General features: G+C 38.1%; 7 protein-coding genes across 11 annotated transcripts; 5 read left to right on the top strand and 2 right to left on the bottom strand.

Moving 5' to 3' along the window:
* Nucleotides 1-678: 678 nt before the first annotated feature.
* LOC128867295 (gustatory receptor 10a) lies at nucleotides 679-2045 on the top strand. Its single transcript, XM_054108404.1, has 2 exons — nucleotides 679-1752; nucleotides 1884-2045. The coding sequence occupies exons 1-2, from the start codon at nucleotides 679-681 to the stop codon at nucleotides 2043-2045; spliced, it is 1236 nt and encodes a 411-aa protein (XP_053964379.1).
* A 9883-nt stretch (nucleotides 2046-11928) lies between these two features.
* LOC128866756 (putative gustatory receptor 58b) lies at nucleotides 11929-12403 on the top strand. The gene is made up of 2 exons (XM_054107726.1): nucleotides 11929-12093; nucleotides 12150-12403. The coding sequence occupies exons 1-2, from the start codon at nucleotides 12043-12045 to the stop codon at nucleotides 12309-12311; spliced, it is 213 nt and encodes a 70-aa protein (XP_053963701.1). The 5' UTR covers nucleotides 11929-12042; the 3' UTR covers nucleotides 12312-12403.
* Nucleotides 12404-15197: 2794 nt separating this feature from the next.
* LOC128867294 (sodium channel protein Nach) lies at nucleotides 15198-29858 on the top strand. Its single transcript, XM_054108403.1, has 7 exons — nucleotides 15198-16250; nucleotides 22880-23118; nucleotides 28212-28415; nucleotides 28516-29252; nucleotides 29324-29441; nucleotides 29530-29636; nucleotides 29707-29858. The coding sequence occupies exons 1-7, from the start codon at nucleotides 15198-15200 to the stop codon at nucleotides 29856-29858; spliced, it is 2610 nt and encodes an 869-aa protein (XP_053964378.1).
* A 63-nt stretch (nucleotides 29859-29921) lies between these two features.
* LOC128865919 (WD repeat-containing protein 74) lies at nucleotides 29922-31848 on the bottom strand. The gene is made up of 4 exons (XM_054106329.1): nucleotides 31626-31848; nucleotides 30822-31507; nucleotides 30396-30754; nucleotides 29922-30330 (listed from the first exon to the last, which is right to left on the bottom strand). The coding sequence occupies exons 1-4, from the start codon at nucleotides 31711-31713 to the stop codon at nucleotides 30201-30203; spliced, it is 1263 nt and encodes a 420-aa protein (XP_053962304.1). The 5' UTR covers nucleotides 31714-31848; the 3' UTR covers nucleotides 29922-30200.
* Nucleotides 31849-32842: 994 nt separating this feature from the next.
* Nucleotides 32843-34089, top strand: LOC128868834 (pseudouridylate synthase TRUB2, mitochondrial). Its single transcript, XM_054111373.1, has 3 exons — nucleotides 32843-33067; nucleotides 33142-33345; nucleotides 33403-34089. The coding sequence occupies exons 1-3, from the start codon at nucleotides 32938-32940 to the stop codon at nucleotides 34008-34010; spliced, it is 942 nt and encodes a 313-aa protein (XP_053967348.1). The 5' UTR covers nucleotides 32843-32937; the 3' UTR covers nucleotides 34011-34089.
* Nucleotides 34090-34124: 35 nt separating this feature from the next.
* LOC128868833 (SET domain-containing protein SmydA-8) lies at nucleotides 34125-36905 on the top strand. Its single transcript, XM_054111372.1, has 4 exons — nucleotides 34125-35111; nucleotides 35304-35558; nucleotides 35631-36192; nucleotides 36255-36905. Exons 1-4 carry the CDS (start codon nucleotides 34756-34758, stop codon nucleotides 36792-36794), a joined length of 1713 nt encoding a protein of 570 aa, XP_053967347.1. The 5' UTR covers nucleotides 34125-34755; the 3' UTR covers nucleotides 36795-36905.
* Nucleotides 36861-42604, bottom strand: LOC128868832 (serrate RNA effector molecule homolog). 5 transcript variants are annotated; one of them, XM_054111368.1, is made up of 9 exons: nucleotides 42490-42599; nucleotides 41978-42132; nucleotides 41738-41910; nucleotides 41374-41656; nucleotides 40388-40454; nucleotides 38938-40320; nucleotides 38137-38876; nucleotides 37968-38078; nucleotides 36861-37258 (listed from the first exon to the last, which is right to left on the bottom strand). In XM_054111368.1, exons 2-9 carry the CDS (start codon nucleotides 42127-42129, stop codon nucleotides 37180-37182), a joined length of 2988 nt encoding a protein of 995 aa, XP_053967343.1. In that variant the 5' UTR covers nucleotides 42130-42132; nucleotides 42490-42599; the 3' UTR covers nucleotides 36861-37179. The 5 variants fall into 5 exon arrangements, 4 of the variants coding, with proteins under 4 accessions (XP_053967343.1, XP_053967342.1, XP_053967346.1 ...); XM_054111367.1 differs by having other exon boundaries at nucleotides 37164-37784; XM_054111371.1 differs by having other exon boundaries at nucleotides 37164-37784; nucleotides 37968-38075.
* Nucleotides 42605-60948: the final 18344 nt, after the last annotated feature.

Below are 60948 nucleotides of genomic sequence, written 5' to 3'. Positions count from 1 at the left end.
TGCACAGAATTGCTTATATAAACAGCATTGCTATGTATATACATTTGCTCAGCATTAACTGTTAATACTAATTGCGGCGGACACGTGGTAAATAGTGGCAAAATCTCGCATCACAGTTCAAATTTAAATCACTTGCTCAGCATAATTCTAGGCACATCACTTCCCCTTTTATGCGCGTCCATTAGGGATATGCAAATTGTTTGCCAAGCACACTAAATTTGCATAAGCGATGTCACTTCGAAGACCCAAGCGCTGACGTGCGTCGAAACGGTTGGGATGTGGTGTAATAAAACCTGTGGGACACGTAGTCAAGGACTCGTTAAATGTCACTCATGCTAGCAGACAGTTGCGCTCATAAGTATGCAAAGCGGTGTGGGAATGTCGAATACACAGCGCGTGACACAACTTCTGCGTGCACGGAGGTTCATGGCGTGCCGACTAAGCGTTAAGAATAAAGAAGGAGTTATGAATTTCAAAAATGGAAAAATTCCTCATGTAATGCATCAAAGTAATTAAAATAAATAATTACCGAAACCTTAGCCAACCATAAAAAGGTGAGACAAACCTGGCTTACAGTCTAATTTGTATTTAGGCAACGCAGCGCACAACTGCAAATACTCCTCCAGTTTACCTGGCACTTCTTTGCGTTGAATTCCATTCATCTCCATTGACACCGATATGAGCTTCTGGGAGCGTCACAAGCATAACATCTATAAATACGGTCACATCTATGCAACCCTCTACGGCCTGATGGTAATCAATTACATACCACAAAGTCCGACCTACACACTCTCGCATCGAATTGCCGTTATTTATGGTCACGTGCTCAGTGTGTTTCTTATTGTTGTACTACCCATCTACTTTGCGCACAACATCTCCGCGCTCACCGAAACGCACGATCAACGCGGACAACTGCTGCTGCTTGTCAACTTCGCCAATACGCTGCTCAAGTATGTAACTGTTGTTGTGACATATGTCGCGAATTTCGCGCACTACACAGCCATACGTGCAGTCACCAGAAAACGACAACAGCTCGAAGATGACTTCAATAGCAGCCTTCAGATGCTGCCTGTATACGACGAAGGACCGCGCCGTCAATTCGAAGCGATGTTACTCTTCAAGTTCGGCCTCATTAACGCCATGATGGCAGTGCAAGTGGCAAATATACTCTACCAGCACTTCACCGGCGCCCATCCGGTGCTTGTATATATCGCTGTATACACATTTGTGCTTTGGAACTATACCGAGAATATGGCTGACTATTTTTACTTCATCAACAGCAGCGCTTTAAAATTCTACCAACAACTTAACCAACAGCTTCGTCAGGTGGTGCGCGAAACTAAGCTGTTGCATTACTTTCGGCTGTGCGGCCAACGGCGTGGCACTATACCGCATCTGTGCGGTTTACTGTGCGAGCGGCTGGATACGTTGGCTCAGCGCTACCAACAAATAAATCTACTTTACCAAGACAGCCTGACAATGCATCAATTCCAGATACTCGGTCTTGTCTTCATTACGCTCATCAGCAATCTCACCAACTCGTTCATCCTCTTCAATCTGTTTGTGAAGCATTCACAGGCGCGCGTCTCGCCAGCCATCGTACTTAACGCGCTGCATGCCATCATCTTCTACGTGGACACTTACATTGTGGCGTTGGTAAGTGAGAACATCAGTCTGGAACTGCGAAACATTAATCAAACGTTGCGTCAGTTTAACCAGGTGGGCGATCTGGATGTACGCCTCCAGCAGACGGTGAGTGTGTGTGGGTGTACGATATAACTCTTAGTGGGTGCAATTCGCTTCACTGAATATTTATGTGGCTGTACATAATTATTTAAATATTTATTACTTGCATTTGTTTTCGCTATTTTTTCGCAATGCAGATCGAATGCTTCACACTTTTCCTGATGAATAATCGAGTGGAGGTTCGCATTTGCGGCCTCTTTGTGCTGGACAGGCGGTTGACGTATTTGACGGCAGCCACTGGATTCTCATATTTCATAACACTGGTGCAATTCGATTTGAATTTGACAGGAACAAAGTAGAGAAAAAATAATTAAATGTGAATCTTGTTTTTGCTTTTAGCCTACATTTTTAGCCTGAGTGTGGTTTCGGCGGCAGACACTCCAACTAAATCTTTCAAATATCGAATTTTTCGCATAGAGTAAAAAAACTGTTCAAAAGTGAGCTTTGGAGTATTCTCGAAGAGTTTTTTAAATAGTACCATACTGATTTTCCTCATTCTTGTCGCGTTGCACTAAATTAAGAATATTTAATTCCAACGTCATATCGGTTTTACTATACGGATGCAAATCATATTTCATATTCTGAACGGCTAGTTCAACGTATGCAATCTTTTACAAATCGGTGCATTAGGCGTATACTAAGGATAAGGTGGCCAAAAACTATATACAATGACAAGCTGGAGGAATTGACTAACAATACGCTCATCAAAAGAAATATTCTGAAAAGAAAATGAAATTGGATCGGACATACGCTTGGAAAACCTGCACAAGGTGCAGGCAAGCCATCGAATGAAACCCATTGGGATCTCGCAGAAGGGGGCGTCTAGTGCACACGTGGAGAAGACAACTAATATTAAGTGAACTAGATAAGAATAGATCTAAGAGATTTAAATTATATCTGTACCGTAATAACTTTAAAAAGTTATTCATATTAAAATATCCTTTCTTAAGATACACTTAAGAATTAAAAAAAATTTTTTTTTATATATTTTTTTATTTCCCTTGAATTTGAATTTGAAGAGGTCGAGCCAAGGAGCACCAGGAGATTTGGTGGCTCCTAAAACACTCAGGCTAAAAAGCCCATTGTATTTAAAGCTCTGGAAAGGGGGTAGATAGTCAAGGAGGGAGGGAGAAAAGTATCAGAGAAAGAGATAGGAAAGAGTAGAGACAGAGATAGAGATAGTTAGTCCTGTGAGAATTTTCCAGATTCTTTGGCAAATCTGTAAATATCCTCCAGTTTTAGAGAACGGATATTACTCATTCCCATGACATCGGAACCCAATACTCGTAGTCGCGCTCTAGCAAAGGCAGGACACTCACAGAGAAAGTGTTCAGTGCTATCCGCCTCCTCCAAGCATGATAGGCATACCGGGTCCTCGATGATTCCAATGGTGGTCATATGCTGACCCCATGGGTTGTGTCCTGTAATGATGCCGACCATCAACCGAATGTCTTTCCTTCTAAGTTTTAGTAGAAAGTTTGACAGTTTTCTGTTCGGACTTGTCACAAAACTCTTTGCAGTTCTGCAGCGTTCTAGATCGGACCATCGTTCTTTATGTAGATTGCCTACATAATCGTTGATCCAATTCTTGATTCCTGCGGGACTGATTCCGATTATTGGCTGTGGCCCTTGTGGGGGCACCGCTGATCCACGGTTGGCAAATTCGTCGGCAATTTCGTTTCCTTGAACACCGGAGTGTCCCGGAACCCATATAAGTACAAGCCTGTTTTGTCTTGCGACAGAATTAAGCTTCTTCTTACATTCTTGAACAATCTTTAAGGCTTGCTTCGCGTTCTCCAGGGCCTTCAATGCAGCCTGACTGTCACTGAAGACTCCAATCTGTTTCCCGCTCCATCTCCTCTCGATTATCCATTCGGCTACTTTTAGGATGGCAAAAACTTCTGTTTGGAAAACAGTTGCCATTCCCCCATAGCATAGTGATACTTATTACTATCGTTTAAGTACCATCCGGCTCCAGACCCTATTTCAGTCTTGGACCCATCGGTAAAGAAAATATCCGTCAAACCTCCCTGCATGCATTCTGGATTGCTCCATTGCTCACGCAATGGAAATCTGACATCAAATTTCCTTCCGAATGAAACTGTGGGTATCAGGTCATCTTTAGGTGCCAAAAACAGTGGATACTGCTCCGACAGCAACTTAAAAATTTCTCTGTGTCCCGAAGTTCCTTCTTCGTGCCAGAAACCATATTTATGAAGTCTACACATTGCTTTTATTGCTTCCTGTTGTATCTTAAGATCCAGGAGGAGCAAATCAAGCATAGCATTTAGGGCATCACCAGAGGTTGTACTCATGGCACCCGTGATGCATATATATACACTTCTTTGCAGCCTGTGTAGTTCCCGGATTGTGGACTTAACCATGCTCCGTCGCCACCAGACCACAGAAGCGTAAGTGATGATTGGTCTGATAAGTGCCGTGTATATCCATAGGACCACAGCAGGTTTCAGACCCCAAGTTTTGCCAAAGGCTCTACGGCATTGCTGAAAAATCTTCAATGCACGATTCACCTTCAGTAAAACGTGTGTCTCCCAGGTCAGCTTCTTATCCAAGATTACTCCTAGATATTTAACTTCGTTGGAAAGACCAAGTGTCACACCTTTCAGTGTTGGAAGACTGAGTCCATCCAATTTGTTGTTCGGATTAACGGAAAGACCTTGTCTCATGCACCAATCATCGATTTTGTCAAGAATCCTCTGCACTTTCGTGCAAAGCCTCCTTAAGGATTTATCCGATGTTAGCGCACAGACGTCGTCCGCATATGCTTGGACGTGAAAGCCGAGTTCCTGCATCTCCGCTAATAGGGAGTCTACGACGAAGCACCACAGCAGCGGAGAAAGAACACCCCCTTGGGGACATCCTTACTTGGCCCTGACTGTGATTTGCTCGTCATCGCTCCCACCAGCGGTTAACAGCCTCTCAGAGAGCATGGAGTATATCCATTTTATAATGGCTTGATTAACTCCGTGTCGTTCGGCAGAAGAACATATCGAGCCGAAAGTGGCATTATCAAAAGCCCCCTCAATGTCCACGAACACGCCCATTGTGTATTCGTCAGCTTCCAGCCCGGCTTCAATCTTGCTAACAAGATCGTGCAAGGCTGATTCACATGATTTTCCACTCTGGTAAGCGTGTTGATTTCTACTAAGTGGACTTCTCGGCAATACCCCCACTCGAATATGTTTCTCCACCACTCGTTCCAGACTTTTCAACATGAACGATGTCAAACTGATTGGTCTAAAACTTTTTGCTAGGGAATAGTCATCTTTTCCTGGTTTCGGAATAAATACTACTCTTACGCGTCGCCATTGGGATGGTATATAACCAAATGCAAGACAGGCTGTGAAGATCCTTTTCAGGGCCTCAATCAGCCTGTCTCCTCCTTTTTTAAGCATTGCTGGATATATTCCGTCAGATCCAGGGGACTTAAAGTTCTCAAAGGAAGATAAGGAAAACCTTATCGATTCCCTTGTCACTATCCGACTAGCAATATACCAGCTGTACCTAGAGGTTCCGCCGTTGCCACCGTCATTGTTCATGCCACTCTCAGCTTCAGAGAGAGTTCTACTATCCGGAAAATGGGTTTGGAGTAGAGCATTAAACGTTTCCGATTTGGAAATGGTGTATGAACCATCAGGTTTTCGAATGGAATCCAGCCTTACTGAGCGGTCTAAATGAAGGACCTTACAAAGTCTCGCTGTTTCCCTCATTTCTTCGACGTTACTGCAGAAATTTCTATAGGATTCAAGTTTGGCTTGCCGTACTTTTTTCTTATATTCTCTCTGTGTAAGTCGATGATTGGCCCAGTCCTCTTCTGTTTTCGTCTTCAAGGCCTTATTAAGAAGTTTCCTGGACCGTACACGAAGCTTCGACAGTTCAGGGTTCCACCAAGGAACCGCTTTCCCCTGTCTGATTTGCCTGAGTGGACACAGTTCCTCAAAGCAATTGATTAAAGTACCGTCTAATTTCTTAGTAGCATCTGCAGTCATTTCTGCTGATTTGAGTTTTTTCAGGTTTGGTAATCGCTCTGTTACAAGCTAACCACATTTCGAGGATTCCTACCGGAAGGTATTGATATTGTGTCAATTCCCAGTCGGAATTCGATAAGACGATGATCAGTAAGAGAGTCCTCTTCCAAAACTCGCCATCGGTTGATTTGATTTCCAACTGACCTATTGGTAAGTGTTAAATCAATCACCTCTTGTCTCCTTCTGGTCACAAAAGTTGGTTTGTTACCAGTGTTTTGGATGACCAAATCGGATGACAGGATAAAATCCAGTAACTTGAGACCTCTGGGGTTGCATTTGCTGCTTCCCCACACAATGTTCTGTGAATTTGCGTCACAGCCCACTATTAGCCCCAGATTATTGGATTCTGCGTATTTGACCACTTCTCTTAGCCCCCTCGAAGGAGGTGGCTGTAAAGAGTCGTAGGGTAGGTAGGCCGAAACTATGATAGCTTCGACACTGTTCCCACTTTTCAAGTACTTTATTTTTGCAGCAACGATATCTCCGGAGCATAGCTCTTTTAACATCGTGTGTTCGATCAACCTCGGCATGATAATACATGCTCGCGGTCTCACATTCCCTTCACAATGAAGTATTTGTCCCCACGCCATAGCACTTAGACCACAGATACGCTTGTGACATACCCATGGTTCTTGTATAAGTATTTCCCTTACATATCAACAAAATATTAAATTAAAAATTAAAAACGTGATTCTAATTATTTTGTTAAATTATGATTTATTATAATACTTTAGAAAAAAAAAACACTATTACTAAAAGAGCACTTTAGAATTAAAAAAAATATGATCATCAATTTTATTAAATTAATATTTATTATTTTATTTTCCTTAGATATTTTTTTTAGTGCACTACAATATAGAATCAAGAATATATTTTAATTAGTTTACTAAATTATTTGAAATAAACAAAAACTAAATAAAAAATAATTTTATAAAATATTTTGATGGAATCAATCTATTTAAAGTCCAAAAATTGACTTCCTAAATTATTTTAAATTTTTAGGAAATTTGAATTCGAAATCTAAAAATCAACGAAAAAGAAATTTAAAATGGTTATCTTTAATATATAAGTATAGTTTTTGCAAATATTTGAAAAATTTCATACTTTTCATACTGACAGATTTCAAACTTTCCCAATTTTTTTATATTTGATATCCCCACTTTATCAATTTTTCATTTTAGACCTCCCAAACTAGAGATTAACAAACTTTATAATATAATAAAAAATCAATTAAAATTTTTTTTTTTTTGCTCTCGAAGACAGCGATATTCTTAAAAGTAAGACCCCAAGCTTGTTTTGTCCTTTCATAATACCGTACCTAACACTTCCGTTACGGGCAAAAGCAACATTGGCTCACATAGAATCCGCCAAATAACCGATTCATAGATGCTTAATTGTTGAGAACATCGATATATCGATGTAGAAAGTTGTTCAGCAACACTTTGCGCTACAGTAACAATATTCTCAGCACAACGTTCAATTTCTGGTTTGCCAGTCCTTTTTCTATCCTCGTTCTATACACTTTCTTGAAATTTTTTCGCCAACCTTTGAATTGTTGACTCATTCGACAATTAGTTTCACCAAAGAAATCGCGAATTTTGAAATATATTGTTCGACTATTCTAGATCGACTATTTTCATAATAAATTGCAATAATTTTAACGCGTTGTTCCATCGTGTAAAATTGTACTCTGTCTACGGGACAAATACTAGGCATCACTTTTAAGGGGGTAGTATGGTTAATTCGGTGTAAAACAAGCATATTTTTCGAAATTTTGTTTGTCGACACAGTTGATTTATTCAAAATTTTAAAATTACTTCATTATAAAGTCATATTTAAAGAATATTGTGTGAAATTTTCATTGATTTTTATGAAGAAATGAGTTGGTGGCAGCGAATCTTCGCGGACGTCTCATAAAAAAGTTTTATTGCGGTGTCCCTCAGAACTCATTACTGGATCAACTAAAATCAAAAAACCAAATTGATTTCATCAGCTAATAAAGTTTCGCAGGTAACAACGTTGAATTTTTTTTTTTTTTTTTTTTTTTTTTTAATTTTTTAAAGCGCTTTGAAGTCAAAACACCGATTTTTCATAAAAAAAACTTGAACACTTTGTTGTTTTAAAATATTACAAAATTTAAAAAAAAAAAAACTCGACGTTGTTACCTGCGAAACTTTATTAGCTGATGAAATCAATTTGGTTTTTTGATTTTAGTTGATCCAGTAATGAGTTCTGAGGGACACCGCAATAAAACTTTTTTATGAGACGTCCGCGAAGATTCGCTGCCACCAACTCATTTCTTCATAAAAATCAATGAAAATTTCACACAATATTCTTTAAATATGACTTTATAATGAAGTAATTTTAAAATTTTGAATAAATCAACTGTGTCGACAAAAAAAATTTCGAAAAATATGCTTGTTTTACACTGAATTAACCATACTACCCCCTTAATAGACCCTTTATAATGAAACTATTTTTTAGTATAAATAGATTATTCTTGCTTAGTACGTAGGTAGTTGAATACAATTTCTTTTGAATAAAATAATTAGTAATAATAGAATAAAGTACAATAATATTTTGATAGAATTTTTTCACTGGATTCGCTAAGTAAGTTATTTAAATTTGTGTATATTTTTTTTTGTACGTTTGTAGTTTAGTGAGTGAAGCCAATGCATTAAACACACAAAAAACCGAACCCAAAGTAGCCTAAAATAGAAACAGAATAATGTTGGCTTAATAACAAAGAAATTGGCTAAAAATAAAACGAATTGCTTTTTCTAGATATAAAAACATCTCCTAATATTTATTTAAAGACCTCGTCAGCTTTACTTGCACAACTTTTTAGCCAAAAATAAACAAAGCGGATTTAGCTCTCCTTCAAAGTACGTTTAACGATGTTTGTGCCTTAACTCACATGCCACACTTTTGTTGTTGCAATGAAATCAAATTTGTTTAACCTCTGTTCTTCTATCAATGCTGGTTTAACGTTACAAATTTAACAGCAGAAGAAATACTTCCTCCCACATCTACTTTTAAGTTTACCAACCGATAAAATGTAAATGCTCGATTAAAAAGTTCGTAAACTTTGCACTACCTCACCCCAACAGTAACCAATTGAAATTAATTTTCTACCCTAGAATAAAAGCTGTCGTAGGTGGTATAATAGGAAAATGGAAATTGAACGAATGCCAAAATACAACTAGCGTTTAGCAATTTTTCTCCGCTGCAATGAAATAGTAGGTGATAGACTGGAAGCGTATATAGACTATACCGCGTATTTCTAATTGAACGTATGAAGTTTTGAACGCTGTGCTCAGTGCTTTCGTCGTTGATTGGTTTTCATCAAATCGTTGTTACAATCAGCAGCTTTAAACAGATTTTTGTGTTTTTCAGAGTTATCGACCTACGACTGAAAGAATTCAGCCTGGGTAGCGTACTAGTGAGACTTTAGGCTCATTTCACCGATTTTTTTTAACCGATATTAATGTAATGAACGAGCAGAGTTTTGCTGAAAGATGTCTGCTTCTAGAATCTCGATATATACGGCAGAATTCACTCAAACTCCTTGAGTAAAGAAGTGTGGTGGCATGGGTGTTGTTGCTCCTAAAACCGTAACAGTGATTGGAAACTTTGTGTGCATGACAACAGAATCTCTGGCATTTCTGCGGTTGGTCTTTTTTTGGTATTCGTCAACGTTTTTTTTCGTCAAACACATGTTAAATTATTTTAGGCGCTTCAGAGTATTTAATTTTGTTTAGAGGCATTTTGACCAGATAATTCGCTGTTCCCGTGTTTGCTCCAACATAAACTGCCTTCAACGGATAAGGCTTTCAGAAACATTAAACTCCCTCGTGTCTTTTGCGTTTTGCATTAGATTCTGCATCGCCCCTGATGCTTTCAACTCACGGCGAACCTTATGAACGAATGAATAAGAAAATTAGAGATTTCTATATCAGTGTCATGTGCACTTATAGTAGAGTGACGAGAACTGCATGTCTCTTCATTTCTTGAGTCAAGTTGTATGGTAGTCCTCCATGTCTTATCCGGAAAAAGGAAAAAGAAAAATAATGGTTTCCATAAACTCCAGCCACGCATATGCATGTCCTCTAATACTGTATGTACCCTATATAGAAACATGAAAATTTGACAAAATGGCAGAGCTTTGCAGGCAAGCTGCCGATTTTTTGCATGCCATAAGGTTTATTACATGAAGCCACAAAACTAAAAAACGACTGTCGGAAATTTTAAAATTATCGTTTAGAGAAAAATACATACGTGCTGTTCTCTTTTTATAAATCAAGATAAATTTATTATAAATCATTATCGAAATTTTCAAAAATAGAAAAAAATCGATTTTTCAAAAGTGTCACTCCAGTTGAGTTCCTTACGCGAAAGAGAAGCTGGGCGATGTGTACAGTTGCAGTTCGTAGGATCCCTCTGTTGTGTAAAACGCGGACCTAATAAACACTTGCCGTGAATTACGGTAGTATTTATCACTTAACGCAATACCAAAGTGCAGTGTCCATTACTACAAGCTTAGAAAATCGTTTTTGAATTCCTTTGAGAAAATCAACTTAAACTTTCACTTGGTCCCTCCTGCTGTGTACAGTCCTCGTATTTCTGAACTATTTGTTTTATAAATACCTGCAAATAGTGAAGCTCACTATTTAAATTAATAGGATTACTGAAAAAGCAGTCCTTCGAGTCATTCTAGTTCATAGGACTGACTATTATGTAGACAATCTCAGTTGTACTCTCAATGACTGTTGGTTATGATTTTATTTTTATTTTATTCCAATGACTTATCAAAAACCAACAATCACTAGCTAATTTCAATTTGTTTTAAGCGAATCCCTGTCATATCCACACCCCCAGTCAAATGAGCTAATGGAGCACATCCAAACAGTCATCAGCATAAGGTACACCGACAGCTGATTAGCGGATGTTTGTAGCTTTACTATTTTATTATTTACATTTTACTTTACTACATTCTACTCACCCCTTCCTATTCCCCTTTACCATGACACAATCTTATCGCTGAACTGTTCAAAGCATCTGCTCGGTCGATCAGTTAAGCTCAACACGTTTCTAATTTATTAAATTGCAAACCCAAGAGTAAAAGAAAACAAACAAACAAATACTTTTGCTCCAGCGAATTCACGCAACAATCAGTAGGGATCACGCGGGCCTGCAACACGCACACGCAATCCACCCAACTAGACTTGAATTGATGCCATCAACAACACATAAGTTCACAGTGCGTCGATGGCAGTTGTACACTTACTATTGCTCGCTCGCCATTGGCGCGGCAGCGATTCGTTTCGATTTCGACCAGCGCCGCTTCCGTCGTTCACCGCTAGCGCAAATCTACGCTTGCAGTTTAAATGCACTGGTTGTCTGCATTATGCCTCTAACCTACACATACTCTTTAACGTACTTACAATACCTCACCGAAAATCGTTTGATGGACATCGTAAAAGTCGTCAATATCACACAGCTACTGGCGTTAACAGCGCTGACTATACTTTTCCGATGGAAGCGGGAACGTGCTCTTATCGAAATGCTGAGGCAAATGCTGAACTTGGAGAGCGCGTATTTTGATATGTGTGTGCCTGCGACGGTAAAGCAACGCTGCGCGCGATTATATGGCAAGCATTTGCTATGGACAAAATACCTCAACGTCATCATCCAGACCTGCTCGACCTTATATTTGACTACATTATATTCATCGGAGCTCAACCTGATCTCAGTGCTATTTACCGCGCATATGACCTGCATAAATAGTGTACTCCTGCACACAATACTCCATTACTTTCTGGCGATGTGGTACGTGTGGGAACGTTTTTGCTGGTTGAACGCGCAACTGCAGCGTATTTTCAATCTCCTTCAATTGCTGCAATTTAGAAAGTATTGTACGCACCGCTTGCGCAAGCGCATGCATCAACGCCTAGCGGAGGAATTAATGGAAATTGCGCGAGTGCATCACCGTCTTACTGAATTGGCAGAGCGTTTTACCGATTGCTACCGACTACAGATTGTGACGACGCTAATTAGTAAAATTATCCACAACATTGCAATTGGCTACATGGGTTTTAAGGTTGGCAATAATACGTTTTTTAAAGAACTCAGCCCGGTTGACCATGTGTTTAATTTCATTGCGTTTTTTGCTATTATTTCGGACTAATTTCTTTTGGACACACTCTGTGAGCGGGTGGTTGGGGCAGCGCGTGAAACAGCAGTTGTGATGAAATTATTTGAGGAGCTAAGCGAAGTGGATAGTTCTGTGGAGTGTTCGGTGCGTATTATTTAGAAACAAAAATTATAGAAAATATAACCTTAAATTTTTTGCAGTGCGACTTACTCTCACAGCAATTGCGACAACACAAACTGCGAATTAGAATTCTTGGCATGATTGATTTGAATAAACGACTTTCTTTCCTGATTTTTGGTGCTCTGGTAAAAAATGTTTTGCTTCTGTTACAGTGGGATTTGGGGAAGCAGTTCGATGAATAATAAGAATTGAAGTATTATCAAGATAAAATTAATAATTCCATTAAAAAATATAGCCAAATAGAAATCAATCAATAACTCACACTTTTCAAAGCAAGTACGAGGGCTACCTACTCAAGTTACTTTAAGCAAATGAGATAGACAAGAAAAAATAAACATTTATATTTGAAAATAGATTTATTATTTTTCAGAATATTTTCCATGGAAATCAAATAAATTTTGCATGCATTTTAACCAATTTTCGAAATACCTTTTTTACTCCGATTGAGGTAAACTACCGAAGCATTCGATCTCACAGCATTCGAGCACCAGGAAATGTTGTTTTGCATTTTACTTCGAGTTCTTGGATTAAAAGGTGCCAAATTAGGACTGACCTAACAATTCAATATTTTAAATGTTCAAAAATCACTTGTGAGAACCTCCATTGCCGTGGTGGAGAATGATTCGTCTTTTATGATTATACATAACATATAATAGTTTGGGGCAAAAAAAACAATACCAGTCTAACGGTTAGACGCGATAGAAGTGAAACCTTCCGTAAAACAAACTGAGAGAGAATGAGACGAAAGCAGCATTAGGAGCGGGATAATTATAGGTTCATTATAATATTGCTATAAAGTTCATATTTTATTTTCTTCATTTTATTATTATTCATCCTCAATGTTTTCAATTTCAACAAATGATACGAGTGGCTTATGATAGCTAAAATATGATACAAATGCTTTGGATTCGATGTTGCCAACATATCTTTGAAATACCGCGTCAATTGTGGTTTTTGATCGTGTTGTCGATTCAGTGCGATTGTTACACATTTTTAAATTGAATGTTGTATTGAGAAAGTCAATTAAAGGAACCGCTGTGTCCAATGCAAAATTTACGTTAAAATCGCCTCTTAAAATCATTGGAACTTTATCGTAATCTTTTCTAAGTATCCGCGATACTTCTGGTGTATACTTTATTAAACTTTCGTGAATGAATTCCGTGATGCTATTTATTGATTGATTCGGTGAAATATAAATTGCCACAATTAAAACTGTTTTTCTATTGCTCAATCTGGTTTCGCATGCACATATTTCTCCCACTTTAGAGAGCTGAACAGACAGTGATTCTAGTTGCTGTGCATTCAGATCTATCTGGGGAGTTACAATACGAGCACCGTCATTTTGATTGAGATATATTGCAACACCGCCGCGATTGCGATAAATATTTAAAAATGAAAATATTTACGAATATAAAAATACGGACGCAATACAGCACATGCGGTTGCTATTATGAGCGTCGTAGCGCGTATATTACACAGACGTACTAACATACACACAAACATTCGTAGGACGCTTGGTCTAAGCAAGTATTAGATAGTGTAGTATAGGTATACATAATGCCTTCTCGGTCACCGTGGCTCCGTAATACACAGGCGCGCACACATACGTACTAGCATACATACAAACATACATACGTATGACGCTTTAACTAAACACCAAAGCAAGTAATAGGCAGTGCAGTATACATACTACAATACTCACTATACTAGCGTGGCTCAGCAGTTAGCAGCCACACACATATACGTATATCAACATATAACGCTTCGTAGTGTCGCTTTTTCGTTTCATCGAGTCTCAAATCAGTCCCAACGATTCTAAAGAAGTTTTCACTTCTAAAACATTATTTTTTGGGTAGATGGCTGTAGTGATCGATATCTCGTAAAGTGTAGACAAAAAATTTAAAGATTATGCTCGTTGCCAATGTGATATTTTACACTAAAAAATTCTCTTGCGGTTTTTTGTTTGCATTAAAGATGCATCTCGCACAAGCAGCCCGTCGTCGAAAATGTCGATAAAGTCACACAAATAATCGAAATTGGCCGGCATGTTATTAGTCGTAGCATCGCCCAGGAGTTAAAGATCGACTATAAAACAGTTTTAAACCATTTGCGCAAAATAACAATTAAAATAATGGATTTATTTTTTTGTTTCGAAGGTTTGCGTTTAGTTTCCGCTATTCTTTTAAAAGCTTCTGACTAACAAATAGGAGATAATTTCTTTAAAGGCACATGATGGAATGTCCTATTATTCAAAAGAAACTCACGACCATTTGCTTCGAAAACCACATAGAGTTCTTTAATTTGAAATTCTTATGCATAGATACATGATTTGTCGCTGGTCACGATGTTTTAAATGTCTTTTGCCGAACCGCGATTGAGTTTTACCAACATTTCTTTGCCCACAAGCCCTTTTTGGACAATTGCCAATTTATGAGATATCCAACGCGCACCAACAGTTTTTATGCAGTATGTATGCGAATGGAGCTAATGCCCAAGCATATCTCAATCTCACGACATGTCTTATGATGATTTTGTCATATCAACCCACACAAAGCATCGATTTTTTCTGACTCAAAAACCAAACTTGGTCGACCTTCGAGAAAATCGTCCTGTAAAGTGCGACCACGATTGAATTTGCCATTGCGGCTCGAGATGCTATTTCATCACCAATATTCGAAGCAAGTTGAAGAGCACGATTGTTGGTTTATTGACTTATTCATATTATTAATTATATATTTTTTTTTTACCTAGATAAACAATACAAACTTCATTCGTATAGAAAAAAATTCCAGGACGATTATCATTTAAAAGGTCAAACTTTACGACAGCAATGTCAGAATTGACTTATTCACGTTAGTGTTGGCACACCTCAAAACTTAATAGGAAACCCTCGTATTTAATTTGTTCCCATGGCAGATTATCACACTACAATATCAGCAGCGCAGGGTATCGACCAGTGTAGTTGCTCATTACGTAAACTACGGAATTACATACATGCATCCTTATGCTAATCTTTTTATGAAATGCACTGGCTTACTATTCTAGTCGTTGTTTAGCTCGTGTCGAAAATGTATCGCATCACATATTGGCTCCTCTATTCTCACCATTATTACGCGCTCGCTGTGGGCTTTTTGCGTTTCCGTTATAACTTCGCCACTGACCAAACGCTCACGACAACTTTCATTACCTTCTATAGTGCCGCTACCAACATGTTGACCTTGCTCTGTCTGCCTTGGATTTATCATTATTCTTTACGCCTATTGTTGCAGCACGAGCATGCGGAATTGTTACTTATCTACCTTTTCATAACCACGAAAATAGTAAGAGTATTAGCCGTAGTTCTAGCGATTATCTATAATTGGAAAAAGCGCGCTGAAATTTTAGCTGTCATACGCGATTTCAACGACTTGCGATGGCATTACTTTTCACGTTTTCCAACACCGCTGGAATTTCAGAGGACTTACCAAATCAGAATTATACGAAATATACTGGCAGGTATTGTTATTGAGGCTTCAGGTTTGATTACGCTATTGAGCAACTACAAACATACCGCCACAGCTTCGTTCATTGTCAGCACCTTAGTGTTGACTGTCATATCAAATTTTTTGTGTTTGGTTATGAATCAATACTATTTCGCCATACAAACCGTTATACTATTTGGCCGTATGCTGAATCGGCAATTGATCGGTATTTTAAAAACAGCAAACAGCATCGCACGAATGTTTCGCCATCAACGCTCCCAAACACATTTAATAGCACGCTGTCGAAAATTGTCCATTGATCTCGATGAGTTGGCGAAGGCGCACAGCCAGCTACAGGCACTGGCAGTACGCATTAATGCCATGTTCAAATTACAAGGCTTGGGTGTATTAATCAATATGTTTATTTTCAATATCTGCTTAATATATTCCGCTTATTCGGTGATTAGAACGGGTGAATTCACAGCTAGTCAGAATGGCTGGATTTCTGTGTTGATGGTAGCCTCGTGCACTGTCTACTTGGCGGACTTGAAGGACTTTCTGAGCGCAATCGTCGAGCATGTCGATGTATTTCGCATAACTTGCGTACATTTGGAGCAGCTTACTCCCTTGCAACTGTTGACTAATGAGTTCGAACGAAGTGTGAGTAAAAAATGTGATAATAGTTCTAAGAGAAAAGATTTTTTTGTTTGTTCTTTTTTTTCATAATTTCAGTTGGAAACATTTCGTTTGCAATTGTATCTCGATGAATTTCACTTGAAGTTATTAGGACTATTTAGCTTCAACACCCAATGGATCTTCTCGATGTTCGCCTCAGTGTTAATGAATTCGATTCTAATAATGCAGTTTGATTATCAATATTTTCAATAAATATTAATTAATTACATTTTTAAATATCGCTTTGAATATTATTTTCGTAAAAATCCTTATAATTTCCGAGTCATCCATTGCTCTCCTAAATTGAGTACTTGAGTGCATTACACAGTATCAACAACATTTTTTAAATTAGAAATGTCAAGGGAAAGAGAATAGAAGAATGGAATGAATGGGAAACAGATAAAATTAGTTCATAGAGTGAGTATAAATATGTATATAAAACTATTTTTTTAGCTCTCCGAAACATGGAAGCTCTTTAGAAAAATTAATTAATGAGAAAATGAAAAACAGCAAATGCAACATTACTATGTACGAGTACAAGTACAATCTTTAGTTTCACGTGTATATAAAATTTTTCTCGCTTGGTGTTATTTCTAGCTATTTTGACACTCTCTATCACAAACCTCGACTAGAATTAGGTCACGGGAAGTTAAGCTAATTTTTTCACTTCGAACTGCGCAATCTTGTATTCTGCATTTCATTATAGTCCTTAATCCCAATTTATATACCTATACATAATTATTAGGGATATTCAGAGCAAACTTTGTAAAGCTACAATTCTGTATTGGGAAATTCTTTGCACGTACTGGGATTTTATAAATTTTCCCGAACACCAAATTACCGGTGTGGCAAGCCTATTGCGGTGTTGCATAAGCTATTTCATGGGGCATTCGTCAGAAAAATTAGCTTAAATAGACATATTCAGTGATAAAAATGCATCGGATAGCTAACGCAAAATCAAATTGGCAGTACAAGGAGTAGACAACATGTAAAAGGAATGCCTCTTTGCCTTGAAACCATTAATCGAGTGAAGAAGAGCCTCCACTGAGCATACGTCACAAATGATGATCCAATGATTTCAGTTTCTGAAGCAATTAACACAAGATGACGATATTTTCGAACCGTCTTTGCGAAATTCTCACAATTTCGATAGTGAATTTTCACAAGCGGTTTTATTAAATATTATATGTTTTATTAAATATGTAAAGCAATTTCAAAACATTTCACTTATTTTTGAAAAAAAATAGAACATTTTTTTTTACTACTGCACCAACTCTACAAAAATGAATTATGCCAATAGCTGATGGAACCTACAATTGCATGATTCGATCGAAAATTTACCTTTCATTAATAGCTTTTTCGGTAAAGTTAGGAACGCCCCCACGTCTTTGAATCTATAGACGGTATGCCTCCCACAAACGATGGACATATTATATGCAAATATCTCTGTACATCCACAAACATACATACGAGTACATATATACTTACACATAGACAGCTCTGGAGTTTGCGCTGCGCCTACATATGAAAACCAATTTGCTGCTATGAAATAGTGTAGACAAAACACTATCACTCTATGTCTATATGTTTTGTTGTTTGTTCTTTTTTTTATTCCAAATATCAAATACCTCCACTGCACACAATCGGGTGCGCACTACTGCATAGCTGCCACATCCTTTTCTACCTGTTTTACTTTATTTAATTTTCTGCATGTATACATGTCATTGATGAATCTTTCGCGCGCACCATTTGTATATTTGGAGGAAAAAAATACGGTCTGTTCGTGACATCCTTTGCTCGGCGCACAGTTTGCCAACCATTATCAGCAACATATTGTCTACGATGCGAAGTTGTTGGCAGCAGTTCGTAAATGCTGAGGCCTTCGGTTAGGGCGCATTCCTCAATGTGTATTTAAAAACTATCGGGTATTGATGTGTAAATTGAAAAAGTCTTAAATTTTTGTAAATGAAAAACTGAACTTTAAGATAAATGAAAAACTTAGTATGATACGAAGTGTAGTGAAGGAATGTTCATCATCATAGTTCCTCAAGCTCCGTTACGAAGAATAGGCGAAGCAAAATTTTTCCACCCGGTTGTGTTCCGTGCTTTTTCTTTTACTTGCTGCCACGTCAAGTTTTTGTTCACAGCTTTTAATTAACTTTCAATACAACGGTGTCATGAGCCCGTATATCGTCTCAATTCCGCTGACCCTGGGAATTCCAGTGTATTGTCTAGCCACCAAATAGAAGGTCAGACTTCAAATTTGAATTAAAACTTCGAGGTTTAGTATGCACGCCGATTTGTTTGAACAGCCACACTGGTTGGATACTAGCCATAATCACTTTTGCATCCCCCATTTGCCGTGAATTGGCTTCCAAGATATTGAAAGCAGCTCACTTTGTCAATGCTGTTCTCTCCAATATTGATGGACGTGTCATTCGCATTTATCGCCAAATATAATATTTTGTTTTCTTTACATTGGCTTTGAGTCCAGATGCGTTAGAGTGTCTTACAGGGTCGTTGAGTTTGCTGTACATGTCTGATCTGCGTTAAGAAAGCAGTACTATATCGTCGGCAAAATCTAAATCTTCAAGATATTCCATTGAAATAGGGGGTCACAACAATTTCCTTCTTTCTACAATATCAATTGAGTAGCTAGAATTTCATGGGACGACTGGGAAAAGAAGCGGTGATAAGATGCAACCCTGTCTCACACCGTCATGCAAAATTTGGCATTCAAAATCCTCGTATTGCGTCTTGATTAGGGCACACCATATATTATTGTGTTTTAGTCGATCACATGCTTTCTCAATAAGTATATATTTTTATAGAGAAATAAAAAGTCGCCCCTCTCAAGTAGTCCTCGTACATACGTCAGTAAAGGTCATAAAATTGCTCATCTAACTATGTTCATAATGCCTTCCACAATAATTATTAATAAGTTAAACTAATTTGGATGCCAACAACTCCTTCTTGGACATCCTAAAAAAAGTCTCTTTATTCCCTTTGTTGGAAAATATCCAAGGCATTTAAAAAAAAGTATGATTTAATTTGTGTTTCAATTTGCGTACCTTCATTCAAAGCATTTGTGAAATTATGAAAAATTTGATTATTGTTGACAATGGGTTGAGTGAAACGAAGGGCAGGAAGTTGCGACAATAAGCGATGCATTGAGTTAAGAAATTTACTTACCGTATATTGTTGGTAGTGTTTCTTGCGAAGCCTGAACCTCCATTTTTATTTCATTATTTATTTCTTTCTTTACTCACAATCCTCTTTAATAACAACTAAAGAAATGTTTTTATGAGTATCTATTATTCTAACGAGCTCCTACCTAACACAAGTGCCCTCAGTGGTTATGGCTTGAAGTACCATTCTAAGTTGACCCTCGAAAACATTTATTTTACCCCATTCAAAGTAATTGTTTATGAAGGTGTAAATGATAAGTAAACAACCAACAAACCAACGCTCAACATGAGTACCTACATACCTACTCGTACTTAAGAATCCTGATGAGTGGTTAGAAGTAAAGCGGAAATTTCCACAAATAAAACAAAATGAGCGGTTTGGTAGTTTAACAAGAAAGAACATACATACATATATGTATATAGATACGTATTCATGTGTATTAGGGTGCATCACTTTCCATATAAAAAAACATCGGTACTCGTTTTCCATCTCAATTTTAAAATGTCTTAAATTTTCTTATATTTGTAAAAATATTAGGACTTACGTGAAGTGGACCTCCGAAAATATATATTTATATATTATAAATAGAATTCGTTTTTAAAACATGTATTTTCTGTTGATGTATTCTGTTGATAAATTTTCAACATTTTTATGCAGCCTTAGCTCAGCTTAAACTTCTCTCTCATCCGGGACTATTTTTTCGAAGAAAAAAAATGTTTAAAAACTAATTTTATTTATAAACTCGATTTTTAAAAGTATTTTTAAATCAATCCAGCTCACGTAAATCTTAATATGTTTCCGAAAAACTTTGGCCGACATCTTAAAATATTATTATTAATTTACGTACTTATTTATTTATTTACTTATTCATTTATTTATTTGTTTATTTTATTATTTATTTATTAATTTGCCGTCCTAATGTGTATACACTGAAATGAACATTAGAGTTAATTTCAAATGTTAATTTCTGAAAAGTACGAAGGAGAATTTTTTCATAACATCTGAAAACAAATTCTAAAACCGTTTCGTTTATAACTGAAGAGTTCAGACAATGCTTGGAATCGGTATATATGCTCATATGTATTTACTTATGTATGTATAGATTGGTAGAAAACATTTTTTCTTTTGCACATATTTTACATAAATTGAAGGGCAGAAATAAAATCAAAGATGTATCAAGTGGCTGCTGAATTCTGGTGAAAATCGAAACCGACTAGGGGGTCGCCATGATACTTTACCTTTAGAAAAACCAGTACGAGTATTAGTGCTCCACCACATGTAAATATTAAAACTATCTAAGTTTCAAAATCCTGCATCCCCAAAACTTAAGCCGAGCGCCCATCATCAGGCTCATTGAAACCAAAATCCCTTAAGTAATGACCATAAAGACAATAATTGCTGACGAAAACAATAAAAACAAATCCAAATTAAGCTGTCTAGCCAAGACCAGCTAAAGCCTTTAGAGAAGAATATACAATACACAGACGCATACCCACATCAACATACTTGTATATGCATGCGTTAAACAGTGGAAAGGTGGGAACGCAATGAACACAGAGAGATTTTGGCAAGAGTTGTTAAGCCTGCTTAGAAATGTGCCTACATAAGAAAATACTAATGTCAACACACAATCATACATGCACATTCATAATTGCATAGTTATTACATAGTAAGGCAATCACTTGAGGGGCGAATTTTGGGGTTTTTTTCACCAAATAGGTTTGAGAGAATACAGAATGAATACAGTAAAATTTACAGAATCCGCTGTTGAGCTGACGTAACTGTAGAGTTTTGTTTAAATTGTTTTTTATTCATTTATGTTTATAAAATCCTACTATTTTGACTATATCTTCTCAGTTCTCTCACACACCGCATCTGCAGTTACGTCACCGCAAAGTTTTAATAGGTTCACACATAACTATATCATCTACCTTTTCGAGTTTAACTCCCAATCCGTAATTAAAATGCGAGATTAACCGTACAAAATGTCTCTCCCGGAATCCAAGATTGAAAAATAATATCAAATTATAAATATACTTTTCGCTGTACAACCCTGTGTTTTCTGTTTTACCGATAATTATTATTACAAATGTAAGGAGAAACGTAAAAATAAAAACTAAATAAAATGTATGCCGGCAAAGAAAAGAGGTTTGTAGACATAGATGTTTGTAGACACTATTATTGTGCCGGACTATGCATTAAAACAACAAATATCAACTATGCGTGAAATGCCTAATACTGTTTAGATATATTTTGCGTTTCCAGCCGAAAGCCTTTGATGCTAGCGCTGAACTACTTTTAGTTTGTATAATAATTTTATTGTTATGTAAACCTTTATAAAATAAAAAAAAATAAAAAATAAAAATTTTGCGTTCAAGAAATATCTACAGGTATGTAGAGTTATTGTGTATATAAAATAGTGAAAACCCTGAAAATAATACTTTTAAATTTTAGCAAACACTTGGGCTCGAGAAGTAAAAAAATTCTTAGTAACTTTAACCGTTACTCACTTCAATTTAGATTCCTTTCACTTACTTTGTAGTACCACGGGGCGCTTCGTAAATGGAGAGAGCCAAGTAACGATACCTCGATATTCGTAACTTTTTATATTTTTCTTGTATAGATATTCGTTTGTCAAACCACCATTTCCAGGTCTTCTTTTAACTTTAGCGTGTTATCCTGACATTTTTGGTTTTATAAATTAAATAAATATGGACCGGACGGAATCTCAAATATCGTTACCAAGTCAAACGACTAAGGTGTTCCCTTGAAAAAATGTTTTTCTTACGTCACTGTCGTACGTTTCACACATCCATCAGATACTTATTCATAGTATACACATTTATATGCACATTATGGAAGTGAACGAACTCAAATAACTGTGAATATGAACAAAAAGTAAAAAAACTTGTTAAACAGAAGTAAATAAACGGCTTACATACATGCAAGCATATACTAGCCATTGAAGACTACCCGTATTGGCTAAGTTTACTAGTTGTAAAAGTACTTTTCAAGATTGTCTTCTGTTTCATACATACCTACATATGTAGGCTAATCCTTACGGATGTATGTCTATCACAACACTTCCATTATAGTGTGAACACTTACAACACTTTCAGTACAATGTTTACAGTGTTTGATATTAGTGTTAGTTAAGTATCGAAAAAATGAGGACAATAAAAAATGTAGAAGTGTGCGTAAAGTAAGGATGGATCTACTTCGTGTTCATTTCATGTTGTTTCCTACTGTAATGTTTGCTTCATTCCTATTATGGCCACTCATTAATTTACTTTTATTTGTATGCCTAGCTACTTAAGCACTTATCTTCTAATTACTTGTATGTAGTCATAATTAACCGTTAAAAAAGATTTAATTCACCACACAGCCCTGTATAAAGCCTGAAAATATTTGTACTTTTTCCGTAGTTCGACAAAATGTTTATTCAAGTGTGGAAGCAAAACGCGAAAGGTAATAAATTGAAGCAACGTCCCAAATTGAAACAACCGCAACATTTCCATCCGCAAATTTTAAATCCCAACTATCGACAAGATGTTATGCAGAGACTGCGACTAGCCATAGTGGACACGTTTTGGGAATACACGCAAACCACCAAAGTTAGTGGGATATGGCTGCTGCGACGGAATAGAACGCATGGTATTTCTAGGTATTTATTTGTGGTACAATTTTTAAAAAATTAAGCAGACAAAGTCTTCCAATTTTCGAATGTCAATCTGATCTCAGAAATATATTATTACTGAAAAAAACCCCAGAACATGTCGTACAATTGTTTCAGTCAATTGGAAATGGTAAAATCCAACAAGTATGTAGATGGTAGCTAGAGAGGCTACGACCTCGTTACTAATGGGACCCAAGAAGCTAGAGTGAAGAGATAAGGCTAAGAGCTGTTAGCTGGCACCAAATTATGGGGCTACGTCAGACGAAGTCCTTACTGAGGGGTTATAATCAGCTCATAACCCTCTCTAAGAATAAACTCAGAATGCTCACGGGCATTCTCACAGGTCAATGCAGATCATCAACGCAGGAATGCGTTATAGCCCAGCGACTCCTGTCGTTTCTGCGACCAGTCCTCGGAGACTCCAATACATCTTCTTATTGACGCTATAGCGCGGAGAAGGTTAAGACATCTCGACCAGATGCAGCCAGAAGCAAGGCATATTCGCTCAGCCCAACCCAGCTCTACCTAAGTTTAAAAAAGAAAAGTGAGTTTAGATGAGGTACTGTGATGAATAGAGGGCACAGAACACCATGGGGTCGAAGTGCCAACCTCAAATCTTATTCACTCATTCATTCAATCATGTGGAGAGTGTCCCCTTCGTTCGCCATTAGATTTGAAAAGCCTGAAAACGAAAAGCGTTTGTTCGAAGCATTTATTTAATGGTTCTTTGATTGGGTGTCTGCAGAACGTTGTTGTAGCAGCATGAACATTCCCCATACATGGACGGGGAATGCTGCTGGAGTGACAGTCCTTGACCGGATATAATTCCTGGTCGTTCCGGTAGAGTAGAACCGAAAGTCATGGAAACGATGCTTATGGCGTCGAAATCCTCGCTTAAAAAAAATTCTGAAACTGACGTCAAAACTAAATGTCTGATGTGGGTTTTGGCATGCAGTGTTAATGACTAATTTCTCAGAAACTCGTGTGAAGGATACAGCAAAACTCCATTGTTAGTGTTGTGTTTTCATATAATTTTCATAGTAAAAAATTTAAGTGTTCCAGGAAATCGTGCTAATATTGTTGTTTTTGTTTTAACAGCATAGGTAGCCCTGTCAGTGTAGGCACATCATCGTTCGTCTTCGTCTAGCTCATCTAGGGGTAGGCCCAGGAAACATGCTGTTTCGACAGGTTGGGTCCAGAGGGAGAGGGGGGTTAGATGAGTCGGTTTAAGGGGGCATGTGAAGAGGTGGTTAGTGTCGTGCGGGGTACCTTCACATGCCGGACATGTGTTTGGTATGTCGGGGTCGATTCTGGATATGTAGGAGTTTAACCTGCTACAGTATCCAGAACGTAGTTGTGCCAGTGTTACACGAGTCTCAAGGGGGAGCTGGAGCTGTTCATCTGCAATAGGTGGTGGTTGGACTCCGATTACGGCATTCACAGGACGGGAGCTCATGAAGGTGGTAACGGTCTCCCGGTGAATGTCGTTTATTGACTGTCTAAATACTGTCCGGTCCAGTAGGTTGCGGTCAGTTTTGTCCTGGATTTCGTCAGCGTAGTCTAGGAGATGTCTCCTGACGTGCCTGGGAGGCGGCTCAGGCTCAATCAAGTGTCTGCAGGGGTGAAACCTACGGTAGCATCCAAGCAGAAACTGCTTGCTGAGTAGTTTGTTATGCTCCACTACTGGGAGCATTTGTGCCTCGTCATGTAGGTGTTGGATGGGTGACATCAGGAGGCACCCGGTCGCTGTCCGAATGGCGGTATTTTGACAAGTCTGTAGCTTTGTCCACTGCGAATCACTAGTTCCAGGCGACCAGACAGGCGCAGCATAGTTTAGAACCGGCCGGCCAATTGCCTTAAATGCCGAAAGCAACAGTTCTTTGTCTTTGCCCCAAGTGCTGCCGGCCAGCGATTTGAGGACCTTGTTGCGATTTTGGACTTTAGTGGCAATTGCGGTTGTGTGCGCAGAGAAGGAGAGCAAGCTGCCAAAGGTTACACCCAAAATTTTGGGGTTATTTACCGTCGGAATTGGTGTATCATCGACTTTTACCTTAGCTTGACCTCCTTTGTCCAGGTGGTAAAGAGGGTCGCCGTGGACTTGGTGGGGGAGAGTTGGAGATTCCTCGCAGTGAAAAAGCGAGAAAGGTCGGTGAGTTAATTGTTCACTTTGGAACACAGGCCATCGATGTCATTGCCCGACGCCATTATCGTGCAGTCGTCAGCGTATGAGATCAGGGAAACTCCCGCTGGTGGTTGGGGGAGCTTCGAGATGTAGAAATTGAACAGCAAGTGAGAAAGGACACCACCCTGCGGTACACCTTGCTTAATCTTTCTCTGCTTTGACGTTTGATCTCGAAATATCACTGACGAGTGTCGACCGCTCAGATAGTTCGCGGACCACCTCTTCAGCCCTGGCGGGAGTGTCGACTGATAAATATCATCTAGTAGCGTGGAGTGGCTTACTGTATCGAAAACCTCCTTCAACTCCAACGCTACTAGGACAGTCCTCTCGCAGGGGCGGTTTTGGTTAAGCCCGCGATTTATCTGGGCGTTTATGGCGGTGAGTGCAGTGGTGGTGCTGTGCACTCGTCGGAAACCGTGCTGATGTGGGGCTGGGGCCAGGTGTTTCGTGTAGAGTGGGAGTAGGAGGGCTTCAAGTGTCTTCACTACTGGGGAAAGGAGAGTTATCGGCCGATAAGACTCCCCTTGGTTGGCGGGTTTCCCAGGTTTCAGTAGTGGGGCCACTCTCCCTGCTTTCCACTTGTCAGGGATGATGAGAGTGGCCATAGACAGATTGAAAACCCTTGTGAGGAATCCTACTCCCATGGGTCCCAGTTGCTTCAGCATCAGCGCGTTTAAACCGTCAGGGCCAATGGCTTTCGATGATTTCGACTTGTTGATGCCCCCTGAACCTCATCACCGGAGAAAGTAATTGGCGCACTGTCGTTCGTCAGTTTGTGCAGCCTTCTGGTAGCACGACGTTTGGTTCTGTCGCCCGGAGGATGCAGTATGAAAAGCCGGCTAAAATAGCTCGCGCATCTCTTCGGGCCCGACGAAGTACAACCGTTGAAGGTGATAACCACCTTGTCGTTGTGCTTCGTCGGGTTTGACAGGGATCTAACGGTGGACCAGAGCTTACTCACCCCAGAGGTGAGGTTGCAGGTCTTCAGGTGCTCAACCCATTTAGTCCGCTTATGCTGATTTACCAGTTGCCGGATCTCCAAATTGAGATCCCTTATGCGGGGATCCCCGGGATCGGCCTGGCGTAGGTGGTCACGCTCATTTGCTAAACTGGCTGCTTCTGCTGGGAAATGAGGACGGATGTCCTTATAGCTTCCAGCTGGAATGAAGCGAGCCGCAGCAGCTGTGAGCACCTTGCGGAATGCGCGTTCGCCTACGCGCACATCAGTGGGGATGGGAAGAGCGGCGAAGGTGTCCTCGGTGAATTCCGTGAAGCCGGCCCAATTAGCTTTTTTAAAGTTAAAGTAGGACCGGTGATTCGCGGAAACAAAGTCGGCAGGTCTCTCAATCGAGACAATAATGGGCAAATGGTCTGATGCAAGCCATAGCATAGGTCGCCACGTTATGCTATTTATCAGACCCGCGCTAGCTATTGTTAGGTCAGGCGAGCTGCTGCAATTGCCCACTACCCTGGTGGGGGCGTCGTCGTTCACTGTGCTGAATGTCGAATCGTCTATCTGCTCTGCCAGTTGCTGTTCCCTACGATCATTTGGCAGGCTTGAATGCCAAAGATCGTGATGCGCATTGAAGTCACCTACAACCAATAGGTGTTCACCTCTGATGAGCGCACCTATATCAGGGTGATATCCTGCCGGGCAGCAAGTGACAGGGGGTATATATATGTATGTTAAATATTTCGAGCTCGGAATCGCCTGACCGGACAGCTATGCCTTGACATTCTAAGGTGTTGTCCCTGTGGTCGATTCCTTCATCGATAAGACGATAATGTACAGTGTGGTGGACTATAAACGCTAAGCCACCACCGTTGTCTCGCTCGCGATCGTGTCTGTGCACGTTATAGCCATCCCTGGTGATCAGAGATGACCTAGCGTGCAGTTTTGTTTCTTGGACCGCAGCTATTTTAATACTGTGCCGGCTCATAAAGTCAACTATCTCGTCGACCTTACTCGTAAGTCCGTTGCAGCTGAATTGGAGAAGCTTGAAGCTGTTGGTGGTGGGCGGCCGCGCCTCCGGGGGCGGTAGTGGGTGCAGAGCTCTGCAGCAGGGGCAACGTAGGCAGTTGTCCACTCACGGGTGGTGCGCAGGCCGGAACATCTCCGAAAATGGCACCAGCCATTGCAAGAATTGCATTGGACTGATACCAGATTCGGAGGTATTACGGCCTGGCACACGGAACAGACTGTGCGGGGGACCAGGAGCTGCTGGTTTGTCCCCGCACTGGGGTTAGAGCAGGAAGGAAGGGGAGGGGTTGAAGGGGAGTTGTGTTGCTCCGATAGGCTCCTCACCGTAGAGGTGTGGGTGTTGGTGGCGGTTGGTAGTGCCGGCCTATCAGGGGGTGTAGTAGCCGTGGAGGCATCAGACGCCTGCTGGTGGGAGAAACACGTGGCCACATTCCGTGTCGACCACTCCCTATGTGACTTAAGACCCGAGCAGGTCTTAAGGTGGCTCCACCCGTTGCACTTGTTACACCTTACCAAGGTGGAGTTCGGGTGAAGCCGTTTGTGGCAGACGCAGCAGTAGAATACTTCTGGCCAAGGGTTGGATTCGATTCCAGCCCTGAGGAGAAGCATTTGGAGCAGGATTGCTGCAAGAGTTTGCTCCTGTGACGTAAGGGGTGGGATGATGTGTGTTTCACTAGATAGGCTAGTATACTGGGGCGGCAGCCCTTGGTCGAGAAAAACCCGGGTCATTCCGGTACGTAGAACCGGCTGCCATGGGAATGGAGACTTCACTTAATAGAGCATTTCTGTGGTCAGATTCAGATCGAAAATGCCTGATATCCATTTTAGCAGGTCCAATGGATTGGTGTTTGTCTACGTTATTTATTACCTCTTACATACACAAGCATATGAATACTACACATCCATATACAAACACAGGTGGATTTGGTCAACTGTGCTCCTCAGCCTGCTGCTGCTGGGCGTTTACTTATCCCTGCAATTGTGGTTGAAGTTCTACTCATACCCAATTTTGAATACAATTTCAAGTGATCTGGCTATAACCGATGTGGCATTTCCGGGTATTACTATATGCAGTCCCAAAGTGGTCAACCGTGAGCGAGTGCAGCGTTATATAAAAACATTGTAAGTCCCGCGTCCCCTAGCGGGCTTAACAAACTCCTGCCGAAATCCCTGCATACACATTTATAGCTTTTTAATTATACTTTGTATTACCTATATACAGAAATATTCCCGATAATATCGATCTACAAAAGGTCGCTGTCGGTTTCGAGTATATAAATGCCTTCACCGATCAAAACTGGAAAACTCCGGGGAAAAATAGCTTCAAATATGCCGACGAGGTGCTTCGTCTCAACAATAAAACTATTTACGAGGCGGCCAAAGCAGTCAGTGGTAACTGTAATGACTTTGTTAAACGTTGTTATTGGGGCATCACTGAGTTTCCATGTCGTCAGCGCCACGAATATCTTTCATTTATATCAACAACATCTTTTCTAGGGCCATGTTGCTCGTTCAATTATAATCCGAAAAACCTCTCATATGTTCCATTTTCGGCAAACATTTTCGGGATAGATGGAGGCTTAACTATTGTGGGCGCAGAGGGATCCGAACGCAATCTCTCAACTGGTTTAATCGTGCTGGTACACCACCCTATGGACTATGTTACAGAAGTCACATCCTCAGTAACCATTACATCGAACTCGGAAAGTTTTGTGGAAATTTCACCAACTGTACAAAGCTCCTCACCTGAGGTATTGGAATTATCGCAAGGAAAACGTGATTGCTTAATTTCAGACGATCTCGAGCTACATAATTATCGTCAGGCGGCATGCTTGCTCGCTTGCCGAACAGAAGCTTTAATGAAGTTGTGCAACTGTGTACCCTATCACATGCCCAATTCACTGGTCGATTTTCGCGAATGCAAATTAAACGACAGCGCTTGTTATTCGCAAAATTATGGTATAATCAAATTTTAAATATATATATAAATAAATTTCGACTCGTATTCACCGTTAGATGCTTTAATTTAGATTCATTTAAAAGCGTGAAATGCGAAAGTTGCCTACCAAACTGCTATGACGTCACATATTCAAGTTCAGCCTACAAAGCTGATTTAAAACTGCACAACTGCTCGGTGAGCACACATTAGTAAGTAAAGTAGAATGCCAATAATTATGAATTAAATAACATTCCTGCATACATTCAAATATGTACATACGTACGAGTATATTCACAGCTCGACCATTGACGCATACGACACATTCATCGTTCGCGCCTACCTGACCAAACAGACCGTCCCAGCCATACGCAAAGTGGTCGTCATGTCGTGGATCGGTTTATTATGTATGCAAATATTTATACATAATTCATACAAAACAGACATACATAAATTTGAGAATATATTTTTTTCTAGCGGATTTAGGCGGGGTATTCAATTTGTGCCTGGGGATTAGTATGGTATCCCTAATAGAATTTACTTACTATTGTACACATCGTTTATACGTGAATTACAAAGCCCATTGCATACTCCTTCAATCACTTAATCATTCGCAGAGCAAAAAATAATATGTGACTTTATGTGGAATAGAAGGAAAGGGAGAAACTTTATTTAGGTACTGTTTTGAAATGTCGTCTGTTTCTTTTAATTTAATCTTCATATATGCACATTTTAATGGATGTCATTACAAATTTAATGAAATTAAAACTTAAATAAAAATATGAATTGAGTTTTGTAAGGAAAAAAATTGGATTTTAAGGTTAAGGCTGTATTCAATATGTTTTGTAAAATTTTGGTTTACCGCTGATATTCTTTTGAAAAGGCGTATAGATTTTATTTCTTATTTTCAACCAATCATATATTAAACATACATACATACATATTAAGCCTATGTACAAAAAACATGCTCTTCATTTTTTCTTCTTTTTATTTTTACCAACTTGATTATCAACCTTTCGCTTGGAGCCGATTTTCTCGTTTCTTTTTGTTTCTTCGGCCGATTCAGTTTCCCCTTCACTATGATCATCATTTTCATTATCACTAGTAAAAGATTTTAATCGAGTTATTGTTCTGAATCTCCATATAATAAAAAGAAATTTACTCACCACACTGTTTGCATATTTTCAAACATGTCCTCATACTCTTTATCCTCTGGCTCAGGACGTCTTGCTTTTTTAGAAAACATTTTTGAGCTTTTACTCTCATTTACGTCTTCTTCCGTCGCTTCAGTTGCACCAGAGTTTGGATTATCAGTCGATTCACGTATTAATACACGAGTAGCTTTTGACCTTACATAGCATTGATAGAGAAGAACAGTGGAGTCCACGTGATGTACACGAACGTAACGATCCAAGGACGCAGAAGCCAAATATTTGCCAGTACTGTCTAATGAGACATCACTGATAGCACCAGTAAAGCCTTTATAAGTATGTAGAAAGCTCTTCATGAATCTTATATCAAATGCCTGTAATGATGGGTTTCAGGTAAATGATATAATATTTATTATTGATTTTTCTCTTATTATTATTTACCTTCATGGCTCCCATTGTTGTGCCTGTATATATGAAATTTCCATGCGCCGCTAGTGTGGCAAAGCTCAACTGATCCTCAGTGGCGAAACGCTGCACAGGACGGCGTTGTTTACGAGTATCATACACTCGCACGTAACCATAACGCGAACAAGTAGCAAGTGTATATGGGGAATCTATAAAGCACACGTCACTATCCCAAACTGGTACTTCGAGCTGAAGGAAATCATTGGGCAAATTTTTCGAACTGAATAATTGTTTACCATCAACAGCCATGTCGAAAATCTTTAAATTGTTTTGACGTCCTTTACCACCAGTAGCCACAAGATTTCGATTTATCGGGCATTGACGTAGATGTGACATATCATCTCCGCTACTAACCAAAAGCTCTGATTCTGAACTATTCTCGAGGGAAATTCGCTGCACTTTACCATTGGAGAAGCCAGCTGCTAAATATTCGTCAAAACGTGCAAAACCCATGATTGGTGTAAATTTAAGATCGAAAGTGCGCTCTAGTTTGTCGGTACACAGCGAATGAAGCTGAGCATTCTGTTTAGCGCGGCCAATTAAAATTTCAGATGTATCACTCCCAAAAGCTAACGCTGTAACACGATCATGTTTTTCAAGCTGGCTTATATCACAAAGATTTCGCTGTGCGAAAGGATTCTCCTCAAAAGCAGGCACAAACCCTGCAAATAAAATATATGAAAATTTGAAGCAAAAGTAAATACCATGAATATAAATTCGTAAGTTAAATTTCAGGACGAATTTCTTGAATTCAAGGTGGAGTCTATAGACAATGCTTACTTTTGAAAGAGCCGGTACTTGTGCCAACGTAGAGTTCATGGTTTTCCGTATAGTTAGGATTTTTAAAATTCGCTGTGGTCCACTTCATTTCTCAACAAATTACCTTAACCGAATCCAGGAAGTAATTATTGAATTGTTTTTTTCTAAACTTAAACCTGAAAATTACAATCCAAACAAACCGAACTAACAGCACGTGCATAAACAGAAAAACAAATTTATATTTGACAGCTCTCGTTAGAACCGTCAAAGGAAATAAACATGGTCGCATGACGAAACCTGCTAATAGATTTGTAAGTTTGTGAATTCATCAAAAAGTTAGTATTGAATTTTTTTTTGAAACAAATCTGTTGAAAACTTATTAATATAATATTATTATTTTTTTTTAATTTATAGTATCTTGTAACAAAACTAAACTCAGTTTAAAAATTTGCGAAATTAAACCATGTTTTTTTCAGTAATGTTTCTGAGTTCTAACTAAAACCAAGGCAATTTAAGTACTCTATCATTTTTGAACTAAAGAAAAATACTGCAGATTCACAAACATCCATCAAGTGACTTTCCGTTAAATTACACAACATTATCAATAAATTACTTAAAAACTATTAGCCTTCGAGGGCGCAGTTTTCAATTTTAAGATGGGATACCCTCTATTTCCCCTTTACATCGTTCTTTTTCAAAGAGTGCAGATTATACTGATTATTTTCTTAATACCGACATATCCCCTCTTATGGTGCTCACACTCACCAACGTACACCCTTATCAGCTGACACGATGAAACTACGGAACGGAGCGGTGGTGAGAATTCATTTACATGGGGCTCTCATTAGTTCCATCGTGTCAGCTGTTACGCGCGTACGTTTACCATATGTTGGTGAGTGTGAGCACCGTTAGCCTTGATTTGATGCTACTCAATAGTAAATTAAATTGTTTTGTTTGAACTGTTGAGTTTTAAGTTGTTGCTGTTTGACGTCGTTCACAAAAATTGGAATACATTTAAAATGCTTTGCAAATCAAAAAAACTGGTATGAATTGTGTTGTAAATGAATTTTCTTAAAATTATACAACGTTGTAGGAATGTCATTTACACACTTCTAAAAAATAACGTCCAGAAGGGCAAATTCGAAGAGTCAAAAACAAAAGAATACAAAAAAAAATGTTATGAATTTTCAGTATTAAGAATTTATTTGAGGCTTTATAATTTAAGTACTAAAGTACAAAAGTACCAAAGAGTCCAACACCGTTTCACCACCAGCACGATCAGCTGATAAAGTTACCTAAATCTAAATTATTAAATGTGAATTTTTAAATAAAAATGTCGTTGACCAAAGTTTACGACGCACCAACAGTTTTTAGACACCTAAATGGGATCTTGAACATATATAAACCAGGTGGGATGAAAGTTAAGCATGTAAAAAATGCGGTACTTCATAACATAACCAAAGGTAATTCAAATAGGAAATTCTCTTTTATTATTTAAGGCATATATTTCAGGGGTCTGCTTTCATGTTTTACTTAGATTTAAATAGTATGCAAGTTCGCGAACCTCGTAAATTGGAAACGCCGCTTTTGGAACCCGGAGGTGCTGCAAATCCATTATTGCGAAAAATAGAATCGATTGATTTACCTGATCATGTCTTGGCCACAGGGCCGAGATATCAAATATCCGACATACGTTGTGCACTTGTAGCCGGTTTAGGAATTCACACTAGTGGTGTATTGCGTAAGCTTTCGTGTTATTTAATGAAATTTTTTTTTTAACAAAATGTCCAATTTTCAGTATTTGGTATTAATAAGGGCATACGACAGTCGCAAAATATACAACGGAATCGTCCGCTGCGTGCCTATCATGTATCTGGCCGCTTAGGCATCGCTACAGAAACACATTTTTCTGATGCACGCATAACCGTACGGGCTTGTTGCCAGCATGTACATCCAGAACGTGTGAGCGCATTGGCCGCTTCCATGCAAGCTTCACATCAACGTAAAATGTTCGAACTCTGTGGTGTCGACCTGCAATCCCAAGCGGCCTACGAAATCGCCTGCAAAGGTCTAGTACGACCAGCTGATACTTCACAGCCCGTAATTTATGGCATCAAACTGATTGACTTTCAACGTCCTGATTTTACATTGGAGGTGCATGCGATTAACGAATGTGAAGATTACTTAGCATCCTTGGTAAACGAAATGGGTATTGAGTTGCGAACGGTAGCGCATTGCACGTCTATACGCTGCATACGACACGGGCACTTCAGCGTTGAGAACGCTCTGCTGCGTCATGGTTGGACCGTAAGAGGAGTTATGAAAAACATGCGACAACAGTGGCAAGTTCTGAAGGAACATCCACATCTTTTGGAGCAAGATAAAATTGAACTTAGAAGTGATTAGGAAAATTGGTTTACAACTTTTGTTAGGAAATTAAATTATAAATTAAAGTATTGACAAATATACATACCAATAAATGTTTTTTTTTTTCGTTATTAAAAAACAAATTACATCAGTTTGTAAGTATTCTCATGCAATTGTAATCCCTTATAGTACTATTTCCAGTGTATAATTTCCTTATTTACTACTGCTGCCCAATAGCCTCTTGTCGAATATCATAATAAAAGAGCTGTGATATTTTAAGAGTATAGGTATAATACGTACATGTCTCTTGCCTCACCTATAGAGCCTTCCATTCTGTATGCACTCAAATATCAACTAAAGATCTCATCACTGTCTCCGAAAACTTTAAAGTTTAACGCTCGTCGTCAGTCGAGGAGGATCAGCAGCCGAGTACACACATATGCTATTAACAGACTAGCCATCAAGTAGCAACAACATCCAAATTTTTTGTTGCAAGCATGTATTAATTATAAAAAATATTTTCAATGAAAATTCTTAGTGTTTGGGCTAACAGATCACAGAATTGCATGGAAAGTGTCAGAGTGCGGAAATAGTATTCTTGATCTAAAAATAAAACACCAACATACAAATACATACATACGTATGTATACTCTAAGTAGATATACCAATTTAATGAGTTAATCGAAAATTATACAAGCAGCGTACAGTGTGAAATTGAATAAAACAAAATAATTTTTCGTAAAAATTTGGATTATCAATTAAGAAAAAATTAATATACACGAACATGTCCACCTCACCGCCAGAATCGGCATCACCCACCACCTGTACCGTATGTCAAACACCAGCAAAGCTTTACTGTTCAGCATGCAAGCTGGTGAAATACTGTGGCCCCGAGCACCAAAGGCAGCACTGGAAGCAGCACAAAACCGAATGTCGACCATTTCGTATAGCCAAAGATAAGGTTTTAGGACGTTACTTGAGAGCCACGCGCCCAATTAAAGCAGGCAGTGCGATTTTCGTTGAAATGCCAATTATTGTCGGTCCAAAATGGTATCTAAATGAGCGCGAGGAACAAGTGCCAGTTATGCCGTGTGTAGGATGCTTCACACCTTGCCGCATGGGCATCCATCAATGTCCCAAGTAAGTTATTACACAAATACTGCATGCCCCGTTAATTCGAACTATTATAAGTAACCAAATAAATTAAGTAAATAAGACCCTAAAGCTCTTGTTATCAGAGCTCCGGCTGTAAGTATATTTACGTATGTATGTATATATCCAACGATAACCACAAATTATGACCAAAAGTGGTGATCTATCCACATATTTCAGATGCCATTGGCCAACATGCTCCGCAAACTGTGGAGGTTTGGATAATCCGAATCTTCATGGCCTGGAATGTACGATACTTATGCTAGGGCCCGGTCCAGCGTCTTCAGATCCTCGCTCACTTATAGACTACTATCGCTCGGATGCTTTAGTTGTGCTTAAGTGTCTGTTATTGCAACGTCAAAATCCAAAAAAATGGGCTGAACTAATGGATATGCAAAGTCATGAGGAGGAGCGTGTTGGTTCTGAGTTACACGAGTAAGCAATTATTTATATTTTTAGGTTTATATCACGATACGAATATTCTCCATACAATTTTTGTATACGTAGTGATGCCGAAAAGAGGATTGTCTCTTATCTAGAACGGAACTTCCTGCACCGCCTAAAAAGCGTTGAGCAAAAGCAAAAGCAAAAATATCTGCACGAGTATGACACACCGGTTCTGCATCGCATTTGTGGCATCATTGAGACGAATTATATGTGCATTAATTTGCCATCTGGCATTGAGTTGAGCGGCGTTTTCTACACGGCCTGTATGATGGAGCACGCCTGCCAACCAAATTGCTACTTTCAATTCGACCAGCGTAACGGCTTCAAAATCTCTGTTATAGCCGGTAGAGATATTGAGAGAGATGAACACCTAATCATCATGTACTCAAACATGTTATGGGGCACACAGATGCGCCAGGAGCACTTGACCATGACGAAGCATTTTCTCTGCAAATGTGAACGCTGCCGCGATCCCACAGAATATGGTACTCATTTCAGTTCAATGCTATGTATGGGCGATGAAGGAGAATCATGTGAAGGTATCCAATTGCCAAAGGATCCCCTCGATATTAAAAGCGACTGGGCATGCAACAAGTGCCCGATCACGATCAGTGGGGAGGAGGTGAGTAATAACACGTTCGTTACGACAGTTCTGGATTTTTTCATACATATTTATATGTATAGGTTCGTTATCTTCTGACGCAAATGGCCGATGAAGTTGAAAATCTCTTGGCTCGCAAACCTACAGTTAAACAATTGGAAGCACTTATCGAAAAACTATCGAAATTTCTGCATCCTCACCACTATCATTTGTTCAATTTGAAGCACACCCTTATACAATTATACGGCACGGAATCTGGTAATTTACTGAAAAATGTGGGTGAGGGACTTTTAACCAAGAAATTACAATTATGTGAGGAACTTTACGGTATCTGTCAAAAACTGGATCCATACACCATACGCTTGTCAATTTATGTTGGTATTATACTGTACGAAATGCAAACGGTTCTGGTTGAGCGCGGTAAACCTGTACTAGCAAGTAGCAACAAGAACGAAGATAACACAGCGAAGGCATTTGATGCCTTTAATTTAGCTCGCAAGAAGCTGCTTAAAGCGGCCAAGGTCTTGGAAAAGGAGTTGGATAATGTGGCAGGCAGCAAGCTGAGCGATGCTGTACTAAAGTCGCTTAACGAATTGGATACGTTAATCAAGAATAATAGCTAACTTAGCAGTTTATTAAGTAGCACCTAAGTGCCATCCTTATTTGCCTTCCAATGAATAAATATACATTTGTTTATTCTATTTGTATATTTTTGAATAGTTATGCTTTTTCACGAGTCTCTCGTCCCAAAGTTACTGTTTTATTGCATTTGATTTCAATTGCATTAAATATTTTCAGCTTTTTCTGAAGATTATTAATTTGTGAAAGTTAACTATACATAGAATAATAGAATTTCTAATTCCGCCTTATATTGCAACGGAAAATTATTATAAATATGAATATTTTGAATTTTTTTAATTAATTTAATTATTTGTTTACATTTCCTGTTGAATAAGAGTAAGCTCTTAAATTAATTGTAGTACAGTGGGTAAAGATTTTCATTCAGCATTAGTTAAAAATGTCAACTGGTTCTTGAGGGGCATCCAAGTCCCTGTACTGTGTTAATTGACGATACTTATTAGCGGGTCTGTAAGCATATAAGCATAAATACAATTTATTTTTATTTAAACTCTTTTAATTTTCTTTATGGATTATTTAAAATTACTTAATTCATTAAACTAAAAAACCAAATTAAGAAAAGTTAAAATTAACATTAGCATCAAGTGGTAGTAATGTATTGCATAAAACTTGAAGTGTTTTGAAAAGTTTCCGTCACGAAAATGATTATATACAGAAAACAACTTTAAACTAAGCACAACCGCTAGGACATTTTAACTGTTTATGTTGAAGTCATAAATTGTACATGGTTATTAATTCGCTGAACTTAATTTCTTGTTTTTTGTTTGGTAGTTTTCCTTTTGCCTCTTTCAGACTCTACATAGTATGTGTAGGTGTTTAATTTTATTCTGAAATGTGGCGTGTAACTATAGCAGTTGTAAGTTGTTGTAGTAGTACTCCTACGAATCAAGACAATTTATTCGAACATATCGAAATTAGCAGGCGCATCCAGGTCATGATAACCAATTATACGACGTTGCTGTTCCATTGGTTCTCTGTAAAAAGGTTGTACACAACAAATTTCACAATACGTTCGAAAAATATACAGATGGTAAAGAAATAAAAGGTGGGCAAGCAAAACATACAAGAACCGATACAAACTACAATGAATAATATTTGTAATATTACGAATGATGTCAATTATATATATCAAGTTATATTCGTTCACTATAAACTACCTGCGGCCAGGGCCAAATCCGCGTCCTCCTCGACCAGGCATCATCATCGGCGGTGCATAAGCAGCATATGGAGGCATAAATGCAGGTGGATATACTGGCGGTCGATAGCTACTAAAACCAAATGAATGTCATTAGATACAAATAAAAAAAACAATATTATTATACTTACCCTAAGCCACCAGATTCTGGGACTGTACGCTTAGTGGAACTAGCATGTTCTGGAAGCTGTGGGCGTTTGGGGTCCCGCAAATAGTTATTGAAGAACTCTACCTCCTTGCGTACTTCATCTACCTTTTCGGTATGCTTATTGAATATGTGTTTTCGTATAAATTCAGGACCTTTGAATTTCTTGCCCGATAACGGACATAACCACTTGTCCTTTGCTAATTCCTGTGTGTTCGCCTGCACGAACTTCTCTACTTCAACCTCGGCATCTTTGCATCCCAAATTCTTAAGCTCTTCTTCTTCAACAGTTGTCGTCTTCGCTAAGAATGTTTGCATCTTATTTTCAAAGTTTTTTATATAATCCTGTATATCATTTTGAGACACTTTCGATGGCGGCGGTCCTCGGGCGTGTATTATGCCACAACGATTTGGCATTTCATCTTCATAGGGATACTCGCAGTGATTATAAAAATCGACTGAGTGAACGATGCGAAGATATAAAATCAGGCTATCAAGCACGGAAATAAGCTGTGCATCTCTTTCAATTATCTCCCCTTCAGACTCTTTATTTTCCCCAGATATACCAAGTAGTTCTTCTTCCTCTGCTGATGCTTCCTCGATTAGGTAATCCGTAATATTTTGTAAAACTGGATTATTCGACTTAAAACCATAGGACGCACTGATATCACCATTGTCCTTGGAGTTCTCTGCATTTTGCTTAATATCACTATCGGACCCCTTATCCTAATAAAAGTGAACATAATTTTTATTTTAATTAGCCAAATAAATATTTGTAAATATTTACCCATAATTTGAATTTTTCGTCCAAGTTCAAAGCAATCTTCGCACATAATTTGATGTCAGCTCGTACAATAGATTTATGTGCAGTCATTCCATTTACTGGGCGTACTCGTCGGCTTAAGTCACGATTCACAATTGCACCCATCTCGCAATCACGCAGTCGTGTATTGTTTAAATTCCAACATATCTCTTTGATGTTGACATCTCGTTTGAATGTTACCCAACCGCGACGGTACCATCGCCGATCGACCAAAGGATCAGCTATTGCCACACGCAAATAACCATCAAAACGTTGGCATAACGTTTCAATTTCTGCCTTGGTTATAGAAGGCGCAAGATTCCGCAAAAATATCGAAGATGTTCGATGAAGCGCGCGAGGTTGTGGACCATCCTTGACTTTGTCCAAGTCGATAGTCTCAGGTTGAACATCATCCGGGTTTTCCTTTTCTTCAGTTTCAATTTCTTTTTTAGCTTCATCAACTACTGAATCATCTTTATCTTCCACCTCTTCCTGATCTTTAGCATCATCACTGTTTAAACTTGTATCTTTCTTACTCTCATCATCTAGATTTTTTTCAACAACTTTATCAGTATCAATTTTCTCCGCATGTTCTTCCTCATTATTATTTCCCTCATTATCTTCTGTCCTTTTCTCCTCAACAGAACCATTTTGAGTAACTTCAGGTTCTTTTTCATCCTCGCCCTTTAATTTACTCTCAACCGGAGGCGCTTCCGATTCTTCCTCAACAGCTTTATCCGTGTCATTTTTGTCTTTAACATCCTTATCTGCTTCTTCTTCCTTTTCTTCTTTTACACTATCCAAGTCATATTTGTCTTTTACTTTATCATCATCATCTTCATCACTGGAGCTGGAACTACTGGAATCAGAATCCGAAGACGACGAAGAAGATGATTCTGAACTGGCTCGTTTACGTTTTAAGGACTTTTTATCCTTAGCCTTCTCGTCGTCTTCACTTTTATCTTCGTCATCAGACATATCTCTCTTATCCCCACTTTTGCTAGCAATATTCTTACTGTCGTCACCATCATCATCGTCCCAGTTCTCCTCATCATCTGAAACTTGAGCGCGACGTATCGGGCGTGGCGATACAACTTTCGGTTCATCATCGTCTTCGTTTCGTTTTTTGCCCACCGAAGTTATAATCACATCGTCGTCATGCTCCGGCTTTTTCTCGAAAGTTCTTTCTGGGAAGGTATACTCTCTAGGTTTCTCATCGAGTATTTTCAGATCATCATCCGTCCCACCTTCCAGTTTAATAACCACTGTATCAAGCAAACGAAGCAAGGGATCCGTTTGTGACGTATCAACTGATACAGTCTTTACTTGGCCATTTTCCAAGACTTCATTGAAAACATCAACTCGTCTCTAAAATAGTAAAACATAACCCGTTAAGTTTTTTCAAACCTTATTTAATAATATATAAGCATAATACCTTTAAGAAACCGAGTTGTTCCTCCTTCCGCTTAACACTATCTACGGGATGATATTTGTTTTTAAACCTAACAAATGAAAATAAAAGAAGATATGAATCAAACAAATAAACCGAAATTTCCACACACTTTAATTAAACTTTTAGATATCATAATGAAATTAAAGGTTGTTTTTAATGAAACTGGAATACTTTTCGTTTCCCATTGTTAGCTGTAGATGTTAAATTTTTCGAAGATACAAGTTCCCTTAAAAACATTTAATTAATCGTTAAGGTAAAAATTTTGGAGCTTTCCTTTGGTGCAGTAGAAGTAGTTGAAAAGTATAAACTTTCTTCCATATCAATTAAATTTAACTATGAATTAAATACCCAAATCTTACCTCTGGACAAAATTTTTTCATATCTTATTTGTATGTGTATTCGTTTGAATTTAAAAGCGGATAAAATTAAAACGCGATCAAATTAACACACTAGAGCATTGCTCGCCCAGTGCAAAATTTACAAAAATTCGAAAATCTCGATATATATTTCTGAATATATACGAGCAACGCGAGAACGAGAAGGTGATAGTAGTAGTAGTGGTAGTTGGGAACATTTTGTAGTAGCTACGAGCGTGTGCATGTGTAGCCTTTCGCTAAAATTGAGCTGCTGCTGCAACCAGCTGCACAAAATTTGCACATACATAAGTTCAACAGCAAATCTCAAGTAACGTATAGCACCCCATACGCAAATGGCTGTAGAGAAAAACTTCATTATACAAAACTTTACAACAATTTTAAATTGTAATTCATATCAATCAGTTTCAACAGGTGATTAAAGCAAATGTATTAAAGTAAAAGAAAGTTAACAAAAACTTTAAATTTCCAGTTGCATAGTTTTTTATGTAGAAGTGGGTATATAGCAGCATCAAACAATGGCATGGCTACTTATCCGTAAGCAATCTGGTTTAACGTTTGTTAATTTTCTCTTACACTTATTTCATGTCTTACCATTCCTCGTCTTTGTGTGCAACGAAAAATTCATTTAACTGCTGCCGCTTAAATTCAATTTTGTACTCGCTGTACTTTCTCAAAACTTCTGAGTCTGAAATTCCATCGTCCTGAGTATCTAAGAATTGTTTTAACGTAAGCATAGCCGGTTGTGTCTGCATATCATTGGTACTTGGTGGTTCGCGTGCTGTATGCGGGACATGTCCATGGGTACCATAACCGCTGTGATAGCTATGAGCCGCGTAATGTTCGTTCCAAGCATGCATTAGATAAGGATCGTAACCTTAATAAATGTAATAAAGCTCCCGTTACATTTTACATCATTTGACATAACCTAATCATTTCAAATCAATTTTTAGCATACCATAACGAGGATTGCCACGCAAATCATCACCCCAATCTGGACGCATACGTTTTGCCGGCGGCATTTCACGTCCAGGTGAGCCATAACGCTCGCGCCCCCCACCACGATAATCCCGATAGTCAGGCCTCGGTCTTCCACTCCCACCACTTCCACCGCCACCGCGAAAGGGATTTCTGTAACGTCAGTATTAGTGTAAGAATTGATCTTTAAAATACTTTTCATTTTTCTGAATATATTTACCGATCTGTCCAGTCATCGCGACTACTTCCCCCTGCACCACCGCCACTCCGACGATCATCGCGTCGCTCTGAACGGTAACTATCTCCAGAGCTTCGTTCACCACGGAACTTATCGCGACGTTTGCGATCGTATTCGTCATCTGAATCAGCCATTCTCTACAATTAAGATACTTTAAAATATTTTGTAACACAATTTAGAATAAAGCAAATTAACATAAAATGAAGCCATCATACAAGTGAAAGCGCCGTACATAACCTCACTCTTAAATAATGTTGAAATAATTTTCCTCAACGCCTTAAATTTTGAAAATCATCACCCAGAGTAGTTTTCCAACTTGTTTAAAATCCTTTGCGATATTAGTTAATAATTATTTTATTAACAGAAAGCAAAAACATACATACAAAACGTACACACTTATCTACATAAATCAACAAATTCATGAAAAGTAATGACTTTTATGCACTTAAGGAATTTCTGTACACATAAAATATCACATAGTTTCACTAACTTACCAAATATTAACCGACAACCTTTAGTTAAATTAACTTATTCTTGCTGCAAATGACAATTAAATAATTGACTTATGCTGCCAACTAACCAAATATCGCATTGTACCCTTATGCCAACGCTAGGTATTCAGCGCTTGAAGTTAATGTGATCGGCCAGCAGATGGCGTTACAAGGCACAGGGTACTTCAAGGGAGTAGATGTTAATTAAAGCTAATAACGCGAATCTACATTACTAGAATGATATTAGCTTTTGAACAGATCTGAAACTATAAAATAAATTGTAATATTTGTATCATGTGCCCATAAGAATTGTTTTCGCTTGCTATTATATTTAGTATCCAAACATTTAAGTGCACAAAAGTACACACAAATTTTCAGAATATGTGTGTTCTTAATAGTGCGTTTGTAACTTCGGCTTTCCTCTAAAGCAGTGGTCGCCAACCCGTCGATCGCGAGCTACCGGTAGCTCGCAAAGGCAATTCTGGTAGCTCGCGCTGCTCACGTTGCAAAAAATCCAAAAGTCTGAAAATCATACCAGATGCTTTCCATTTCAATTCAACCGGGCTATTCGGGTCATGTTCTTCGATTTCGATGTAACTCAAATATGTTGCTGTCTGGTCAAAATAATGAGACACGTATTTTTTTGTTCGCCCGAAAAAAATTTTTTTCAAGCTTTATCGGCAATTTTGTTTTTCGGCTCGAAATCGATTTTTTTTTAATAAAATAGGAACATTTTTTTTAAATGCTCATAACTTAGTCAAAAATGAACCGATTTTAATAATTTTGGGTTCAAAATGATCGTCATTCCTTACACGAGCGATTTCATGTAGAAACAATTGCAAAAAAGTAGTAGAACATTTTTTATTTTGCAAAAAACAAAAAGTGCGAAACAGGTTTTTTACTCAAAAATTCATTACTCAAAAACAACTCATTTTAGCTACTAGGCATTCAGCTTAATTGAAGTTTGAGGTGTCCTCTTGATTTGGAAAAAGTTATAAAACAAGAAAAAATACACTTTTTGAAATATTGAATTTCGAAAAGATTTCAATTTTTTTTCTTTTTTGCTAAATAAAAAATTTTCAACTACTTTTTTGCAATTGTTTCTACATGAAGTCGCTCGTGTAAGTAATATAATTAAAAAAAATCGAGTTTGAGCCGAAAAACAAAATTGCCGATAACTCTTGAAAAAATTTTTTTTCGGGCGGACAAAAAAATACGTGTCTCATTATTTTGACCAGAGAGCAACATATTTAAGTTTCATCGAAATCGAAGAACATGACCCGAATAGCCCGGTTGAATTGAAATGGAAAGCATCACCAGTATTAGCAAATTTCAGAAACTTTCATAATAAATAGATAAACAGCGGCAACACTGCGGTAAGCGATTTCGCGCCGACAAACACGACGCGAAGTCGCGTCTCCGATCTAGGATCGGCTGGAACCGATTAGCGTGTTCGAGAATTTTTTGGCTTTATATATACGCATGGAGAATAAAAGTGAACGAAATAAAAAGTAAACATGTCACATTTTCGCTTAGAAGAGGAGACTGTCCCTCGGTTACCCTTAACAACGTATGCATACCACAGTTTGATCACGTCACATACCTTGGCGTTCACCTAGATAGGCGTTTAACATGGAGACGCCACATCGAGGCAAAGCGGCTTAATATGAGAATCAAAGCTTCAAACCTTCACTGGCTAATTAATGAGCAATCAAGATTGAGCCTTGACTGTAAAGTCCTCTTGTACAAGGCAATTTTGAAACCAATTTGGACTTATGGAATCCAATTGTGGGGAACGGCCAGCAGTTCCAGTATCGATCTTATACAGAGAGCACAGTCGAAAATTTTAAGAACCATAACTGGAGCGCCGTGGTATATAAAAAACGACAACATCAATAGGGACCTAGATGTACCGATGGTGAAGGAAGTATTCAAAAAAGTTCGTGAAAACTATCAGTTGAAATTGCAAGATCACCCGAACCCGTTCGCACGTCAACTTCTGAGTACGCAACATACGACCAGGCTTCGAAGAAATGACCTACCACCCCGATGAGTAGAGGGCCATTTGATAATTACACGGTGTGACAAAAAAAAAAAAATTAAATATACTTTTATGGAGACCTAGCACAACTTGTAGGTATAGTAAAACTAAGAAACATGGTATAGGAGAAATTTCCAATACACCCCCAAAATCTCATTTTATGGCCATAAAACCGTTTTTCAGTAGGTTGATGTGAACAATCACTCCTAACTTCGCCAATTTCCATCCGATTTCGAATTTGTTTTTTTAGTTCGAAAGAACAAAAACAAGCCTTTTTGACAGTGTGTTGACATTTTTTCTGAAATGACAACTGACGAGACTGTAGACGGAAGTATTTGAAATTTTTTTATTTTTTCTCTATTTTTCCAACTTTGACATAATTTTTCCGATATTATCCGATATTGAGGATTTTTTTTAGTACACTGCTGTTATAGTAAATTTAATTTTGCGTCGAATGAGCTATATTTGACTGTAATTGAATTAAAATTAATAGAGTTGTGTGGGTTTTAAGATTTTTTCTTTTTTTTTAGTACAAGATTTGGTATGCGTTTCGAAGCATGAAAATGATAACAAGTGTCATTATAAACACATAATATTTATTGGAGTATTGTGCAGTGCAGCACTGTACGGTATGGTACGGTACGGTACGGTGCAGTACACAACGGAACTGGTTCCAAACTTAAAAATGCATTGGAAACGGCCCTTTGGAGTTTAGTATGGTACGGTACATTTGTCATTCTCTTCATCAGTTTTGAATACTTTTCTGTAAGAAATTCGATCATCATCATTCATCTGAAGTCGTCATCAACTAAATTCCATTGTTTAAATCGAGAAGCGAGCGTTTCAGATTGTCTTCCCGATAGAAGTAAATCACGAGAAAGATCCTGAAAATCTGAATTTGATACAATGTGTCGTTCTGAAGACTTAGAACCAGACGGAAAGTACTTTTCATCATCAGGTTTATTGTTATCAGTGTGATCATCATCAGCAATGAGTTGAACTTCCTTCAGTTCATGACCTGCAGTTGAGTCAATCATATCGTCCAAGCCTACCGGGTTCTTAACAGTTGCAACATCAGCATACTTTATGAGTTTTATAATGATGACCGTTTATGTCCGTTTTACAAAAATAACAATCATCTGGTTTATGATAAGGCTGATGATGCCACACCATCGGAGAATATTGAGAAATTCGAGTTTTCTGACAACGTTTTGATTTATATCTCTTGAATTTCAATGAAACAAACAATAAAACTTTGACATTTTAATAAGGTTAAATTATAATAACAAACTTCTTTTCTTAATCAATGTACAGTGTGAACTTTGGTACACTTGGGAGCTTTTTCATATTTCTTTTGAAAAAAAAAAGTGCTATAATATGTCAGATATTTTCGTAAGTTCTAACCAGTTCTGTTGTATGCAGTACAGTGTACTCTTATGTACATATACACTCCAATAAATATTACGTATCTATAATAACGCATCAAAACACGTCCTTATTCCCATTTAGCGTAAGCTATACCTACATACCAAATTATTAAAAAAAAAAGAAAAAAATCTTAAAACCCACACAACTCTATTGATTTTAATTCAATTACAGTCAAATATAGCTCATTCGACGCAAAATTAAATTTACTATAACAGCAGTGTACTAAAAAAAATCCTCAATATCGGATAATATCGGAAAAATTATGTCAAAGTTGAAAAAATAGAGAAAAAATAAAAAAATTCCCAATAATTCCGTCTACAGTCTCGTCAGTTGTCATTTCAGAAAAATTGTCAACACACTGTCAAAAAGGCTTGTTTTTGTTCTTTCGAACTAAAAAAACAAATTCGAAATCGAATGGATATTGGCGAAGTTAGGAGTGATTGTTCACATCAACCTACTGAAAAACGGTTTTATGGCCATAAAATAAGATTTTGGGGGTGTATTGGAAATTTCTCCTATACCATGTTTCTTAGTTTTACTATACCTACAAGTTGTACTAGGTCTCTATAAAAGTATATTTTCACTGTCGCACAGTGTTATTTATTGTAGAAAATGAGATAAAATAAAATTTTTCTTTTTAGTTCTAAGATTTGAATACTTATTGTGAGGCCTTTGAAAAGTGAATCTACCTTTCAAATAAAAAGTTAAAAAAAAATATATACGCAATGCACGTCGACAGTTTAATACTGAACGGCATTATCAACGTTCTGCGTGCAGCGGTTGGGTTAGAGTTCGAAACATTATGGCAAGCATTAGTAAGAAGGCGAAGACATACCATTTCCATTCGGAATGGGAAGAACAATACTTCTTCACAGAAGTTAAAGGCAAAAGTGTTTGTTTGTTATGTAATACATCCGTGTCAGTTCCTAAAAAAGGAAATATTGAGAGGCATCATAAAACTGTACATTCGAATTTTGAGAAGGCATTCCCGTTAAATTCTGCCACCAGAAAAGAAAAACTGAAACATTTAAAAATCCAGTTAATTGGACAACAGTCAATATTTTTGAAAACAATCGACAAAAATAAGGCTGCAACTGAAGCATCTTATCGTGTTTCCCAGATAATTGCACAAAAGAAAAAACCTTATGAAGACGGGGAAATCATAAAACAAGCATTTTTGGAAGCTGCGGTTCTTTATTCGCCAACTTTAGAAATAAAGACGAAATAGTGTCTGCTATAAAATCTATGCAACTTTCTGCTAATACAGTGAAGAGGCGAGTAGAAGTAATGAGCAATGATATTTTTTTTACAGTTAAGAAGTGACTTAGATAACTGTATTTATTTTTCACTGCAACTGTATGAATCAACAGATGTACTTGACACCTCACAGATGGCCATATTTGTCAGGATGGCTTTTAGTTTAGTTTAGTTTAAAAAATCTTATCTCTTCTGAGAAAATTCCAATATCAAAAATGGTAGGCCTGACAACTGACGGTGCTCCAGCTATGCTGGGTTGTGATAAGGGGCTCGTGGCGCTATGTCATAAGGATGAAAGTTTTCCACAATTTCTTATTTACCACTGTATTATACATCAGCAAGCATTATGTGGAAATTTTCTAAACTTGAACAATGTTATGAAACTGGTGGTGAAAATTGTGAACAAGATTAGAGCTCAAGCGTTACAAAGAAGATTATTTAAAACCTTGGCTGATGAAATTTACTGTCAGTACGGAGAACTTCTTCTTCACTCTGAAGTGCGATGGTTAAGCAGAGGACGAGTGCACAAACGTTTCAATGATGTCCTGCCTGCTATACTCCAATTTTTCAAAGAGCGCGATGAACCGAACCCTAACTGGAAAATTCGACTTGGCTCAGAGATTTTGGTTTTCTTGTGGACATTACAGAGAAATTAAATGAGCTTAACCTGCAGCTTCAAGGCAGGGATAAAGAATTAGCGGAAATGATTTCTGATATAAATGCATTTATTACAAAACTTGAATTTTGGGAACAAAACCTAAAAAACCGCGATACTAAGCATTTTCCTATTCTTTCCGAAAAGATATCCAAAAATCTATTAGAGCCCTATATCAGTAAATATCATATGGAAATAGTTTCTAACTTGAAGGAAAACTTCAAAAATCGTTTCAAGGATTTCAGCAAAATTGCTTTAGTGACGCAATTTGTTGTTTTACCCTTCATGGACATTGATATACAATAGCTTGCGACTTGTGTTATGAACAACTTTGGCGAATGCATTGCTGTGACAGAAATGGAACTGATTGCTTTTCAAAGTGACTTGACTTTAAAATCTTTAGGTTCAAATCCAAACTGTATATAGTTATATTATAATGTTACATACTATACTTAGTTACATGATCACCCTATTCCTATATTATACCTACTCTTAATTCTAACTTAATCTTACTCTTATATTTAATTACTTATGCTAACTGTTATTTAAACTAACATACTTTCTCACACTCTTCACCCACACGCTTACTCACGCACTCAACATACACTCAACATACTTTCTCCCATTCTCATAAATGTTAAATATTAGTTAAGCTTTAGGTTAAGAAGAGTTTTTGTTAAACTGGGAGTTGAAATAAAGTTCTTGGAAGAAGAAGACGTGTTTCACTTCGTTATTATATGGACTTTAGTAAGTAAAGATAAGTATTCAGTTTTATGTCGTGTTGCGTTGAAAGTGAAAGCGTTATTCAGTTCAACTTATTTGTGTGAATCTTCTTTTTCCAATATGAAATTTATTAAAAATAAATACCGCAATCGGCTTACAGATAAACATTTGGATAACTGTATTCGAATGACTGTATCAAATTATACTGCAAATATTAAAAAAATTATCGATGAGCCAGAATGTCAACCTTCTCATTAAATATGCTCTTTTTATCTGCTCATATTTTATTTATATAATAATGTACTATTACTGTTTTGTTGTTTTTTTACGTCGCTTGTGATTTGCCATTAAGACTGCAAAAAATTTTATTACGATTGATAGGTGTGAACATGGATGTAGTTATGCATAAGTATAAGCACTATAAGTTATAAGTTTATTATATATAGAACGTATATTAGTAAAATAAATACATGTATTGTATGTCGAATATAACTGTGTATTATTTAATTTATGTTGGCTTGTGCAAGTAGCTCGCTGTTTATTTCAAAATCTTGAAAGTAGCTCAACACATTGAAAAGGTTGGCGACCACTGCTCTAAAGTAACTTTTTCTATTCTAATCAATCTGTATCTAATCAAACTGTTCGGCGGCCGCAGTAGCCGAATTGTTGGTGCGTGATTACCATTCGGAATTCACAGAGAGAACGCAGGTTCAAATCTCAAATTAAGAAAAACATTTTTCTCGGCAGGCAATGACAATCCTCTGAGTGTATTTCTGCCATGAAAAAGCTCCTCATAAAAATATCTGCCGTTCGGAGTCGGCTTGAAACTGTAGGTCCCTCCATTTGTGCAACAACATCAAGACGCACACCACAAATAGGGGGAGGAGCTCGGCCAAACACCCAAAAAGGATGTACGCGCCAATTTATATATATATATTCAACCTGTATGTGGCATCAGACCTGTTCCTCTTATTTAGCTTTCGTATTGAAGCTTCACGCAACAGTAATCAATTTTGTCATATAATAAATATTTAGCATTGAGTGGACTACTTTGTTAGAGTAATGAGTACTTTTTGTACTCGGGTCTTTATGCAAGTACTGAGATGGGTATCGAATACGCGGTTAAGGTATTTACTTACTTTTTGTTTGAAAATACATGAATCATATATTAGAGATTTAGCACTACTTGTATATATTGGACCTAGAAAAATAATTCGACCGACTAGATTTCCATAATACTTTTTCAATTCGGAACCCCAGATTCAGACATATTCACTTCAGAGGCCTCGTTGCTTATTTTAAAACTGTATAAAATAGCAGATAGCTTGTTAAGAGAATATTGGGATGACTTATGATTTTTGAGAGCATTACCAAGGTCTCGGGTAAAAAAAAATTAAAACTATCAAATTAAAAATATCACGATCGAGATCTCATTTGAGATCTGCCATAAGAATGGTGTGATTTTAAAGGCACATTTTCAACCGTTTACATAAAGTGTATGTATATGAGCGATGATAAATAACTTTTCGATTTGTACGTTTTGACCATTGTAAAGCAGCATTTTAGGTACAACTCAATGACAAACGTACAATCCCAAACGTTTAAAAAACCTGTATAATAATGAGAAAAACTGATTTAATTCCTCAAAAAAAGCTTATATTAATTATTAAACCGTACGCCAGAAATTGTCGAAGTAAACTCGTAAAACTTTCCCCTCTCTCATTAAAAACCCTATTTCAGATCGTCTGAAAAGACGAGAACGTGAGTATCATTAACTGAATTCCATATAATGTACCAAATATCGATAGAATGGAAAAAGGAAACACCATAACTTATAGAAAGCAATTTATTGCTTACTATGAGTGTTTAATTAAGATCAAATGGTAACCGAGGGGACCTGTAATTATTAATGCGCGAACGCCACATTTGAAAAGTGTTGAAATATTGTTAAACATGATATAAGCTATATCTTATATTGAAGATACGCAATACACTCTTTTTATCTTATATCTAAGCTCGCACACATACATAAATAAAAATACAGGTGCATTCATACTCATACAAATAGATACAGGAAGATAAAATATACATAGATATGTACACAGAAAAAGTAAAAATTTGAGTGTCGAATAAACAAAACAAACTATTCAATATTCATTCTTTGTTAAGGAAAACAATTGCAAGTCTAAATAATTTATTTTAATTTATGCTACGCAAATACATACATATCTACATACGGGCTTATTTATGTATATATGTATATGTATGGGGACTTTTTTCAGCCACCTTCAATGATTATAGTTTGTATTTTTGGAATATTTTACAATATCTTTAACGTTAACAAGATTTCACTATTTAAGCAGTTACTCTTGGCTTTCCTTCACCGCCAATTATTTTTATGTAATATCATAACTTATTCCTCAGCCCCCGCAAATTCATTATTATTATTATTTTTTGTTTTTTTGCTCCAGCAATGTTATCGAATGAAAATCAAGTCCAAAATATGAAATTAAATTCCAAATATGCATACATATTTATGTATGTATGTACATATGAGGCTTACAAACAAACGGGAATAAGAGTTGCACGGTGTACGAACATATACACGTATGTAGATATGCTTACTACAGGTATGGTACAAATTTAAGTATATTTTTTAATATACTATTTTTGATAATTTGTCACATTTTCTGCTTTTTCCCGCACAACGTTTTTACTTATAGCCAAGGTCCATACCTACGCTGAATTAAATGAGACAATTTATCCTTGAACAACATTGGGAAATTCCGCAAGCTCATTGTCACAGTTATTCTATGCTGCACAAACTGGGAAAATAAATTTTTAGGGAAACGTGCTTTCTTCTCCGCGTGCCATTTGTTTTCTTCTAGGCGAGTTTATCGCATGCTTCCAAGGCTGTGAAATACTGTTATAGATAGTCTAGGCGTTGTTAATTCGCCGCATCTGAACTGTGAGGATTGCTAGGTGAAGCAACCACATAAATAAAATTGTATTCTATAAATAATTTTAATGTTTGTGATTTCCAATAAAACCCTAATTAAAAAAATGCTTCTTTCATATTCTTTAATTTTTTAAAAAGATAAATACATGTATTTGGGCCACCCTATATGTATTCGTATAATACATATAATATATGTATATGTATTTATATTAACTGTGGGCTTTTGAGTTTTGGCAATAACGAATTTAGCACGCACCACCTGACAAGTCCAAAATTTCTGGATTCAAATTCCATATTTAAATTATTAATTTATTAAAAACAAATGGTTTTTGAATGGTCAATTTTTATTGATACAAACAAGAAACCTGCTTAATCCATTACTTTTTCAACATCGCGGATGCATGTATGTATATTGTACACACGAATTTGAGTTTTAAAACCTAAATCGTCAGAATTATTCGAAGTTGTTGGCACATGGCGGGCGGGTGGCAATGACCCAGATAAGTAGCAATTAAAATTTAACGCAAAAACTAATTATGAAAACACTAATGAACATTTGTATACAAATGATGTAAAAATTCAAAAATAAACGGTTACAAATGCACGGGTAGAATGACACTTGTTAGCCGGTTAACTGGAGAATCTTTCAGCACACAAACCCAAACGAAACATACAAAATTGTATTAAAACGAAATAGATATTTATTTAAAATTTAATACCTGTGCTTACCATACATATACTTGTTTGTATATACATGTATGTATTTATGTAATTGCTCGTTTCTAAATGAATTCGATGTATCGAGAATTTTAATTGCATACACACATATATATATATATATATATACATATATATATAATATACATAAATACATATATACTATATAGTATATATTATGTGTATGCACCTGAGATGGAACTCACGTTGTGATAGGACTGTTGTGGATTCAAGGCAGCAAACTTAAAACAGACAAATATTGTACAAAGGCTAAATGTCTACAAGTATGCATTAGGTGCATACGCCCATAGGCAACTGGTTGTAAAGAGCAAGAAAATGTGATGGTTCTTTGCCACAGAAATTCATTTATACATAATATATGCAGAGAGTTCATTAAAAACTCTGGTTTGTCTATGACTTCTAAATTGTCAGAATCGTATACTTTTTAGTAATTGTTTAAACCTTGCTTACCTTTTTATAAGGGTGCAGGAAATCAACTATTTGAGATAGTCAAGTGTTACTCTCTCTGCTCAAAAAGACATCTACAAATTTTAATATCCGTTAAATACTCACCACTCCTCCGCCAGCAACACAGGATTCACATATCCAAATTTTTTATGACTTTATGGCATAGTTCGGGCTGTAGGTATATCATTTATAGCCCGTATGATTTCATTGAGCTCTGGAATCGTCACGAGCTTATTGGCATATACCATATTTTTCACGGAACCCCAAATTAAGAAGTCCAATGGTTTCAAGTCCCAAGACCTCGGCATCCATTCGACCTCATTGTAGTGTCAGATAATTCGTAATGGGAACTTCGTTCGCAGTAAGGCCATTGTTTCATTCGCCATGTGGCAAGTGGCACCATCCTGTTCAAGATATTGTTCAAGTCCATGGCATCTATTTCAGGCTGTATAAAGTTTGTTATCCTCTCATTATAATGTTAACCGTAACTGCGCTAGCAGTGTCATTTTCGAAGAAGTACGGTCCGATGATTCCGGCATTCTGAATACATGTTTTTTTTTAATGGCATGTGGCTTTCAGTCCCCAAATGCTACAGTTTTGCTTGTTAACAGATCCGTTTAGGAAAAATGAGTCCCATCGTTCAATACGAAATGCACTTCTTGTAGAACATCCATTTCCGTTTGGATTACTTTCCCGCGTTATTCCATGACTAAGCTTGCCAAAGTCTGTCCATGTTCTGAAAGAAAATTACTATATGATTTGTAAACGCGATCAATGGCTACTGGGTGAGAATCGGTGAAAATAGGCATGTTTTTATTTTCCTTTATTTAATGTCATTTCACTGACTTGAGCAAGCTTTAAAGCAGTACAGGTAAGAAACCCGGCCTGGAGCAGCAGATGCTCCAATAATCGTAACTTTATCATTCTTGGCACAATATTCTTGAGATACTATGTATTAACAAAAATAAAAAATGCAAACAAAATGTTAAAATACCTTAAGGCAGTATTTTAATAAGGGTTCAAGAGAATTCATCTAAGCAAACATCAGTAGTCTACGACACCTCATCACTCATTTAGTTAGTTTTTGGCTTTCTTCTTTTATTTAGTTTCACTTTTTATAGCCGTGCAAAATTTTATTTAGTAACTAAAAACACGTAAAATACAACAACAACGCAGGCACATGAGTCTTCCAAGATGTGTTGTCATCTGAGAGCTGTTGAATGTGTGTTAAGGTCAGGGTGAAGCCGTGCGAAGATACAGCGTCACTTAACACACATACACACACAAAAACAAGCATGTAAAGTAAAAAAACATACTCCGCATCCAAATAGGTGGGACGAGTAGATACATATACCTAAACACATAAATATATGGATATGTGCAAGATTGTATAACACAGAGATTATTAAAAGATATTGCAATTTAAAGAAGAAAAAACCAACTACGCATCGTTGTTAAAAAGGGAAAAGTGGCAATAGGTCAGCATGGTTATGGCCAGATTTTGTATGTATTTGTACATAGGTATGTTTGCCCATAAATAATTACGAAACTGCATTTTCCAGTTTATAAGCATGTTTCTTGTTGAGCGCTCTTTCTTTCAGCAGTCCAGCAGCCAATTTGTTCATTAATACATTATTTGATGCACTTTTTTCTATTTTTGAGTATCATCTCCTCGTTTTCGTACAAGTTTGCGGAGAGCATTACGCATTTTTATGGTAATATTAAATTTTGAAATTATTACCGACTAAGTGCTACTAAGAGTTTGAGTTTAAATTTTTGATTAGCACGTAAAAGCTGGTGTACTTCGGCGCTTAAATAACCACAAGCAGCAGAAGCAACGTCAACGTCATCATAGTCGTCGGTCGCCAGTCATCTCGATTTGGAGCGACCACAAAATAAAAAATACAAAAAACTGGCGGAGCGTCATTTGAACCACGCTTCTAGTAATCTGCGGTTGTTTATTTTGAAACTGGTTCAAAACTTAATAGTTTTTAGTAATATACATATTTATATTAAATATAATCATATTCAAATTCATGCTTGAAGCCAACTCTTAGTGGCTTTGTTGGTTTGGCTGGGCAAGTTTTATTAAGAATAAGTTTATCTCAACAACTCAAATCTATCTGGAAATGCTGTAAATGAGTTTGTATGTATATTTATGTATTGTTTAGGTACATATGTAAATACAGGGTGTTCCATTTATACTTGACACCTTATGACTATGAAAAATGCATCAATCAGACACTAACAGTTTACACCTTTCGCTTAAAATCCGGTTCCCTCCTTGGAGATCAGCCGTCGAGGGAATATTGTCCTGAGTAAGTACATCGACTGCCACATGGTGTGACATGTTGCGCCATCTTCCTGAAATCAACTGCCCCCCTACTGGTTTTCTTCGAAGAATGGCCGCAAGAAATCGGTCACCATTGGCAGTTATGGTACGGTCTTCTTCATCTTCGAAAGATGGCAGCCCGGTAATGTTCGTAGCTACAAAAATGACGACATTCTCAAAATTTTGATCCCCTCTATTTCCCCAAAAAAAAAATTTGTTTCATCTCCTCTACGTAACCCTCTTGTTCGATATGGAACCCGTACAGAAAATTTAGCTAAATCAGAAATGTGTAGCTAATTTTTTGTACGGCTCGTGAAAGAATCCATATACACACATACATATGTATAGTTGAATTCATATACATCCGTACACACACTTACATACATACACTGAAGAGCAAAACTGTAACAAAATGTAATACTTTCTATTTCAATACATTTTTTTTTAGACATGTTTTAACAAATCAAATATTTTTTTTGCATAACTTTATTGGCATGTATGTACTCTCTCTCTCAAACCGGTTTGGTGTCAATGCAACAACAACAACACTAGTAGCAAGCAATAATGCAAATAAAGACAAATGTTACAGTTTTGCACTCACTCTTAATTTTCAAATTTTCCGTTATTTTTCTCGTAATTATATATTTGGCGGATTTTTAATTATTATAAACGTGACCGTGAATAAGACAAAATGTTAAATCGGGAAGTACAGCGCCAAATAATTGATTTGCTGAAGAAGGGCGAGTCTATAAGAAAAATAGCTAAAAAATTCATAGTGAGCCACATGGCTGTGCAAAGGCTGCGGAAAAATGTACCAGACGCTGTTCCCAGTAACAAAGGAGGCCGGCCAAGGAAGATAAGCGACCGCGATGCCCGCCATCTGGCAAATTTGGTAACAAGCAGCAAGGCGGTCACTCCCAAAGAAGCACTAAAGATGCTGGATATTGATGCCAGTCAGTGGACAGCCAGGCGCAGCCTGTCAAAACTGGGGCTAAAGGCAGCGGAGAAGAAAACCAAGCCAATGCTGACAAAAAGACATGTGCGGTTGAGGCGGGATTTTGTTGCGGCTCACCAAAGCTGGACAGTTGAAGATTGGGATCAGGTACGTCTTTATAAATGGATTATAAAAGACCTTTTTTCATAAAATTTCAAAACGATTGCAGGTTATTTGGTCTGATGAAACCAAAATCAATCGATTTCAGTCAGATGGTCGGGCCTGGTATTGGGTTAAAGACCCAAATGCAGTCCAGCCACATCACATCAAGCAGACAGTAAAACATGGTGGTGCCTCCATTATGGTGTTGGGCTGCATTTCCAAAAATGGTGTGGGTCCTTTGGTACGAATAGACGGTATAATGCGGAAAGAGGAATACCTGGCCATATTGCAACAAAATCTGCCGGGTGTAGTGGAAAGTATGGGTCTTGCTGCTGAAAAAGTAATTTTTCAGCAAGACAATGACCCTAAGCACACCGCACATGTTGTACGAAATTGGATGCAACGCCAAAAATTTCGTAACTTGAAGTGGCCTCCACAATCACCGGACATGAACCCAATCGAAAATTTATGGAGTCATGTAAAATCGAAGCTTGCCGAATATTCAAGTCCGCCCAGTGGAGTTAATGAGCTGTGGGAGCGAACACGCGATGTATGGGATGCTATTCCGACTGACTTTGTCTTGAGGTATACACGAAGTATGCCCAATCGTATCCACGAGCTGAAAAAATCCAAAGGATATTGGACATCTTATTAATATTTATTTTATTTATTGTAAAAAATAAAAAATGGGTTGAGTGCAAACTGTAACATTTGTCTTTATTTGCATTATTGCTTGCTACTAGTGTTGTTGTTGTTGCATTGACACCAAACCGGTTTGAGAGAGAGAGTACATACATGCCAATAAAGTTATGCAAAAAAATATTTGATTTGTTAAAACATGTCTAAAAAAAATGTGTTGAAATAGAAAGTATTACATTTTGTTACAGTTTTGCTCTTCAGTGTATGTAGGACCATACTTAAAATGTCATTTCCAAATTTTGCGTCTATTCATTGCTTGCAAATTTAAAAATTTAGCTGTGGAAAATTATTTAAAAAGCCATTACCATTCAAATACGTAGGTACATAAACATTTACATATGTATTTCTTTGTGGATAAATCATTCACAAGTTAGACGTGTCCGTGCTAACACATGTATACATATTACGTTATGTTTATATGTTTTGACGTCAACACGAAGCTTATTTCTAAATGAGAACCAAGATTAATCACTTGGCACTGGAGTTGCCTGAGGATTATCGATTATTTTTGTTTGATTTCAAGTGAGAAATTGAATGGAAATGTTAAAGAGCTGAATAAGCTGGTCACACAAATGTAATCCGCTTTGCAAATTATATTATACATATGCAGAAGTATGTTGTATGTATGTACATATGTATATATACCTTCTGCTGAAATATGAACGAGACGTTATCAATAAAACGGTCCGCGGATGACATATGGCAAAAATAAATTTTTTGTTGGATGGTAGGACTGTTATAAGCTTACATGGCAAATTTCAGCGTGATATGTCACATAGTTTGTTTTCTGTGCTACTGTAAACAAGTCAAGCTCGAGTGTGTTCTTCGAATTCTCTTTTATGACTTCAATTGTCTCAAAATGTTTTCCACGGAGCGGCAACTTGAGCTTGGGAAAGAGGAAAAAGTCACATGGAGCCATATCAGGCGAATACGGTGCTTGCGGAACGCGATTTTGGCCGAGATTAACAAAGCGCGCCAGTCGTTTCTTTCTCGTGCTAACCGGCGCCAATTGGACACACCAAGTGAAGCCAAGTCCTTCTCCACCTGATCTTTCCAACGCAGAGGAGGCCTTCCTCTTCCTCTGCTACCACCAGCTGGTATCGCATCGAATACTTTCAAAGCCGAAGCGTTTGTATCCATTCGGACATGACCCAGCCAACGAAGCCGCTGGATCTTTATTCGCTTCGCTATGTCTATGTCGTCGTAAAGCTCATCGTTCCATCGTCTGTGATATTCGCCGTTGCCAACGTGCAAAGGTCCAAAAATCTTACGCAGAATCTTTCTCTCGAACACTCCAAGCGTCGCTTCATCGTATGTTGTCATTGTCCAAGCTTCTGCGCCATACGTTAGGACGGGCATGATGAGAGTCTTGTAGAGTGTTAGTTTTGTTCGTCGAGAGAGGACTTTACTGCTCAGTTGCCTACTTAGTCCAAAGTAGCACTTGTTGGCAAGAGAGATTCTACGTTGGATTTCAAGGCTGACATTGTTATCGGTGTTAATGCTGGTTCCTAAATAGACGAAGTCTTTTACAACCTCGAAATTATAACTGTCTACAGTGAAGTGGGTGCCGATACGCGAGTGTGCCGACTGTTTGTTTGAAGACAGGAGGTACTTCGTTTTGTCCTCGTTCACCACCAAACCCATTCGCTTTGCCTCTTTATCCAGTTTGGAGAAGGCAGAACTAACAGCGCGGTTGTTAAGGCCGATGATATCGATATCATCGGCATACGCCAACAATTGTACGCTCTTATAAAATATTGTGCCTGAGCGATTAAGTTCTGCGGCTCGTACGATGCTCTCCAACATCAGGTTAAAGAAGTCACACGACAGCGAGCCACCCTGTCTGAAACCTCGTTTGGTATCAAACGGCTCGGAGAGGTCCTTCCCAATTCTGACGGCGCTGCTGGTGTTGAGCAACGTCATCTTACATAGCCGTATTAGTTTTGCGGGGATACCAAATTCAGACATCGCGGCATACAGGTAACTCCTTTCCGTACTGTCGAATGCAGCTTTGAAGTCGACGAAAAGATGGTGTGTGTCGATTCTCCTTTCATGGGTCTTTTCCAAGATTTGGCGTATTGTGAATATTTGGTTGATGGTAGACTTCCCAGGTCTGAAGCCACACTGATAAGGTCCAATCAGTTGGTTGACGGTGGGCTTCAGCCTTTCACACAATACGCGCGCTAGAACCTTATAGGCGATATTTAGAAGACTAATCCCGCGGTAATTGGCGCAAATTGCAGGATCGCCCTTCTTATGGATTGGGCAGAGCACACTTAAATTCCAATCGGCAGGCATGCTTTCATCCGACCATATTTTGCATAGGAGCTGATGCATGCACCTTACCAGCTCCTCGCCGCCATGTTTGAATAGCTCAGCCAGTAGTCCGTCGGCGCCCGCGGCTTTGTTGTTCTTTAGCCGTGATATTGCTATTCTCACCTCGTCATGGTCGGGTAACGGAACGACAATTCCGTCGTCAACGATTGGGGTATCGGGATCTTCACATTCTCTATGACATGCGCAGCTGTCACCGTTTAACAGGTTCGAGAAGTGTTCCCTCCATAATTTAAGATTGCTCTGTACGTCAGTCACCAGATCGCAGTCTTTGTTCTTACAGGAAAACGCCCCGGTCTTAAAACCTTCTGTTAGCCGCCGAACTTTCTGGTAGAATTTTCGGGCGTTGTTCCTATTGGCCAGCATCTCAAGCTCCTCGCACTCACGTATTTCGGCCTCTCGTTTCTTCTGTCGGATAATACGTATCTCTTCCTTTTTCAGCTCTCTGTAGCGATCCCACATGGCTCGCATTGCGCCCGATCGCAGCGTGGCTCTATAGGCAGCATCCTTTCTTTCTGCGGCAGCATGACATTCCTCGTCGTACCAATTGTTTTTTCGGGAATCCGATTTCTTCTTCGGCGGCGGTACGTAGGGAACGAGAAATGTTGCTCCATTGCTCGCGCATGCCGGTTTGTTGGACAGTGCTCTCCGAGAGCCGGAGTGAGAGTCGAGTGGCGAATCTTCTGGCTGTCTGTTGTGATTGCAGCTTTTCGATGTCGAACATTCTTTGCCTAGGTAGATGTACGTTTTTTGCTGCACAGAGGTGGGTGCGCAGTTTGGCTGCAACAAGGTAATGATCCGAGTCGATGTTGGGTCCTCGGATCGTACGTACATCTAATATACTAGAAGCGTGTCTTCCATCTATCACACCATGATCGATCTGGTTTCGCGTTTTTCGATCAGGAGACAGCCAGGTAGCTTGGTGTATCTTTTTATGCTGGAATCTGGTGCTGCAGACTACCATGTTTCGGGCCCCGGCGAAGTCGATCAGCCTCTATCCGTTACCGGATGTTTCGTTGTGTAGGCTGAATTTTCCGACTGTGGGACCAAAAACTCCCTCCTTGCCCACCCTGGCGTTGAAGTCGCCAAGCACGATTTTTATGTCGTGGCGGGGGCAGCGCTCATAGGAACGTTCCAAGCGCTTATAGAAGGAATCTTTGGTCGCATCGTCCTTCTCTTCCGTCGGGGCGTGAGCACAAATTAGCGAGATGTTAAAAAATCGCGCTTTGATGCGGATTATTGTGAGACGCTCGTCCACCGGAGTGAACGACAGTACTTGGCGACGAAGTCTCTCTCCCACAACAAATCCGACACCGAATTTGCGCTAGTTTACATGGCAGCTGTAATAGACGTCGCAAGGTCCTATGGTTTTCTTACCTTGCCCCGTCCATCGCATCTCTTGGATGGCAGTGATGTCAGCCTTTACTCTCACGAGGACATCAACCAGCTGGGCAGAGGCACCTTCCCCATTAAGGGACCGGACATTCCAGGTGCATGCCCTCAAATCATATTCCTTATTTCGTTTGCAGGGGTCGTCATCAGTAAAGGCAGTTCTCATCCGAGACTTTGCAGTTCTTTTCATTGGGGGGGGGATTTTTATGTGGCGGGTCCCAAACCCAGCGCACAACCAGCTATCCTGGAATGCTTCGCCTTCTCACGTTAGCTCACTCCCGAACGGGTGTTCGGAAGCTACCCAGAGGATACGTGGGCTAATCCCGACCGTTGTGAGCTGCTTGAACCATATGTAGAAGAA

Source organism: Anastrepha ludens, chromosome 6 (assembly GCF_028408465.1).
Source record: "Anastrepha ludens isolate Willacy chromosome 6, idAnaLude1.1, whole genome shotgun sequence".
Taxonomy (NCBI): Eukaryota; Metazoa; Arthropoda; class Insecta; order Diptera; family Tephritidae; genus Anastrepha; species Anastrepha ludens.
The sequence above is the reverse complement of the archived record's forward strand: the minus strand, read 5'-3'. Positions and strand labels throughout refer to the sequence as shown.

Bases quoted from the DNA above. Each gene is read 5' to 3' on its own strand.
- LOC128865919 (XM_054106329.1), bottom strand. From the start codon at position 31,713: ATGAAGTGGACCACAGCGAATTTTAAAAATCCTAACTATACGGAAAAC. The intron at 30,755-30,821 runs GTAAATAATAAT...CCATCATTACAG, and splicing joins CAACAATGGGAGCCATGAAG to GCATTTGATATAAGATTCAT. The intron at 30,331-30,395 runs GTGAGTAAATTT...ATCTTTTACTAG, and splicing joins GAAAATATGCAAACAGTGTG to TGATAATGAAAATGATGATC.
- LOC128868833 (XM_054111372.1), top strand. From the start codon at position 34,756: ATGTCCACCTCACCGCCAGAATCGGCATCACCCACCACCTGTACCGTA. The intron at 35,112-35,303 runs GTAAGTTATTAC...CACATATTTCAG, and splicing joins GGCATCCATCAATGTCCCAA to ATGCCATTGGCCAACATGCT. The intron at 36,193-36,254 runs GTGAGTAATAAC...TTATATGTATAG, and splicing joins TCACGATCAGTGGGGAGGAG to GTTCGTTATCTTCTGACGCA.
- LOC128868834 (XM_054111373.1), top strand. From the start codon at position 32,938: ATGTCGTTGACCAAAGTTTACGACGCACCAACAGTTTTTAGACACCTA. The intron at 33,068-33,141 runs GTAATTCAAATA...TGTTTTACTTAG, and splicing joins ACTTCATAACATAACCAAAG to ATTTAAATAGTATGCAAGTT. The intron at 33,346-33,402 runs GTAAGCTTTCGT...TCCAATTTTCAG, and splicing joins TCACACTAGTGGTGTATTGC to TATTTGGTATTAATAAGGGC.
- LOC128868832 (XM_054111368.1), bottom strand. From the start codon at position 42,129: ATGGCTGATTCAGATGACGAATACGATCGCAAACGTCGCGATAAGTTC. The intron at 41,657-41,737 runs GTATGCTAAAAA...ACATTTATTAAG, and splicing joins GCGTGGCAATCCTCGTTATG to GTTACGATCCTTATCTAATG. The intron at 40,321-40,387 runs GTATTATGCTTA...TTACTATTTTAG, and splicing joins AACAACTCGGTTTCTTAAAG to AGACGAGTTGATGTTTTCAA.
- LOC128867294 (XM_054108403.1), top strand. From the start codon at position 15,198: ATGTATCGCATCACATATTGGCTCCTCTATTCTCACCATTATTACGCG. The intron at 29,442-29,529 runs GTAAGTAAAGTA...GTATATTCACAG, and splicing joins TGCTCGGTGAGCACACATTA to CTCGACCATTGACGCATACG. The intron at 29,637-29,706 runs GTATGCAAATAT...ATTTTTTTCTAG, and splicing joins GTCGTGGATCGGTTTATTAT to CGGATTTAGGCGGGGTATTC.
- LOC128866756 (XM_054107726.1), top strand. From the start codon at position 12,043: ATGAAATTATTTGAGGAGCTAAGCGAAGTGGATAGTTCTGTGGAGTGT. The intron at 12,094-12,149 runs GTGCGTATTATT...AATTTTTTGCAG, and splicing joins ATAGTTCTGTGGAGTGTTCG to TGCGACTTACTCTCACAGCA.
- LOC128867295 (XM_054108404.1), top strand. From the start codon at position 679: ATGAGCTTCTGGGAGCGTCACAAGCATAACATCTATAAATACGGTCAC. The intron at 1,753-1,883 runs GTGAGTGTGTGT...TTCGCAATGCAG, and splicing joins ATGTACGCCTCCAGCAGACG to ATCGAATGCTTCACACTTTT.